This window comes from Cyprinus carpio, chromosome B3 (assembly GCF_018340385.1).
Source record: "Cyprinus carpio isolate SPL01 chromosome B3, ASM1834038v1, whole genome shotgun sequence".
NCBI lineage: Eukaryota > Metazoa > Chordata > Actinopteri > Cypriniformes > Cyprinidae > Cyprinus > Cyprinus carpio.
The window spans coordinates 41,169,320-41,241,408 of record NC_056599.1 but is presented as its reverse complement, the minus strand read 5'-3'; the positions used below and the strand labels follow the sequence as shown (position 1 = coordinate 41,241,408).

At 38.6% G+C, this 72,089-nt stretch overlaps 1 protein-coding gene, 1 long non-coding RNA gene and 1 other non-coding gene across 3 annotated transcripts; 2 read left to right on the top strand and 1 right to left on the bottom strand.

The window, feature by feature from the left end:
* The first annotated feature begins 11,584 nt into the window (after positions 1-11,584).
* trnag-gcc lies at positions 11,585-11,662 on the top strand. Its single transcript has one exon. It is a non-coding gene; the product is annotated as a tRNA-Gly (tRNA).
* Positions 11,663-36,136: 24,474 nt separating this feature from the next.
* Positions 36,137-37,108, top strand: LOC122136636. Its single transcript, XR_006154282.1, has 3 exons — positions 36,137-36,649; positions 36,755-36,843; positions 36,929-37,108. It is a non-coding gene; the product is annotated as an uncharacterized LOC122136636 (long non-coding RNA).
* A 1,116-nt stretch (positions 37,109-38,224) lies between these two features.
* On the bottom strand, positions 38,225-40,926 carry LOC109108882. Its single transcript, XM_042721020.1, has 2 exons — positions 40,783-40,926; positions 38,225-39,460 (listed from the first exon to the last, which is right to left on the bottom strand). The coding sequence occupies exon 2, from the start codon at positions 39,447-39,449 to the stop codon at positions 38,421-38,423; it is 1,029 nt and encodes a 342-aa protein (XP_042576954.1). The 5' UTR covers positions 39,450-39,460; positions 40,783-40,926; the 3' UTR covers positions 38,225-38,420.
* Between the last annotated feature and the right edge of the window lie 31,163 nt (positions 40,927-72,089).

The window sequence follows — 72,089 nt, the reverse complement described above, 5'->3', positions numbered from 1 at the left end:
CTTTTATTGTGGTGTAAACAGTGATCCAATATATTAACTGGTCTCTTGCTGGTACATGGTACAACATGCGCTGTTATTTTGGGCAGTCACGGAGAGATTGGGCTTTTATTAAAGTCCCCCAGAATGTGTTAAAACAGATCCGGGTGTTGGTGTTCTGTCTCGTGGATCTGATCATCGGTTCTGTAAGCCAGGCTTACGTGCGCTTGCGGAGGATGTACACTCCCCAAATGACCGAGTGAAACTCCCGCGTCGATAGAACGGCTTGCAGTTACTGCGAGTGTTTCGAGATCTGAGCAGCACATCTTTTACACACAGTTTACATCGTTACCCCACCGGTCATTGATGTAAAAGCACGTCCCGCCGCCGCGCTATTTCCCCGTGATTCTGTGTCGCGGTCCGCTCGTGAACAGCTGAAAGCCCGCATATGGAGCGCGCTGTACGGAAATAGGCGTCATGCACCAAGTTTCCAAAGGGGGATGTAAACACAGAGCAGCAGATGTGGAAATCCTTATGTTGTCTGAGAGCGGGCAGAAGGAGTTTCGCGTTTTTTTGGTTAGATAGTCGAGATTTGCCCGATGGATCATCGGCAACGGCATTCGAATCCGCTTTTCTGAGTCTCAGAGCGCGCCCTCTTTTTTTCCCCCGTCTGCGGCGTCTCCTTGAAGCGTGTGCATCAGCGCAGCTGCTCCACCGACAAAAATGTCCTACCACGCAAAACATCAGAATAGTCCGAAAACCGGTAATATACGGAAGATGTGTGGTGCCGATGTCCAGCACTTCTCCTGGTGAAACCGATGCAGGCATTAACTAAGAGACAGGACAAACTAACAAAAACAACTGCAGAGGACGTCCGAGGCGCCATCCTGTATCGGCGCCAGCGAGGACACTCGTTCACTCTCCAGGCCGTGTCTGATTTTGTATTTTGTCCTAACACCGCTCAAATGCTTCCTACTAGTGTGCCACAAAACATTTTAGCACAGTTTTATACCGGTACTGCAAAAGGTTTCAGTGCAAGCATTTCACCTAATGTATTATGCATGAATTTTCAACCTTTAACCCACTGGGGGAAAATCCAACCCATTGTCAACAGTTTAAGCAGCCCAATTTCGTATAAAAAAACAACAACAACCCTGCATCCAACATCAGCTGCAGAAGTCAGATTGACTGATCAGATCACAGGTCAAAAGTAAGAGATATCACTGCAAGATGTTGGAGGATTTTTCTCCCAACGATGCGAGCTTATTGACAATATAGATTGTGCTCGCCTTTACACAGTGGCACACGCGCTCGCGACCAATCGAAAGAGAACTGCCCGCGCTTAGTTTCAATAGTGATTTAAATACCCCACAGACTGATAGTGGCGCACTGATAGTCTAAATTTATATACAATATTAAATTGTTGCGGGAGCGATCCCAAAAATCGCGGGAGCGTATGGACTGGAAGCATGCGGTAATGGTTAAAATTCGCGGAGCGGATCACACGCCTCGCGTTATCGACACAGCAAGTGCATTCAATGAACGTTAGCGCGCTAACAGATGATCGTCCCCTCTATGGCTTCCATAAATAAACTACTGTCACGAACCCCACTATTCGGTCAAATTCACATAATGGAAAGATGATCAATTCCAATACCTTTGTTAAATGCCTACTTTTAAGACTTTTTATACTTTTTTAAGCCCTTACTTTTCTCTAAATTGATTTATCACTTTTTTAATACGTTTTAAGACCCCGCGTATCAGTGGATGACAGCACCCTATTTTCGACTTCACGATAAGAAAAATATGTAGTATACATTGCAAATTAGAAAAAAGTGTAGACAATACCCCAAAATAAAGAAAACCAAACTTTTAATTGAGGACATTTTACTAAGGTAAAAAAGAATATTACAGTGTCGAAAAGATAGAGTAAATCACTTGAATTGGTCGGTAGGTTTATTTAGTTTAATATCAAAACGTGTATCCTGGGGCCGCACCACTGAAAAAGGACACTTTTTAGGCTTTTTCGGACTTGGCGGGCTAGTGAGATACTGGCGTTTGGCACAATTCTGCCCCAGTTAACTGGCCATGGCTGGTCCCGCAGAAGACCTCAGTCACCGAGATGAAAAGGGGAAATAACTCTTCTCTTCATGCAGTGGAGCGACCCACACAAGATGTTAATAAGGATACTCACCACTGCACATAGAACGCCCCCGCGCTCAGCTGCCCCTTCTCCCCTGTGGCGTTTATGATGGTTGCTACCGTGTTTGTGAGGCGGTCGAGGACCGAGGAAGATGTTGGGGAAAGGTGCCAGATCCCAAATTTCAGGCAGAAAAGTGAAGAGACTATCATAAATATACGGAGGGATATTTGGAACTATAAGGATACTGTGCAACAAAATAATTGTTAGTTATTTAGTTGACTTTCTGTGAGAAATAACAGTTTCTAATATCTCGCACCGCATCTGTCAAGAAATGTCACGAATAAAAGTCTCCTCTCAGCAATAAGAGAAAGTGTTGTTTGTTGAGAAGACTTGTTTGTTCTGTAGCGTGTGCGACACAGACCCGCGAACCTCATTATGCGCCCTTTTTTGTTGCTGGATACCAAACAGCTGCCAGTATTTATCGCAGGGGGTGTTATGGTGTGTGCTACTTCTATGGAGAATAGGAGCATTCTGTTTTATAAATTAAATGCAAGGTACTTGCTCCTCAATCATTTGCCACTTTATGCTTGATTATACATTTACAGTGAATATGGGTTCGCAAGCTAGATGATAAATATTTTGATACATGTCAAGTGTAACACACAGTTCGTATAATATAATCTCTATTTTTAATTGGTTTAATATAGTCTCATCCTTTTTTAAATTTAATTTGGGTTTTATGGCGTAAACCTGGAGGGACTTCCGGAAAAACCACATTGCCTCCCTCCAGTTAAGTCTACTTTGTGTTTACGGAAGGTAAAATACAAAGGAAAATTTCTCTTTTTTTTTATTTGCTGCACCAAATCAAACAAATCAAATATTTTATAAGAAATTACTAAAATGTGTTAATTGTAAATATGTTTTAAACAAAAACACAATAAAAAAAATACGATAATTTGTGAGGTTTGTTTGGTAAATGAGACACATTTTCAATTCCAGTTTACGCACAATGTCTATGTGTAGGGCACTCTTTGCTAAATGAAGGCATACTGTTCTTAGCCAAGTCAGAAATGGATGACACCTTGGAACGTACATGCATAAAAACATACTTTGGTTTTTACCAAGACAAGAATAATTTAAAGAAAAGAATTTTTGCAAAGGACTATTTATGCCACCTATTGGACATCAAAGACAGAAACTTGGACTTTGCAAAAAAGAGCTCCCTACACCTAATACTATGAGACTCTCAATATAATAAAAAGACAAAAATCTGAATCAATGATCGAATCAAAAAAACCAAATATGCCCCCGCGATGTATAATTAGAAAATATAAATTGAAAATTTTACAAATGCATTTCAAATTTAAGAGACAAGGGAGTGAAGAAGGAAAAAACAACTGCAGCGCGCAATAAAATAAAACAATTAATTTATATGAAAGAAAAACAAATATTACATACTTCTATTAATAACCAGTATCCACAGTTCAGTAGTCAATGGAAACACGATTTAAATAAATTTATAAGTTACTATATATATTAAAAGACGTAGTGGTGACACACAAGGTACTAAAAACGTCATTTACCTACATTTAAAACGTGTCAAAAATGTCAATTGCCTAGCTCAGATAATATATTATAATGATTTTAGGGATTTCCTTAGTTGTACAGTTATAATCATCAAAAATTATAAAGATTACATTAGATAATAATATTTTCTAGTCTGTGTAGTAATAGAATTGAAAATATTTAAATACAAGATTTCACATTTTTGAATCAGAAATGATGACCACTTGAAGACACCAGTGCCATCCTCTAATGATTCAACTGTCATACTGTTTTAGTGATGATTTTATCCCTAAGTTAACCTCCCCAATGAAATCCAGCAAAACCTTAGAGATATACATCATAGACTTTATGATCACAAAACACATTAAATCAGATGTTTTTCAACTATAATTTATATTATGCAGTAGAAACGTAAATTTTGTAACATGCAGGTGCTGCAAATTGTCAGACCCTCCTCTTTCATTAATCAACTTAATCGAGATAATTTTTATTTCAAAGATCAATAAACACTTTGCTGACATTAAGTCCAATATTGATAGATCTATTGGTATAAAACATCAATAAACGATCAAATGTAATTGAGAAAACAGGTAATAATTTAGGATTTGGGATTTGACTTAGTGTCAGTTATGTTTTGCTTTGCCATGAACGAAGATTGAAATCTACAGTCTGTGTGTAATGATGAACATAATTTTCAAGTTTTCACTCTGGGAATGGAATGTAGTGAAATAAGGCACTTTTGATCAATTCGAATTTATTGAACAAGCCGTGTAAAATCGACAGAGAAAGCTTTCAGAGATCATTCACATTGGGGTCTTTTCTGCGACAATCGTCCTGACCTACAAGTCCAGATGAAAAACTGAGGAATTTTTTCATAAAGGGGGAGAACATCGAACATATATGCCAAGTGGCCAGAGTAAGGTTAAAGTGCATTTTAGAACACTATTGAAAACACAATAAGATCCAGATGCTCGCAACCTGATGTCAAGTCAAGGTTATTCTGCACAGAGTTTCTGTAGATTTATTCGGTGTAGACATGGTCATGTAGTCGAAGACGATTCTCTACCTAGGCCAAAGGCGCGTGCATCGTATGCACACTAGAAGTGTTGAAGCATTGCGAATAAGATGGGACGTGAGCAGACCTTGTGGCTTGCGACACGATAAAGGAAAAGATCCGCACATTCTGCTTGCTTCCAGTTCCTAACACACAAGCTTTGGAACCTAAATAATCATTCATGAACAGTTCGAAAAAGCTTGGTGAAACGGAATTTTTTTTACGAGGATTTGGCAGTGGGCTGTGTTTACTTATCTCGCCTCATACAAGCCGATGTGCAAGTACATTTCAGATTACTCCGAGCCGAACGCACAAGCGCTCGTCTTTGTGAGCGTTTGAGGTTGGCGGTTTAAAAAACGAGCCACAGCGCAATCTGCTGGTAAAAACTAAGCTCGAATCGATGCCAAGAGAATCACGATGCATTCCGTAATCTCGAATCGATCCACAAATCGCGCAACCATCCGATTTATTGGTCCCGCCCTACAATGCAGTGCAATTAATTCATTAACTCATTCAGTTTCTCCTTTTAATTACCGTAAATCAGCTACGATGCACGCATTTCACAGCAAAAGTGTGTAACAACACCTCGACACACAGATGCATATTTTCTGGTGCAATTTTAAACTACCAAAGCCATCTAAAACTCTTTCCCACACAAAGTGCAGAAATAAGGTCTGGCTTATGCATGTCTTCTCAATCCGTATGTGAGTCTGGAGGTTTCCTTTGGCTTGTGAAGCTCTTTCCACACTGAGGGCAGGTGAAGGGCTTCTCTCCGGTGTGAATTCTCCTGTGGATTTCAAGGTTCGCTTGGTTTGAGCAGGTCTTTCCACAGTGTTCGCACATGAAAGGCTTCTCTCCAGCGTGAGCTATTATTACATGATCCTTAAGGAGATTTTTGTCGCTGAACCTCGTTCCACACTTACGACACTCTTAAAACACTTCTCCTCTGGGTTGAATCCTCACTGGTACTCGAAGCGATTCGTTTGCGTGTGAACTTATTTTCCGCACTGATCCGCATGTAAAACGCTTGCCTCCGCGTGACGTCTCAGTGGGCTTTAAGGCCGTCTTGCTTGAGAAAGCTCTTCTCACACATGGTTTGGCAGATGTAAGGGCTTTCTCCGGGGTGTGTTCTCATGTGCCTTTAAGGCTTCCTCGGCGTGTGAAACCTCGCTCTGGCACAGCACACACGAGTACGGTCTCTCTCCGTGGTGAACTCCCCGTGGTGGACGTTAGGTTTCCTTTTCTATCGAAACTCCTTCCACCTGTTGTTCAGGGAATTCACCTTCCAGTCATCGGTGATCTGAGCCTTGGTCTTTACAGTCCTGCGAGCAGCTAATAGAGTTGTCTTCAGTTATGAAACCCGTTATGTGTTCTCTAATGACATTTCTCTTCCATTTCATTCATGTTCTCGCATTCTCCTCTTTCAGTGGCATCGGGTCTAAAGGGAAAAAAAAATATAGTAGAGACCATTTTTTCACATGTGCAATAGCCAACAGACATCAACACTGGTGCTTCTGGAAACATCAGATCTCTTCTCGAGATTGTTTTGAGCTTTAAGCTGGCAGATCTTATCCTTTCCTTTTGTGTCACGTTTCAGGTCTTGGGAGTCTTTTCCCTATTCCACACATCCGATCTAGAACTGAAGTAATAAACGATTTATCATGTTAATAACAATTCTTGGTACGCAAAATATGCTGCAAAATGCTTTGAAACTGCACACAGAAAGAGCTCCGTTATTAAGAAAAAAAAATAAATAAAAACTATATTGCCATTTATGTATTATTAACTGACCATATTTTCCCTAAATTGGTCCGACCCCTTCTAACGGATATGGAGACTGTGGATTAAAAAAAATGCAATATGACAAAATATTCCCATAAACGGGGATTTATGTATGTTTCCTGCAACGTAAGGAGCTGTTCACACAGAACACATCCCAGCATAGTTAAATTGTTTGAAACAAAAACAATTTAAGTTTTTGACTTTATTTTCCATGTTTTACAAAAACAAACAAATTTCCTTGAAATAGAACAACTTTTTTTCTATAAAATGCACAATTGTATTTACCACACATTTTATTTCGAAATGGTTTCTCACAATTTAATTTGTTTTCGAATTTTATTTATGTTTGGGCCAGTGGCTTGGCCCTAAAAAAAAAACATCCTCTTTCGTAGATAACTCAACTATAACAGTTTTGCTTTATACAAACAACAACAACAACAACAACAACAAAAAGCGCGTTTCATATACCTGTTTCATAATTAAGTTACAGAAAAAACTAGTTTCATTGTTGGAAGTTCAGAAGTAGACACTGGGTCTAATGTTAACACAAACATAATTGTTTTGTTCAGGCGATCTCTGTGTAATTTTTTTCCAAATTTAATGTGTGGACGGTGTAATAATGCACGCCAGACTTTGAGAATGAAACCCCCCCTGTGTGTCCTCAGTATCTCTCTTGTTTGACTCTGAAAGGTGTCTTCAATCTTCACGTCTTCACTCTCCCCTGCTTTAATAACTTGCCATCTCTGTAACAGGTATACTCAGCAGGCCCGTCCTCTCCTCTGTTCACACATTGGATCAAGAGGAGATTATTAACAGAAAAGATTGAATGAATCGACTCTGAAATCTCTGGATGAGTTCAGAATCGGCGTCCCTGCTCTTCCGGGATCTGTCCGAGAGTCATTTCAGCGTGAAGTGATTCAGAGTCCGGAACAGAGAGTCATTGGATTCAGTTGACTCGGAGCATAATCCAGCGACTGAACTCGTGTTTAATCTATGAAACTGAATTCACTATCTAGAGACAGGAAATGAAGATGCCAGCTTTTCTGATCTCACATTACTACACCGGCTCACACTACTTCACAAAAACAGCCACGTTTTAACGTTAGATAAAGCATTTCAAGACGACTTACAATAATGATACATTAACTATATTTTGATTGCTAAAAATATACAAGTCAATAAACCATTTACATATCGCTTTAAACAGTTTAAAATGAATTAAGATTCAAACAGTTCTTCAGCCGAATCACAGACGCAGACCCCCAGACGAAGCACGGCGCTGCCTGTTATGACGTCACACCAACACGCCAAAATAAAGTCCCTAAGCCACATTCCGTCGCTCGAGTTCTTCACCAGTCTCTTGGAGTGACTAGAGTAGCTTCACAACTGGAAAAATAACACAAAAAAAACATATTGAAACTTGTAGGGACTAAAAGAGAAAACTCCTTATAATTTTGCAGCCCTAAACCTACTTAAGCCAATTGCAAAATGACAGAAAATCAGAGGACGAGTTTTTAGTGACAAATACCACAAACACAGATACAAAAAACTAATTACTTTGACACAAAACCTTCCATTGTGATTAGTTCATATATATTTGATAACTAGCTACTGAATTGATTAGTCCTCTTGTGCTGAAACAAAACACTTGAATACAATTACCCCGGTGTTAGTGTAGTATGCCATTTCTATATTGGTAAAATGGATTTAATTATGTAGGTGATTGTGTGGATTACACTGCTGTTTACTTTCTTATTCTGCCGCTATAGAAGTGAGGAAAAACTTTAAGGTCTTTCTTTTTGAGTAATTTAAACCCTACGCAGGTATAAATAACGCACTTTATTCAACAACGGGGTTCCTCTCCTCCTCCTCAGCGTAGCGCCATTTTAGCAATTCTGCAGCAGTATCATGGTGGCATACAGCTCTTCTGTTGTCAGCCGCTCCACAAGGAATGCCTGTTTATTACGTGTATTATTTTGAAAGACAACATCGCTATCGAGCCAGCGCGGCTGGAACACAGAAGAGCGTAAACACAGCTGTTGTACGCTCAGAATTGATAAAATGGCTCTACGCTGAATTGACTACGCTCCTAGTGTTCCTAACGCGTTTTACTTAGTGTTTGTTTAGTTCTGGAACTAATCTTTCACCCAAAGCGTGATGGATGTTTTTCTGGTCAATTTAGTCCATCACGAGTGTGCATGGCTCCACACTCATAAAATAGACTACCTGAAATAGGAGTAGACCACCGGGGGACTGTTGGCCTACTGGTTTCAGCATAACTATGCTTTGGGACACAACTTATTCTAATCTCACATACTATTTGAGGAATGGAATAGTATGAACATTGAGACGCAGGGGTGATTTCTCTTTCCTGCTGTTAAACACAACAATATGATTCTTTTTGATAACGTAGCGTAACCAAACGTTTGATGGTCTCCTTTATTATGGAGGACAAATTCTGATGGAAGTCAATGGAGAAGCAGAAAACTTAGCGGGTTTACTTTTTTCAACAGCTTCAAAGAAAGGTGAGAAATGTGGGTCTGCATTGGCCGGGAATCGAACCCAGGGCTCAACACCGCGTGGCAGGCGTCTGCTGACATTCTATACCACTGAAACCACACAATGCCTGATGATGAGAGTAGCGTGTGCGTGCCACCTGCTGGCCTCAGGCTGCACACTTCAGCTGAAACGGCCCTGAACCGCATCGCCCATTCATTCCCAATGGTGTAGCGCTCACGCCACGACGGGTGCAACTTAACACATGCCAGTGGCCGTGTGAAGTATTTGGTGGCTGCCAGCACCCGACGGTGCGAAAAATGCAGACATGTACGAGCCACTCTCTTGCCAGATGCCCAAAAAATAAATACCTAAACGTATCTAAAAAAGTGTTTAAATCCGCCTGTCGGTTATTAACCTAAGATGTTTATAGGCACGCAGGGAGGTTTTGAGCCAAAAACTAAATAATGATTTGACCCTTTCCGCACGTACGATACTCCCCAAACGGTTGTGGTGATCAGTCTACGGCTGGGCTGAGGGCCCACTGTGCATGACTGTCTCAACTGCCTAAATTCAACTGTTCTTTACGTCTTAGTGTTGGACTGGCGCTGAGCCATAGGAGCCAGGCGCGTTCCAGAGCATAGGATTCAGAGCTGTCAGTAATATATCAAACTTTTCGTGTTTTTCAAGCACATTACCTGTTTTATTTATAGGTTTCAGACATAATAAGCCTTACTAAAAAAACAATACATTTAGAGTTTGTAAAATACACACTGATGTCAAAGGAAGAGGCAAGATTAATCCGTTACGCATTATATTTAGGACAACGTTGTTTTATTCATCATATCAGGATACACGTGTACTTAACTTTCAAAGGTTTACTCTATCTCTCCCAGTTCACCCCCGCGCACTTACTTGTTTATATTTAGGGAGAAGTGGCATGAAGTCATAGACGGGAGTGTTGTAAATCCAACAGATGATCAGATTTTCTGCAACATGCCCGAATGCCCCGGCACACACTAAGATCGTTCGTGTGCGCTGTCATCATTTTAGTGCGACGTTTTGTCATTCATATCGCTATGCTATTTTTATGTTTATTATAGGGCTGTGTTCCTAGCCGAGTGTAGTGTCTGCCGCCCCATGACAGAGCCCATAAGTTTTAAATATACGTAGGCTTATATGTATAGCTGTTTTAAAAATATTTTGCTTTTGTGGATTATTCTTGTGCTCTTTGTGCGCTGACAACCTATTGCGCAGCTGCTTTAAAACTATCTTGAGCATTTTACTTGCCTGCTATGTGCCAACGGAGTCTGGTTTACAAGATTGGTATAAAATATGTTTAATTCTTATTAGTGTGTGTGTTTACTCTTTTATTAGCACTGTAAGCACTATTATTAAGAGGTGTCCACCAGGACACCGACAAAAATGACACCTCCCACCAACTACAGCAACCCCAACTTAAACCTCTTACCAGCGGCCCCTGCACAATTAAGCTGACTATTTTGCCCAAATCGGCATATAGTTTCTTGTTTTAATTATTGTAGTATAAATATTCAGCCGGCTAATGCTGAGCGAGGATCGTATTGCGGTCCTCAGGACAAACATGATAACAGTGAAGAAAGTAGAAAGAAACACTCTCCACTAAGGACAACCAAAACAGCAATTTCACACAAAGAACTCTATTACATATGCACACACACAACACACACACACATGTATTACAATCATTCTGCTTACTAGAGTAGAAAATAACCAATATGTAATCAGCTTGTTTTCCTGTCAGATTGATAATTCATTTATATTTTCATCAGACTGTACTGTAAATATGAAGCCATGAAAGCACGATACCAATAACAACAATAGTGAATGATGACCTTACTACTAAAAGTAGTATACTCTCGTAAAACCCATGATCAAAAAACATTTTTGAACTGGTAATAACGTAATAATATCTTCAACACAACATGATATTACTAATGCCCAGTACCATCGCATTCATAATTTAGTATGTAATCAACAGATGATGATGATTACGACAAACAATACACAGAAAGTAAATCCACAGCTATGTGCATTCATTTAATTTGGCGTGCAAACAAACAGACCTACGCTGAACTATAGATAAATAAACCTCGACAGGGTAAAGATGCGGAAATGAACAAAGGTTAGTTAATGGGATGTTCAGCACTAACGGTGATAAATCGTAAACTGTTAAGTCACATATAACAGTATTCTACCTGTGATAGCATGAGCTGGGGAAAGCCGTTGAATTTAACAACCGAGACGATCCGCGCCGATCTTCTCTCTTCTTTTATTGTTTATTACTGTGTTTTCATTCTTCCGAGTCGCGCGGATAGAAATGTTCGATTTCAAACTTGTTCCGAACGACGTCAAGAAGCGCACACCGATGCGCTACTGTTATAGCGCTGCCGAAAGAATATACGCACCCGTAGTGGTTTAGCGCCATACCATTGAGAAGAATGAATGGTGAGAACGGTTTCAGGGCCGTTCAGCTGAAGTCGTGCAGCTTGAGTCCCAGCCGGTGAGCGCCACTCTTTGCGTCATCAGCATTGGTGGTTTAGAGTGGTGCTAGAATTCTTCGCCTGCCACGCGGGACGGCCCGGGTTCGATTCCCGGCCAATGCAGACCCCACCTTTTCACCTTTTAAGTGTGACAGAATATTAACCACTGATACAGTTTCTAAGCTCTCCATTGACTTCCATTAAGAATTTGTCTCCATAATAAAAGGAGACCAGCAAACGTTTGGTTACCTACGTTCTTCAAAGATCCTATATTTGTGTTTAACAGAAGAAAGAAACTCACCCTGACGTCTCAATGTTCATACTATCCATCCTAAATTAGTATGTGAGATTAGAATAAGCTGTGTCCCAAAAGCATAGTATGATAAAACAGTATGCAAAAAGTCCCCGGTGGGTTCTTATATTACTTTTTTTTGGTTTTTCAGGTCTATTTTGAAGTGTGGATCCATGCACACTCTGATGACTAAAAATTGCCCCACATCCATCACGCTTGGTTGAAAGATTCGTTCCAGAACTACCAACACGAATAAAAGCGGTTAGAAAAACTATGAGAGTAGTAATCAGCCGTAGCGCCATTTTAGCAATTCTGAGCAGTACACAGATGGTGTACGCTCTTCTGTGTCAGCGCGCTGCGTCGATGCGCTGTTGTCTTTCAAAAATACACGTAAATAAACGCGATTCCTTGCTGGCGGCGGCTGACACAGAAGAGAAGTATGCCACCTGCATACTGCTCAGAATTGCTAAAGTGGTGCTATGCTAGGGAGGAGGAGAGAGACGTTGTGTATAAAGTCGTAAGTATTTATACCTGCGTAGGGGGTTTGAAATCCTCACAAACAAAAGACCTTAAAGTGTTTTCTCACGTTTATAGCTGCTGCAGAATAAAGTCAACAGCAGGTAAATCCACACAATCACAACCTGAATAATTTAAATCCATTTTAACAAATATAGAATGGATGAATACACTAAACCGGTAATTTATTAAAATGTTTTGTTTTTCAGCACAAGCGAATAATCAATTCATTAGTATTATTAATAAATATGAAATAAAAACAATGGAAGGTTTTTTGTCAAGTAATAGTTTTTTGTATCTGTTGTGTGTGTATTATTGTAAATAAACCTCTTCTCCTGATTTCTTTGTCATTTTGACATTGGATAAGATCAGTTTAGGGCTCAAAATTATAAGATGTTTCTCTATAGTCCCTAACAAGCAATATGTTGTGTATTATATTTACCAGTTTGAAAGCTACTCTAGTCACTCCAAGAGACTGTGAAGAACATCGAGCGACGGAATGTGCTTAGGGACTTTTATTTAGGCGTGTTGGTGTGATGACGTCATAAAGCAGCGCCGCGCTTCTGCGTCTGTGATTCGGCTGAAGAACGGTTTTGAATCTAATTCATTTAAACTGTTTAAATCGATGTAAATGGTTTAGTGACACTTGTATAGTTAACAAGCAAACTATATGTTAATTAATCATTATTGCGAAGTAGCATTGAACATGCTTTATCTAACGTTTAAAACGTGCCTTGTTTTGTGAAAGTAGGGCGCAGCGTGACGTAAGTGAAACAGAGAAGCTGCGTCTTATTTCATCTCTTTATATTTGTGAATCAGTTCATAATAAACACGAATTCAGTCGCTGAGTGAAGCTCCGAGTCAACGAATCAAATGACTACTCTGTTCTCTGAATCACTTCACGCCCTGAAATGACTCTCGACAGATCACTGAAGCAGGGAGCCGATTTCTGACTCATCCAGAGATTCAGTTCAGATTCATTCATCTTTCTGTTAATTAATTATCTCCTCTTATCTCATGTGGAACAGAGGAGAGACTCTGCTGAGATCCTGTTACAGAGATGGACCAGTTATTAAAGAGGAGAGTATGAAGGACGTGAAGATTGTAGACACTTTCAGAGTCAAACAAGAAGATACTGAGCCGAACACACAAGGGTGGGTTTCATTCTCAAAGCTTGGCGTTCATTATTACAACGTCACACATTAAGTTTGGAAAAAATACACAGAGATCCGCCTGAACAAAAGTAGTACCCAGTGTAACATTATCCCAGTTACTTCTGAACTTCAAACATGATGAAAACGATTTTTTCTGTTTACTTAATATGAAACCGTATATGAAAAAGCTCTTTTTTCTGTTGTTGTTGTTGTTGTTGTTGTTGTATAAAGCAAACTGTTAGAGTTGAGTTATCTACGAAAGAAGGATTAGGGCCAAGCCACTGGCCCCCAAATAAAATAAATTTAAACAAAAATTAAGATTTTTTTGAGAAAAATTTAAAAATAAATGTTTTACGTTGAGAATAAATGGCAGTTTAAGCAAAAAAGTTTGTTCTCTTTCAAGAAATTTGGTAAACATGGAAATAAAGTCAAAATTAAATTGTTTATGTTTCACCAATTTATATATGCGAGGATGGTGTTCTGTGTGAACAGCTCCTTACTTTGCAGAAACTACACAAATCCCCCGTTTAGTGAATATTTTGTCATATTGCCTTTTTTTAATCCACAGTCTCCATATCAGTTAGAAGGTCGACCAATTTAGGAAAATATGGTCAGTATATAATTAAATTGGCAATATAGTTTTTTTTTTTTTTTTTTTCTTAATAAAGGAGCACTTTCTGTGTGAAGTTTTTTTTCCCAAAAAAAAGGCATTTGCAGCATATTTTGCGTACCATGATTGTTATTAACATGATAAAAATCGTTTACTTTTTAGTTCTAGAGTGAGATGCGTGGAATGAATAGGAAAAGACTCCAAGACCTGAAACATGACAAAAAAATGAACCGTTTAATATCTGCCAGCTTAAAGGTTTTTGGGACTTAAAACAAAATCGAGAAGAGGTTCTGGGGTTACAGGAAGCACCAGTTTTGAGATGTCTGTTGCTTTGCACCATGAAACTGTTCTCTATTAGTATTTTTTTCCCTTTAGACCCGATGCCCACTGAAAGAGAGGAGAGTCGAGAACATGATGAAATGGAAAAGAAATGTCAGTATGCAGAAAACATTAACGGGTTCATAACTGAAGGAGAAAACTCTTATTAGCTTTGCTCAGCCAGACCTAAAAAGACCACGGCTCAGATCACCGAGACTGGAAGTGAATTCACCCTGCCAACAGTGTGGGAAGACGAGTTTCGCTCGCTAGAAAAGCGAAACCTTAAAAGTCCACACGGGATAGTTCACACCGGAGAGACGACAGACCGTAGTACTACGTGTGTGCTGTGCAGAGCGAGTTTCACACGCAGAGGAAGCCCTTAAAGTGCACATGCGAAACTCCCCGGGGAAAGCCCTTCATCTGCCAAACCAATGTGAGAAGAGCTTCTCAAGCAAAGAAGGCCTTAAAGCTCACATGAGAACGTCACGCGCCGGAGGCCAAGCCTTTTACATGCGATCAGTGCGAGAAATAAGTTCATGCGTATAAAGAATCGCACTCGAGTACCACGTGAGGATTCACACCAGAGAGAAGTGTTTTTAAGTGTCGTCAGTGTGCCGAACGAGGGTTCAGCGACAAAAATCTCCTTAAGGATCGTAGTAATATTAGCTCACGGCTGGATGAGGATGAAGCCTTTCATGTGCGAACACTGTGGAAAAAGACATGTGCTCAAAACCAGCGCGAACCTTGAAATCCACCAGGAGAAGTATTCACACCGGAGAGAAGCCTTACACGTTTTCTTGGGTGTCCAGTGTGAGGAAGAGCTTCACGCATATCAGAGAGACCTGAAACGTCAGGCGCAAAACTCACTCTGGACAGAAAGTCAAGGATTCGAGTGTTACGGGAAGGTTGGGGAGAACCCCTGCGCGATATCACTCTGGAGGAAAGACCGTTTCTTGTGTAATAAAAAACTTTCTCTTGCCAGCACAACTTGCGGATACACCTGAGAAGACATGCATACGCCAGGACTTTATTTCTGCTCTTTGTGTGGAAAGGGTTTTAGATCGAGCTTGGTAGTTCAAAAATGGCCCAGAAAATACATGCATCGGTGCAAAGTTCATTTTGAGTTGTGTATACGGCGTGCCCTCCTTGTTTATACAACTTTTGCTGTGGAAATGCGCCCGCAACATAGATGATTACTGCTAAATAAAAGGAGAAACTGACACGAGTTAATGAATTAATTGCACTGCATTGTAGGGCTGCGGACAATAAAATCGATGCATCGCCGCGATTTGTGGATCGATTCTGAGATTATCGGAATGCATCGTGATTCTCTCTGGAAGCCTTTCAATCGATTCTGAGCTTAGTTTTTAACAGCCAGATGGCGCTGTAGGCTAGTTTTTAAACCGCACACTCAAACGCGATCACAAAGAAGAGCGATTGTGCGTTACGGCTGAGTAGATACTGTTTAAAATGTACTTGCACATCGGCTTTATATGATGCCCGAGATAATAACGTAAACACAGCCCACTGCAACCATCCTAGTAATTTCCGTTTCAGCCTTTTCGAACTGTTTATGAATGATTATTTTTAGGTTCAAGCGGTAGTGTGTGTAAGGAACTGGAAGCAAGCAGGCATATGGGGGTTTCTAAAGCACACAGTGCCATCTGCTGTTCAAAACTAGGCTCAGAATCGATTCGAGAGTGAGAATCGCGATGCATTCCGATAATCTCAGAATTGATGCAGAATAATTTCTTGGATTTGCGATGCATCGATTTATTGTCCCCAGCCCTACTGCCATTGTTTGATTCATCTTTAATGAAAAATTCCTATGTTTTTCATCTGGACTTTTTTTTGACATCAGGATTTCAATCTGGATCTTATTTTATGTTCCAGCCTTTTTTCTGAAATGCTTTAACCCCCTCCCACTAGCACTTTGCAAAATTTGTTAGAACTGTTTAACACTTGGTCACTCCCTGTTTTTTCTCTGATTGTTGAAGTCTATCCGATTGTGAAAAGAACCAATGTAAATGCTTTCTGAAACGCTTTGGACACAGATTTTTACAGGTAAGCACTCGGCTCATATAATTAGAATATCATCAAAAAGTTGATTTATTTCACGTAATTCCATTCAAAAGTGAAACTTGTATATTATATTCATTCATTACACACAGACTGATATATTTCAAATGTATATCTTTATATTTTGATGATTATAACTGACAACTAAGGAAAATCCCAAAAATCATATAATTAATACATGAGCTAGCAATTAATTTTGAACTTTAAATGATAATAGTATACATATAGATACGTTTTAATATATATAACTTAAAATAATTAAACGTGTTTTACTTGAGCGTTGAAACTGTAATAAAATTATTAAATTATTAAATTTATTAAATTATTACAATTTTTGCAAGCAGCTGCAGTGTTTTTCTGCCTTCCTGTAAATGCATTTAAATTAATTTATTTTAATAAACATCTCTGGGGGGGGCATATTTGTTTTTTTTTGATCGTAAGAATTCAGATTTTTGTTTTCTTTTTTTTTTGAGAGTCAGTTATTTAGGACCTTTTGGCAGAAAGTTTCTTTTTGATTCCAATAGGTGGCAATAAACAGGGGGAAAAATTTTTTCTTTAAAATAACCTTTAACCAAAAGGAGGCAATGGTGTCTTCAAGTGTCTCCATTTCTGACTTCTGAAGAACAAGGTATGCCTTCATTTAAAAGAGTGCCCTACACACTACTTGTACATTCGCGGAAACTGATGAAAATGGTCTCATGTAACAGAAAACCCTCAAAATTTAGTATTTTTTATTGTGTTTGTTTAAAATTTACAATTAACACAATAGTAAATTTCTTTAAATTTATTTGTTTGATTTGTTTTGCTTTGCGGGCAGCAATCAAAAAAAAAAGAGAATTTTCTTTGTATACCTTCTAAACAAAAGTATACTTAACTGGAGGGAGGCAATGTGTTTCGTGTGAAAGTCTCCAGGTTTACGCCATAAACCCAAATTATTTAAAGTGACTTATTACCAATTAAATAAGATTTTACAATGTGTGTTACACTTGAACTGTTTCAAAATATTTTATCAATTCTACGCGATTGACACCCATTTCATGTAATGTAGTCCGGGAGCAATCCGATTGAGTGGTAGCCAGTCCTTGCCATTTTAATTTTTTAACAAAGCTAGCTAAACTCCAAGAATAGACACCACTCTCCCACTCCTGATTTGGCAGATGTGGATAGCTGCTGGGCATCTTATGGTGATCTGGTTGACTTGTGTTCGTGGCGCAGCCTCAGACACAAGTCTTTCCAAATTTCTTTTGGGCGCCTGAGTAAGACTTTATTCTGATGACTGCTTCTGACAGATGCCTGCTGGTGGATAAAAAAAACTGTTTTTCCACAGAATGTCAACAAATAAATAAACAAAAATTTGCATGCACAAGACATTATATAGTATCCAAATATCCTCCCGATTATATTGACTTATAGTCCTTCACTTTCGCGACAATTGGTGATCTGCCGCACCTTTTCCCCAAAACACCCTCGCGCGACGCCTTCAAGACGGTAATCACCATCATACGCCTTGTGCATTGTTGAGCACTTCTTAATCCCTCTTGTGTGTCGCATCCACTGCATGAAGAGAGCAAGCTTTTATTTCCCATTTCATCTCTGTGACTGAGGGTTCTGGGGAAGCTCCCTGGCAGCTTGTGTGCAGATTGTGCCAAACGCCAGTGTCTTCATAGCCAGCAAGTCCAGAAAAAGCCATTTAAAAGTGTCCGTTTTTTCGAGTGGCCAGCCCGAACGTTTGATATTAAATAAATAAAATACACAATTCAAGTGATTTTATCGATCTTTATCTACACTAGTAATATTCTTTTACCTTAGTAAAATACGTATCAATTAAAAGTTTTTGTTTGTTCTTATTCTTGGGGTACTTTCTACACTTTTCTAAATAATTGCAAATGTCTCTACATACTACATTTTTTCTTATCAAGTAGAAAATAGGTGTGCAAGTTCATCCACTGATCATGAACATCTAATAGGAAAACCTGCATGTGACTAACATCTAATCAAAATCCCCATAATGTAAAAGATGAAGTGCTATTGCCGGCTATTTTTCAGTAAGACAATATAAGTTGATTAGACGGCAAGGCAGAGACTAAAATGCAAAATCCTGTTGCCCTCAATCTCTCTCTTCACCATTTTCCCACACCTCAGACCTCAAATACAATAAAGTATTACCTTTTTAGACAGTTTTGAACAGTCAAAGAATCAAGAAAGATACCTATTTCCAGTACTTTATTATACCCTCGTAATCATCACAAAGTATTTCCCTCTCCCCCTTATTGTAACAATCACACTCTTGTATTCTGTTACTTATTTTGCCTCTGGACTTCCATGCTATATACTCAATAGCGTGACCCATTTCAACCTCACAAATGTGAGTTGTCACGTGACCACACGCGCCCACCGAGGCACGCCCGTTCTGCATCCCCCCATCCCATCAGACCCCCCCCCCGACTAACATGCACATAACACTCAAAGAAGCGTCAGCCACAGAATTTGAGCCCGAACTCCGCTGCAGAAGCCTGGGTGGTGCTCGAGTTTCCACCCTCTTTCCTTCCTCGACCAATATCCTACAGGTTTAGAAAGAAGAAGAAGAACATTTATATTCTAAATGTTCATTATTTTTGCCTAATGTGTGTTTAAATAATTCATCACTGAAAGCAAAAAAACACCCCATGGCAACAACTATACAGTGGCGCTAGCGTCAAAGTAGTCACCATTCATTACTCAAGATAGAAGATATAAGATACTAGGGTTTAAACAAAAAAGAACTTTTGCTAGAAGTTGAAGTATCAAATCTACAAAAGGCTTTATTACTCCAAGTAAAAGTGGTAACAAAAGTAAGCACTGCGTTTCAAAACCTACTTTAAGAGTATAACCAGTAAAAGTAATGTAAGGGAAAAAAATGCCATTAAGAACAAAAGTTTTACGGCCAAACGCCACTAGGCGGGGCCTATTTGTGCACTACCCCACCTCCTCAAAAAAACATTTTTCTAAAGGCCTATATAGGCCATTATGACCTATAATAGTTATATTAAAACGTTATTCATGTTGCAAAAATTTGGGAAGGATGCACTAGATTATACTGCTTCAGCCGCATATATGCCCATTGAAAATGAACGCACTTTAGCTACAATGCTAAATACATCTAAAGAACTAGAGATTATGCATGACGAGTTGCCCTATAAGTAGTTGTATTGTGCAAAATTAAACTTCAGAGGCATGTCATCAATAACCTTTAATGGAATGTATTAATGTCATCCAAGCTTAGGCTGCAGGAATCTGCGTGAGCAATGACAAGAAAATTGGTGTATACCAGGGCAGGCTTGGTAACAATACCCTTGTTTAATGTTGTCTATTACATAACATTAGTGGCTGTCAAATGATGATTATCCAAGTGAGTTAAGCAAAAAATAAAATGAAACGATTCACTATCCTAATACCTTCTTGATCGATAGCTTCCTGTATTCGCTACATGGTTAGAGAGTTGGACTTGTAACCATAAGGTCGCAGGTCGAGTCTCTTTGCTGGCAGGAGTTGTAGGTGGAGGGATTTGATGACAAGCGCTCTCTTCAACCCTCAATACCCATAGCTGAAGTGCCCTTGAGGGCAAGGCCCTGACCCCCAGTTGCCTCCCTGGGCGCTGGATATGATAGCGGCCCACTGCTCCATGGGGTGTCTAGTCGCGGTGTGTTCACTTCTCACTGTGTGTGTGTGCACTTGGATGGGTTAAATGCAGAGCTCCAATTCTGAGTATGGGTTACCATACTTGGCAAATGTCACGACTTTCTCACTTTGTCAATCAGCGTTGGTCAATCATAAACGCTTAATTTTATTCAAACGTCTAGGTTACGGGACTACCTACAGTAGCTTAATTTTCGGAGGATGAAGAGAAAGACCCATTTGATAAATGAGCCAGTAGTTGAGAAATAATAAATTTGCTGAGTGGTCCGGTGCCTTTCGATACTTTTAAAATGGTACCGGTGCCTAAACGGTGCCTGAAACGATACTTAAATAAAGAGCCACAAAAAAAAAACTGGATTTAACAATAAAGTAAATAACATTACAAATATTTAAAAAATAAATCCATAGCTTTCAACCTTGATGCTCTCATTTTCCAAGTTGTGCTTCCCTTACTCTAAGGCTAATAAATGTATTTCACAATCTGGGTCTTATTTATTCTAAAAGCACACATAATGTTTCTTACTTGTATTCCTCTAGCCTCAATCATTCTGATATTTAGGTCCGATGAGTGGTGTCTGTCAGCATATCTTTAAGCAGTTCCATGCGAATGACTGTATGGTCATTCTCTTTATAAAGCAGTAACAATGTCGTTTGTAAAGTGCAATTACTGTGCAAAGAGTCTTAGGCACATTAGTATTTTCACCCCAAAAAGGGGTTTAAGCCATTTTATTTTATATCTTTTGCTGTAGTGTCAGTCCCAGAATATCAGTTTGCCATTAATTTTAATAATAATCTAGTGTGATTTTGAATGCACAAACAGTCTTGGACAGCGGCAAAATGAATGTTTGGAAATGTAAACTGATTTTCTACTGACACACTACAGCGTAAATATATATATAACTATCCAAGTACCAGTACTTGGGGTGGAAACACTTTCGTGCTCTAAGACTTTACACAGTGAATTAGCTATGTATAAAAGTATTATAGTTAAGGTAGTATATTTAAATAAGTACAAATTGAAGTATGCCTCGCTTATATAAAAGTATGGCCAGAAATGGTGTCGAAATGGTATATGTTTAACTTCTCATCCACCCACAATCACTTCACTTATACGGATGGCGCGGATTTATCTGGATAGGTGTTTTGTTTTGGTTTTTTTTTGGAATGATTGACAAGACGGAATGAAAACAAGCCGACATGAGTACCGGAACTATTTTTAAACATGTAAGGAGTAGATAGCACAAAAAAGTACAGATAAACTGCGTGAAAATGTAAGGAGTAGAAGAGTAAAAAGTCGGCTGAAAAATAAATTACTCAAGTAAAGTATTGATTCCAAAATTTTATTAAGAATGAACGAAGTATTTGTCCTTGTACTTGACACCTCTGACAACTAACTCACTGGAATTGGAATACAGTTTTTGAATATGTCCCTCCCACACCTGGGCAAAATACATTTTTGTCCATCCCTGGTAACGTTTTTTTTTTAGAACTCCCCCCCTTGTAGCAATGAAGGGGAAGAACGCCACATTTCCAATTTTTTGGTGACCACCTTGTATACAAATTAAAAAATACACACATTTCCCCAAAAATCCACAAGGTGGGGGAAAAATTCATTAAACCGGCCCCGTTTTTGAAAGCCAAATACTGGAGAATTTTTCCTTTAAAATGAAATTATTTTTTTTTTAAAAAGCATAAAGGGGTTTAATGCAAAAAACTAACCTAGGGGAACCACTTTCCTGGTTCCCAGGCCAAAGAAAAATGGGCTTTCTGTCTTTCTGAGGCTTCTTTTTTCACAAGTCCCCCCTTCCTGATGAGTGGCACCACAAGGGGCCCCCAGTGTCCCCCCCCCAGAATTGGGGCCCTCCGTCCCACCCTCCCCCCCCCTTGGAGAAAAACAAATCGATAAAAATTCTTTCCTCCCAGAACATGATTTGCTGTGCCAAACTGGTAAAAACCAAACCAAAAAGAAGAATAATTAAGAATTAATTGGCCCCAGTGCCCAGTTTTTTTTTTTTTAAATTGGATCTGTCTTTTTGTTTCTGAAATTAATGGCAATGTTTTTGGAAAAGTGGGGTTTGTTTTTGTATATAATAAAATAAAAAAAACCCAAAAGATAATGGCCATTCACTGGGTTTTCGTTTCATTGTGAAAGTTCAAATACCCAGGGTGGATTGGGACCCAGGGTGGAAAAGTCCCCCAGAAACTTTCTGGGAAATAAAAAACCACATACTCCCTGTAAACTGAAATAACAAAAACCAGTATAAACCCTGGAAGCAGTGGTGTTGTTTTTGGTGGTACCTAGTTTACTAGTTCCCTGGTAATGTTTAATAAACAGTTTTTTTTTTTTTACTTTTCATATGTAAATTGGACCTTTAAACTTGGTTGGGTTCATGACCCCTGGTAAGAACATTTTTATTTTTTAATAACACAATTGAACTAGTTGGTTTTTTTTTAAAACAGCAGCCATTTTAAAAAGTTCCTAAAAACTTTAAAAATGCAATGCTTTTTTTTTTTTTTTTTTATATTACCCGTTCCTCACTTTTAATAACTTTGGTGGGTCCCTCCCAATTCTCACAAGTAAACAACTAAGTTTTTTTTTGTGTTAAAATATAGGCATGTAAAATCTTTGCCCTGGGGATAATTGCCCTGTTTTTTTAATTATTTACCCCTTACAAAGCACCATATTTAATGTTAGCTATTCCCTTCCAAGAAACCCTTATTCCCTAAAATCGTAAAAAAATACTAACCAATTTTTTTCCCTTAAACTTACCAACTAACTTTTTCCTAGTATTAAATAAGCCGTAAATTAAGGGAGTCCCTTGGGCCACAAAACTAGTTTTTTGTTTAAACAGTTTTTTTTTTGTAGAATTGACCATAATTCTAAAGTTGGTGGGAAACAATAATTAAATGTATGGGTAGTTTTCACGTTGGAAAGAAATCCAAAGAAAACACACATTTCATGTCCTATCCCACCCATTCGTAATCATTTCACTGTGTCCACCGAAGTTGAATAAGGATTTAGAAAGTTTTTTTAATTACTAAATAAAATTTAACAAATTAGGGCTTAATGAAAAAGGCCAAAAAACCCGTTAAGTCATAAATAATATTAACATGAAACTAAAAAATAAAATGGCAACTTCCCCCCTTGTCCCTCATGCTGCCCACTGCCCAAAGATAAGCTGGTGCCAGCAGACTGATTTTTTCTCCCACCACCCAAAATGAAATTTGTTTCCTGGTGGGTTGTGAAAACAATTCCCTTGTCCGCAGAAAAGGGCATGATAATTAGGAGCAAACAGCTCTGGCATCTAAGAAGGGGCAATCTGTCGGGCGCAAAAAATGTTCTGTGCTCTATGAAGTCAATCTTTAAATGCCCTCCCAACACCTGTTTTTTCTGGTGCCCCCCCTCCGAATGGCCCCCCCCATGTTTTAATTGTAAATTTCCCAACTGAATTGTGTCTTGCCCAAATTTTTTTTTTGAGCATAGAACCCCCCCTGGACTTAAGTGTTACGGTGTGAAAACTAAACCTTTTTGGCCCCAACGGCACCCGTCCAACAAATGTACCCTTTTTTACATGTGCAAACCTAGCCTTGGCTGTTAAATCTAGCTAACTGTTTTTTAAGTAAACTTTTTATAGTTTAACGTTTTACTTGTTAAACATGTTTCACTTGGGTGCGTTTTTTTTTACTCAAATAGTAAATGGGTACACATCAAACCTTTTTGGGAGCATATATTTAAAGGGATAGTTCACCCCCACCCAAAATGAAAAATTTATGGTCCCCAGTAATGACTCCCACCCCTCAACTGTCTTTTTTTCCAAACCCGTAAGACCTCTCGTTCATCCTTCGGAAACAACAGGTAAAACGTAAGCATTTTTTTTATGAGATTTAGTTCCGCTAGCCTTTTTTCCTGGTCCTCCATTGAGAAACATGGTAAAATTTCGGTTTACCACTGTGTTCCCACGCGTCCAGAACCGTAAATAAAAACCATCTTCAGCAAAAGTAAGTTTCCCCAGGTGGACATCCAAGAAGGGGTCCCCCCGGTAGAAAAAAACCCCTTTTTTTTTGTGGAAAGCAATCCCGAAGATACGTATTTTGGGTCCCAAATTAAAAATCCAAAAAACCTCTTAACGACTTTTCCATTCCCACCATGGACCTTCCTCTCCCGGGGTCCCCTGTTCATTAGCGCGGTTTCCCACACACACTGGTTCAAGTTTTGTGATAAACTCCCGGTTTTTTGGGCGACACTAATGCCACTCCCGATGGGTAACCGGAATTCTTCCCTTGAAGCCAGTTTCCCCCACACATCGAAAACTGAATCGTTTTTTGTTGAAAACGGTTTTTTTCGCGTCACAATTAATACCCATGATCCACAAATGACATATATTTAAGCCCTTGTTCACAACCAATTAACAGGGCTTGAACCCCTCCCCCATCCTGAGTTTTTGTCCCAAATAAACCCATAATCCCCCGGAGTATTCCCCCCATTTTACTTCCCAAAACCAGTAAAAAAAAAAAAACACTGACCCTGAAACCCAAAGCCCCCGGTAGAACTTTTAACGAAGCACCATTGACTCCGTTTTTTTTCAAAAAATATCGGGAACTTATACTACTTCCTTCAGCATTGACTTCTCTCCCGGTCTGTATTAGCGCGTTCACAACACTGCATGTTAGCGATATCGGTTTTGCGAACGAATCACATCGATGTAACCGGATCTGCTCTTCTTGAACCAGTTCACCCAAATCGAACTGAGCGTTTGGAACGTTTTCCGCTGTCAACAAAAGCATTAACTCCACAAAGGACTTAAGCTGTAGACTTTTTTAACATGGCTGACACTCCCTCTGAGTTCAAAATAAAACCAATATCCCGGAGTAATTCATTTACGCAAACAGTACACTGACTGAACCAAGCCAGATAACGACCGAAACATTGACTCGTTCTCGAGTCAAGCCACCGTTTCTGTCGGACAGCGTCAAGTTCGAGAACCGAGGGAGCTGATGATACGTGCGCATGCGTGATTTCAGACTGGCACACAGCGCGTTGAACCGAACTGGTTCTTTTGATGATTGATTCTGACTGATTCTGTGCTAATGTTATGAGCGCGGGTAAACCGAAGGCTTGAATCAAGGGCAATCATCGCCAATGAAGTCATTACGTCGAGCGCAAAAGAACTGGTGAACCCGTTTTCGGCAAACCGTTTTTATTGAATCAAACTGTCCGAAAAGAACCGGTTCGCGGAGAAGAACAGAAACTTCCCATCACTACCGGTGATCCGAAAACCGATTTTGCAACCTGTTTCTTGACTCGAGAACGAGTCAATGTTTCGTTCGTTATCTGGTTGCGGGCTCGTGTTCATCAGTTTTCTCTTCACAGCAGTTTCAGTCAGTGTACTGTTTGAGGTAAATGAATTACTCCGGGATATTGGTTTATTTGAACTCAGAGGGAGTGTTCAGCCATGTTAAAAAAAGTTAACAGCTTAAGTCATTTGTGGATTTAATGCTTATTGTTGACACGCGAAACCGTTTCAAACGATTCAGTTTCGATTGGGTGAACTGGTTCAAGAAGATCCGGTTACATCGAGTGATTATTCGTTCGCGAACCGGATATCACTACAACCCTGCAGTGTTGTGAACGCGCTCATAACAGACCCGGGAGATAAGTCAATGCTGAATATAAAGTCGTAGTTTTTGATAATTTTTGGGACCAAAATGTTTTTTCGATGCTTCAAAAAAATTCTAACGGACCCTCTGATGTCACATGGACTAACTTTGAAGATGTTTTTATTACCTTTCTGGACGTGGACAGTATAACCTTTACATACATTCTCAAATGGAGGGACAGAAAGCTCTCGGACTAAATCTAAAATATCTTAAACTGTGTTCCGAAGATGAACGGAGGTCTTAACGGGTTAAGAACGACATGAGGGTGAGTCATTAATGACATAATTTTCATTTTTGGCTGAACTAACCCTTTAAAAAGGGTGAGTCATTAGTGACATAATTTTCATTTTTGGGTGAACTATCCCTTTAAAACTAGCATAAAAATATCAGTGCAATCATGAGAAAAAAATAGTACCGTCAAAGTCCAATGATGCAGTCATTAATTATACCCAATATGTAAGTGTACTTTTCTGGGTTCATCTGGGAAAACAAAATGTATGTTAATGTAAACTCAAATTTTTTCACAAGTTTTCTAATACACAAAAGTATTTATCATCTTCTTTAACTTACACCTTTTGGCCTGATGTGGTGTACAGCATTTTTTAAAGCACCTTATATTTAAACTTATATCATTATGGCCAGTTCATGATAAGCAGAAAAGGTGAACAAACTGAACACCAATACCATACTACTATGTTTTGCTTAGTTATCTTTTACTTTGTATTTTACTCTGATCAGATTCTGTATCTTCTCTTGTCTTGTATTCTGTGGTAGTTTTTTTAAGTAATTCTTTGATTGTTTCTCTTGGTGTGCCTTTTTTTTTTTTTTGGTCTATTAGTCCTTGTGTATTTAGGGTCCAATTCACTAAGGATTAAAACCAAACTGCCAGAGCCCAAAAGCCATTTAAAAAAAAACAAAAACAAACAGCTCTACCTTGGATACCAAAGAGGATAGTTTGATTAACAACAAAGGTTAGTTACAGTTCTTCATAAAACTTCTTTATAAATCTATTATAGTTACTGCAAAGCCCTAAGAAACACAGATTAAAGGATCACCTTCACTTTTGCCTGCTTCTGTTGCCAAATGTTTGACATTTCAAAAGTGTCGATGGCTGCAGCCTTGTTGCAGGACCTCTTGTTATATTTTTGCACCAAGAGGAGCATATACGCATTTCATGACCTGATAGTAAAGAAAAGAAGCAAAATAACTTATAATAAAAAAAATATATCTGAATAATCAAATTAAATGACACATCATATATATTTTTTTTTAAATACTAAAATAATGTATCAATAACATTGTCACAAAGTAAAGATGTTGTTTTGGCAGCAAATTATATTAACATGTTCGGTGAGCTTTGGCCAAGACTAACCTCGCTTTCAAGATCCACTTGATGGTGCAGTTTGATATATGTTCATGTAGTAGATTTTATACGGTCCTATTTTTGACAGCAGTACATACACATTTTCCCCCCCTCCAAGCCTGTCGTACACCTGTCAATTAAAAACAGCAATAAAAAGATGTCTTTTCTCCCTAAGGCTGTATCATGCAGTGCAAGGGCAGCCAAGTATGTTTACCTAATACTTTGTAATGCAAAAATATTTTTATAAAACTAAAACAGTTGTTCCTTATATGATCTGCTATTGTCATTTTTGGAATTCTAAATACATACAGGTGCACACAGACTAAAGTTTTTTAAGTCTTTGGTTCTTTTAATTGTAATGATTTTGGCTCACATTTAACAAAAACCCACCAAATCACTATCTCAACAAATTCGAATACTTCATAAGACCAATAAAAAAAACATTTTTAGTGAATTGTTGGCCTTCTGGAAAGTATGTTCATTTACTGTATATGTACTCAATACTTGGTAGGGGCTCCTTTTTTGCTTTAATTACTGCATCAGTTCGGCGTGGCATGGAGGTGATCAGTTTGTGGGCACTGCTGAGGTGGTATGGAAGCCCAGGTTTCTTTGACAGTGGCCTTCAGCTCATCTGCATTTTTTGATCTCGTTTCTCATTTTCCTCTTGACAGTACCCCATAGATTCTCTCTGGGGTTCAGGTCTGGTGAGTTTGCTGGCCAGTCAAGCACACCAGCATCATGGTCATTTAGCCAACTTTTGGTGCTTTTGGCAGTGTGGGCAGGTGCCAAATCCTCCTGGAAAATGAAATCAGCATCTTCAAAAAGCTGGTCAGCAGAAGGAAGCATGAAGTGCTCCAAAATTTCTTGGTAAATGGGTGCAGTGACTTTTTGTTTTCAAAAAAACACAATGGACCAACACCAGCAGATGACATTGCACCCCAAATCATCACAGACTGTGGAAACTTAACACTGGCCTTCAAGCAACTTGGGCTATGAGCTTCTCAACCCTTCCTCCAGACTCTAGGACCTTGGTTTCCAAATGAAATGCAAAACTTGCTCTCATCTGAAAAGAGGACTTTGGACCACTGGGCAACAGTCCAGCTCTTCTTATCCTTAGCCCAGGTAAGACGCCTCTGACGTTGTCTGTGATTCAGGAATGGCTTAACAAGAGGAATACGACAACTGTAGCCAAATTCCTTGACACGTCTGTATGCCTTGACCTCAGCCTCAGTCCATTCCTTGTAATGTTCACTCAAATTCTTGGATCTAGTTTGCTTGACAATCCTCATAATGCTGCGTTCACACCAAACGCGAATAGAGCGTCAAATTCGTGTCTAGTTTGCCGCTTGAACATTTTGAATGCATTAGCGCGTAGAAAGCAAGAGTTTGAAGTGAAATTTACGCGCGTCCGAGGCGAAATCCGCTTCTTGTAAGGGGGCAAGTGCTAGGCGGTTGTCTGTTTGCAAGATGGCTGATGTTGATTGAGCATTCGAGGCTTTTCCACTTTTTCCTGCACACGTCCTCTGAATAAACACATTATCTTGTTAGCGAAAAGTAGCTATATTAGGGAGAAAATAGTTGTAAAAAAGGCAGCAGGTCGATAAACCTGTACCTGACTCAAAAGTTAAATGTGTATTTACAACACACTCTTCCAAGCGAGGTCCTTTTTATTCCTGTCTCTATAGAAATATGAACTTGTGTCATATAGCTCCGGGTGACTGCTCACTGACAAGATCAGTCGTTCCTCCATGTTGAATGAGTGACTCCTGAGCAGGCTCCTGATTGGTTAACGCGGCGCGAATTGACGGCAAAGTTCAAATTTTTCAACTCGGGCATCAGACGCGAATTCGCGTCAAACGCGTAAATGCACAAAAAGCACATTCGCGCCAGACGCTCAATTTGCGTCATTCGCACAAACTACAGTAGACGCGCGAATGAGGGGAATTCGAGTCTACCACGCCGCGCTAAACGTCTCATTCGTGCAGCGAGACCTCCAGACGCCTTTTACATTGACTTAACATTGAAATCATTCACGCCAGATGCTCTATTCGCGTTTGGTGTGAACACAGCATAAGGCTGCGGTACTCTCGGTTGGTTGTGCATCTTTTTCTTCCACACTTTTTCGTTCCACTCAACCTTCTGTTAACATACTTGGATACAGAACTCTGTGAACACCCAGCTTCTTTGGCAATGAATGTTTGTGGCTTACCCTCCTTGTGAAGGGTGTCAATGATTGTCTGAGACCATTCTGAAGGCTCAGGAAACCTTTGCAGGTGTTTTGAGTTGATTAGCTGATTGGCATGTCACCATATTCTAATTTGTTGAGATTTAAATTGGTGGGTTTTTGTTAAATGTGAACCAAAATCATCACAATTAAAAGAACCAAAGACTTAAACTACTTCAGTCTGTGTGCATTGAATTTATTTAATACAGGAGTTTCACAATTTGAGTTGAATTACTGAAATAAATGAACTTTTCCTTGACATTCTAATTTATTGAGAAGGCCTGTGTTCCTTATATGTTCTGATTTTTTGATTTTTTTATATTAAGTGCTGTTTGTTGTGTGATGTTGTTTTTTTGTTCACTGTGCTGTGGAGCATAGGGGAGAGGGAGGATAGACAGGTGAAATAGGTGCTGTGGAGCTGATTAGGGAGGGAGGATGGACAGGTGAAGAAGGTGCTGTGGAGCTGACTGGAGAGGGAGGATGGACAGGTGAAGAAGGTGCTGTGGAGCTGACTGGAGAGGGAGGATGGACAGGTGGATTAGGTGCTGTGGAGCTGACTGGAGAGGGAGGATGGACAGGTGAAGAAGGTGCTGTGGAGCTGACTGGAGAGGGAGGATGGACAGGTGAAGAAGATGCTGTGGAGCTGACTGGAGAGGGAGGATGGACAGGTGAAGAAGGTGCTGTGGAGCTGATTAGGGAGGGAGGATGGACAGGTGAAGAAGGTGCTGTGGAGGCTGACTGGAGAGGGAGGATGGACAGGTGAAGAAGATGCTGTGGAGCTGACTGGAGAGGGAGGATGGACAGGTGAAGAAGGTGCTGTGGAGCTGATTAGGGAGGGAGGATGGACAGGTGAAGAAGGTGCTGTGGAGCTGACTGGAGAGGGAGGATGGACAGGTGAAGAAGGTGCTGTGAAGCTGACTGGAGAGGGAGGACGGACAGGTGAAGAAGATGCTGTGGAGCTGACTGGAGAGGGAGGACGGACAGGTGAAGAAGATGCTGTGAAGCTGACTGGAGAGGGAGGATGGACAGGTGAAGAAGATGCTGTGGAGCTGACTGGAGAGGGAGGATGGACAGGTGGAGAAGGTGCTGTGGAGCTGACTGGAGAGGGAGGATGGACAGATGGAAAAGGTGCTGTGGAGCTGACTGGAGAGGGAGGATGGACAGGTGAAGAAGGTGCTGTAGCGCTGACTGGAGAGGGAGGATGGACAGATGGAAAAGGTGCTGTGGAGCTGACTGGAGAGGGAGGATGGACAGGTGAAGAAGATGCTGTGGAGCTGACTGGAGAGGGAGGATGGACAGGTGAAGAAGGTGCTGTAGCGCTGACTGGAGAGGGAGGATGGACAGGTGAAGAAGATGCTGTGGAGCTAACTGGAGAGGGAGGATGGACAGGTGAAGAAGGTGCTGTAGCGCTGACTGGAGAGGGAGGATGGACAGGTGAAGAAGGTGCTGTGGAGCTGACTGGAGAGGGAGGATGGACAGGTGGATTAGGTGCTGTGGAGCTGACTGGAGAGGGAGGATGGACAGGTGAAGAAGACGATGCTGTGGAGCTGACTGGAGAGGGAGGATGGACAGGTGAAGAAGGTGCTGTGGAGCTGATTAGGGAGGGAGGATGGACAGGTGAAGAAGGTGCTGTGGAGCTGACTGGAGAGGGAGGATGGACAGGTGAAGAAGGTGCTGTGGAGCTGACTGGAGAGGGAGGATGGACAGGTGGATTAGGTGCTGTGGAGCTGACTGGAGAGGGAGGATGGACAGGTGAAGAAGATGCTGTGGAGCTGACTGGAGAGGGAGGATGGACAGGTGGATTAGGAAGAAGGGAGCTGACTGGAGAGGGAGGATGGACAGGTGAAGAAGATGCTGTGGAGCTGACTGGAGAGGGAGGATGGACAGGTGGAGAAGGTGCTGTAGAGCTGACTGGAGAGGCAGGATGGACAGATGGAGAAGGTGCTGTGGAGCTGACTGGGAGGGAGGATGGAGGATGGAGCTGTGGAGAAGGATGGCTGAATGGAGCTGACTGGAGAGGGAGGATGGACAGGTGGAGAAGGTGCTGTAGAGCTGACTGGAGAGGGAGGATGGACAGGTGAAGAAGATGCTGTGGAGCTGACTGGAGAGGGAGGATGGACAGGTGAAGAAGGTGCTGTAGCGCTGACTGGAGAGGGAGGATGGACAGGTGAAGAAGGTGCTGTGGAGCTGACTGGAGAGGGAGGATGGACAGGTGAAAAAGATGCTGTGGACCTGACTGGAGAGGGAGGATGGACAGGTGAAGAAGATGCTGTGAAGCTGACTGGAGAGGGACGATGGACAGGTGGATTAGGTTTACAAAAATCTTCGGCTCCATACCTTCATGGTACTCAAAAAGTTTGGGGGCAGCGCCACCTTGTGGTCAAAAGTTATGTTGAAATTTAGAAAAATGCTAATAACTTTTGCTTACATGAATGTATTGTAATCAGACTGATGTTGATAGATTCCTTGGATCATGACGAGAACACCGATACCAATTTTACCAATATTGGCTGAACTTCCTGTCCACCATTTTGATTCATGTTGACAACCTACTTTTTCAAACTCCTCCTAGATTGTTAGTCCGATTTTCACCAAATTTGGCTCGGATCATCTCCAGACCAAGCTGGCAAAAAGTTATGGATTTCGTGTTGATACACGAAACTGTTTTCATTTAGCGCATGAACAAATTTGCTGGAAAGATGTCAAACTGCATCTGAGGGCTGTATCTCTGCAAAGGTTTGGCATATTTACACCAAACTTTATATGTGCCATTGTCACCTCACACTGACCACGGCACATCAATTTGGTAACAGCGCCACCTTTTGGCAAAGAGTAATAAACCATTCATCAACCTTTAATTATGAAATTTCCAAAAATGCTAATAACTTTTGATTGCATTAGGCTATTGTAATGAAACTGGTCTCAAAATATTCCTTGGGTCGTGCCAACAACAGGCATACCAATATTTTAGTAGGAAATCTGAACTCCTTGTCCGCCATTTTGATTTATGTTAAAAACCTACTTTTTCTAACTCCTCCTCAACTGTTGGTCCGATTTTCACCAAAATTGATTTAGATCATCTTCAGACTATGCTGACAAAATGTTATGCATTTTGTGTTGATTGACAAAACTGTTTTCGTACAGCACCGTTACAAATTTTAGACATGGTGCCAAAATGAGTTTGAGGCTATATCTTTGCAAAGCTTTGACATACTGACAACAAACTTTGTGTCTGCCATTGCCACCTCTCACAGAACACACCAAGATGATTTGATTACAGCGCCACCTGTTGGTCAAAAATGATAAGGCAATAAATCATGCTACTACAGGTTGTATTTATCAATCATTCTAAAATTGCTTTTATTGCTCATTGTTGCATTTGGTCTGATGTTCCATGCCATGCTTAGCTCCTCAACTTGCCGCTGGAGTGCTTGGCCACGTAATTTCTGTTTGCAGCTATACAGTAGGTTGACAACTAAAATGGGTATTAGGCGTTAACTGCAAGTCAGTCGCGTGTAAGAATAATTCGCGAAACTACTGCCAGGTGGTGCAAAGGGACGGATTGCGAAATTAATGTAATTGTAAAATGAGATAAAAGGAGGAAGTAAAACAACATAGTCTTAGGCTACAGTCTACTCATCAAACATTAAAAGAAGACCTTTACACAAAGGATCTTATGCATGCTATTGTTATTAAACAGTAAATAAATATAAGGCCTATATATATATATATATAATAACGCTGTTATTATTCTTGATTTTTCAAACTGCTAACACATTGCATTTTTGAATTATGCCTTATGTGTGACCAAAAATTGAGTATTTTCTGTTTCAGCTGTTTGATCGCGCTGGAGCCTCACGCGCACATGTTCATTGGAAACAGTAGCCGTTCACCGTGACATTCGGCGCGAGCAGCGGGCCACTTTGGCATATTTTTGCTCATTATGCTTTTTGCCGGTCGATACTGAAACACGTGTGAAATACAAAGCCTATTTTACCTCATGAATAATAGTTAAGCTTCAAATGGGCAACATCACGAATAAGGAAACGTTTGGATTTCTCCCGAGTGAGAGAATGAGAGAGCCCAACCTTACCTTGTGTTTCGCTTTAAATTATTATTATTATTATTATTTTTGTTTATAGCTAAGCCTATATTATTATATACTGCAATTATATTTATCCATTAGAATTATATTTTTTCATTTTATATATGTTTTGTTCTGATAAATTTGTTAAATTTAAAGGATTTGTTGTAAAGTGAAGGGAACTAAAAATATCCTTTTGGTACATTATAACATTATTAGGCCTGCCGTTATTATTTCTGAATGTAATAAAATGCAACTTATTCATGACTTATATATTTTTTTTCCTCTCACAAAATTTATTTATTTTTTAGCGTGCTTAAAAAAAAAAACATGCAGCAAAAGAAAATAGGTGATTAATCCGTTAAAATGCAACTTATACATGACTTAAATATTTTTTTCCTCTCACAAACTTAATTTATTTTTTAGCGTGTTTAAAAAAAAAAAAAAAAAAACATGCAGCAAACGAAAATAGGTGATTAATCCATTAAAATTAGTTACTGTGTGTTAACAGTAATTATAATTATTATATACTTAGGAACAGAGTCTGGGCCTAATCTAGGCAGTCCAGGTTTTTTTTAATTTTTTTATTTTTTTCCTTCATTGCATCTGAAAATGACTTTGTGCAGCACATTCACTTCGGCGCTCTGACGCAGATTCGCCTCCCACACTGCTCAGCTGTGAACGATTTCAAAATGTTTGATATAAAGGTTGCTGCCCCATTTTATGCAGGAATTGTTCATAAAAAAAAAAAAAAAAAAAAAAAACCAATTATATTATTAGTTCTAATTATACTGTTAACACAAGTTCATTTAGGCTATTGAACATGCACTGTGACATTTTACCCTATTAAACTTATAAACTCCTTGAAATTTTAAAGTCAGTTTAATAGTATTTAAAATCAAGTTTTTTTTTTTTTTTTAAAAAGGTTTTAATTGCTTAAATTATTTCTATGAATTAATATGTTATCATGTTTATTCTTGTAGAAAATAAGTGTTTATTCTTTAAGAAAGTAAGGGAATAAGGGACCAATCCAAACATTTGTTTTGCTTCACCTATTTATGTAGGCTACAATTATTCAAAAAAAAAAAAAACTAATAATAATAATAAAATATTGTCATTAAAAAATGTCATCGGCCTGAGTAAATTTGACCATTATAGAATTGTGACTTTAAAGGTTAGTGATTTAGGAGGTGAAAATACTGTGAAATTACAAATGGCATTGGATTTTAGAGCATAACAACTGAAGGTCTATGAAACGTTAGCCAATAAAGCATTTTTTTAGACAATGGAACATTTGAACTAAAATATTATTTCAACCATATAGCCTGTGAATAAATAAAATGCATACTTTTCAGTGAAAGAACACTTAGAGTGTAGGTTGCTTCTGGTGTTTGGATTTGTACTTCAATATAATGAGGTCCAAGTTTAATAGCCCTAGACTATAGTTTTCTCTCTCTCTCTCTCTCTCTCTCTATTTAACTCTCTATTTAACAGCATTAATTTACAATGAAATACATCTTCCTTCAGGCAGACTGAATGTTTTCCTGCCTTGCTAAATGTTGGGTCAGTTTGCGCGAGTCCCGCTCGCTGTGAAGCGGGAGCAGCTGATGGAGGATTCCGCTTGTTCTTAAAGCCTTCCGCAAATGCACAAATAACAATGATTTTCGTAAAATAATGAATAATTATCAATTGATAATTTGTTATTATTATTATGGTCTTGTGAAAATAATAATATGGGCTGCGAGAAATTAATGAATAAAAAGAGTTCAGTTCAGCTGGAGGGGGTTGGGGGGTAGCTCTGTATAGCTTGTGGGGGTGGAGATAAAGGTGTGAATCTCTTGGTCTTTCATATGCACAGTGTCTTATGAGGGTTTCAAACTTGCAGAACAGGTTTAGATAGGACTCGTTGTATTGGTTATACACTCTAAAAAATGGTCTGCCCCCACGTAAGATTTTTCTAGTTCTAGTCCTTCATTTGTCATTATTCAACTAATCAGAAGTTTATATTAAATTTACATAATCAAGTCTTAATATATTCCACGCTCAAGCACATGCATTAAGTTTGCCACAAAGCACATGCAGACGTAGCCTAATAATTGTGAAAAAGGAGACATTTTAATTATTTATTAATAAACAAATGTTTTCTTGTCGGCTGCAAGATGAAATTCACAGTGCTAGTGTAATGGGGGCCAGCGAGTAGGTGCTGTGCAGGTAAACCTCACTCCCCGATCTCAAGAGATGCTCTAGCGACAGACCGGTGACCCGGGTTCGAGGCCCACTCGTCGCGAGGGTGAGGTGTGGCGACGAGGACCCGGGAGAGAGGGGTTACACTGGCTCTCTCCGACGAGAGAAATGCAACATCCACAGATTACATAATGCTTTCGTTTTCGTTTAAAAGACATTTCAAGCTTTCTGTAGATATATTTCTTATGTATGTGAGACATCACAATTTGAAGTAAATTCATTATCAGGAAAAAATTCAAGTGATCTAGAGGGCGCCTCCCTGTCATTCATGCGCATTAATAATGCGCACAAACACTTGAATATGAATAATAATTCACATTTTGCATATGCATTACAACGTAAATAATTTTTTTCATGCAATTATCCAAACCAAACAAGATTTGTAATGAAGATAAAACAAATAAGAAGCACCAAACATGATGTCCCACAGCACGTCCAAGCAGTCCAAGATCGGACAAGAACCGAAGAAGCACTGGTGGACTGCATTGTGACTTCAAAGGGAACAGAGCAGCATTAGTGGTACTGAAATGGTCCTTTTTCACCATTTAAAGATTAGCGTTTCTAAATGACTCACCCAGGGCTGTGATCATTGTCAACTTCAACATTGTCAATTGATTATCCAATATGCTCTTAGCTTTATTTTTAATGGTTATGCCAATTATTCATTGATGGCTTTTGTATATATAAAACAACACTTTTTGTTTGCCCCGCAGGATGTTCTCAATGGGAAACCATCAAAGTGGTTCCCCCTAAAGCCACGTGTACCAGTATACATGGACAGTGAGCAGCAGTGTGCCATTCTTTTTGAACAACTCAAAGCTCTGCTGCATAATTCTAAAACTCAACTGAACTTCACAGAAGTGGAGTTCATTTGTAGTTTTCTTTTTCCTGAGGTAGGCCTGAACAGTTTGTCGAGTTTGTCAATTTGATTGTTTATATTATTGCCATATATGCAATGTTTTGCAATGTATATGCAATGTATTTATTTATATGGACAGGCCATCATTCATGGCCTATGTGAGCTGTAGGCATTATCCTGGCAGGAGGCTGAGGAGGTGTTCCTCCGTGGCCCTACTTATCACACTAGGTATGCTTGTAATTTGCATTTGCAAAAAAAATATTATTTATTATTATACAAAATTTTTGAGAATGACATTCATCTTTTATTTTAGTGAAGTTGAGGAATTTGACAGGACGATTGCAAAAGGAATGAGAAAAGAAGCAACTTTCACCTACCAGAAAGTAATTCTTTTACCTTATGCGTTTACATTACATTTTACATTTTTTTCATTTAGCAGACGCTTCTATCCAAAGCGACTTATATATAAGGAGTTTTTTTTAATGCAATTGAAGAGGAAAAGTAAAGTCACTAACATAATTGGTGTTTTGTCTATTCTTATATGAGTTTTGCATTCAAAATATCAAAAAATAGGTTTTGTAATGTTAGCATGGTATAATGTTAATTAGACCATTATAGGTTGAACTGAAAGAAAAATTGGAATTTGAATAAAAAAAAAACATTGTAGCAATATAATATCACATAATATTACATCAGTAATTTTCTTTAAATTACACTCAAAAAATAACTACTGGGTAATTTGTTAGTTTGAGAACACAATGAGTTTTTTTTGGCACATGCATTAAGCAGGGAACACAGATATTTATTTGGATAACTTGAAATAAAAAGAGACTGTAATATTGCATCCTATAATGTTTTCAATGGCATTTGGATAAGGGTGTTATATGATCTTCCGAACAGCAGTAGGCGCTGTCTCAAAAAACGAGGGGACTGAGAATGTGGGACTCTGGGTGCGGGACTCTGCAGCTTCATAATATTGGCTGAATAGGCTACATGAATATAGTTCAGTATACCGAAGAGATTTTTCCTCCAATAGCATGTCTGAATTTTTTTTTTCCTGTCTTTTTTTTTCTTTGCATGTGTTTTTTTTTTAAGTTTTTCAATTAAAAAAGCATTGATGTTTCATATGTTTAGTGAAATTATTTGGTAGTCTGAGGTGGATTGTTTTTATAGGCTTAAAGGGGCGCACCCAAAATAGTTTGAGAACCACTACACTAAACAGCCCAGAGATTAACAGGCAGATCATGATTTGTTGTATATTGGAATCATATTTAAATTTTGTTAAGGATTTGAGTAAACGTTGTTGTCTCTGTTTATATATATATATTAACTTAATCGTGTTCCTGTAATAGCTGCTACAGTGAACCTACTTTCCAGAACCAAAAGGAACAATGACAGGGTTAAATTATGTATCAGTGTTAATGTTTATATCCTCCTTTAGACTTTCTTTGAAATACGTTCCCACCTCAAACAAATATCTTTGCATTAAAGAGGTCTAGATGTCTGTGGCTACATGCTGACCCAGAGGTTGACAAGAAAGTCAAACCATGATAGATGCTGTCAAACATACACAACTTAGATTTAGTAAAGAAAATGCCAAGACTTCAAATGCAGTAACCAACTTTTTATTAACATTAAAAACAAAGCCCAAATGATATATGCTATACAGTACCAATCTCCTCTCTCCTTACTGTTTTTCAGAAATTCTTGCAGATATCCAAGTAATTGCTTGTAAATGTAGAAATAAGGTGTTTATCTGAGGCACTTGTTTAACTGTGGAGTTAACCAGTCCTGATATTTTTTCATTATTTTGCGGGTGGCAGTGGGACTTCAGTCGGAGGGTTTGGCTCATCATCGATCTTTAAATCACGGCAGAACAACACTGGTTCTTGACCAAGACCAATTTTGTACTGCCACAGATATAAACGCTCATTTGGTTTCAGCTCAAATGTGAGATTTTCTTCCACTTCAGTCGCTTCATTCCAGCTTTCATTTTCAGTGCTGACATGTGAACCTCCGTATTCAGTTGAAAAGGAGAACTGGTACTTTGCAATTAACCCCAAGAGATCTTTAGATTCAGCCGAGGTTGACAAGGCTATCTTCCAGTTGTGTGTGATCTGGGACATCTTCTCCTTATTGTATCCGACCCTTTTAATGATTTTCTTTTGCCATGTCATTGGTGTATTGCTGTCATTAGATATGGTTTTAATGTTCTCCCAAATGCCAAAGGCTGGGCCTTTAGTCATTGACAGCCCTCCAGGAAGGAAGTTAAGAACATCGGGATGAACAGAATAGACAGCAGTGCACTCATCTTTGTTGAAGTTGGTCCCTTTGTAGTACTCAACTCCCCACTCTGAGACGGGCTTGAGGAAGTAGTAGTGGTCTGGCAGGCCCCAGTAATACAGACCATTTCTACAGTTGGGATGCAGCTGGTATTCTACAGCATCCGAGTCTTTATTCATGTTTGTTGTTCTTCGGTAAGTGCCCTTTCCTTGGAAGATGATGTAAAACTTGCCAAAGGCTCCGAGGTAGTGATCTCCACCCTGGCAGTTGGGATGAAGGCTGTAAACCACACCACCGCTGTCTGTTGTCAGGTTGCTGACTCTGCGGTATGACTTGCCCTTGATGATGTAAAAGTAGCCATCTCCACTACCAAGGTAATGGTCTCCATTTTGGCAGGCAGGGTGCAGACTCAAAATAGTGATGTCTAAAGCTTTATTAAAATTACTTGCCTGCATATAGCAGCCGAGGTCAGAGCGGATTATATAATAGTAGTTGTTTATGCCGCAGAAGTCAGTACCTTTGGTTTTGTTCTTGGGAATAATACCCTGCATCGTGCCTGAACCTGCAACACAGAATAAGCCAAGCGTTCAGTCTCAACCCTAAATGGAATGCAGTCATTCTACTCGTACTATAGATTGGGCTGACTGATTAGATTTTTATTTTTAAAAGAGGAAAAAAGGAAGTTAAACTGTACTATAATCCTGAGCTTTTATTTTAGTATGATTTATAAATTTGCAGGAAAAATGAATGCACCTCTGAAATGTAATGTGTTGTTACTAGGTGTATTGTTTATATTTCTCCAAACTAACTTGTGGCTTATGGATATTTTTATTGTTGTATTTAGTTGATTAAGTAAAGCCATGCAGATGTGGATCTACTTAAGGGTACACCAGTCTTGGGACTTCAACCTGCATCCTGTGAGGTAAAAGTCCATGTCCTTAAACACTATGCTGTCTGAAACTAACAAAACCGTTGCTGCATTATCAATTGCACAATGCACAGTTAGTTGTTCTGACTGACATAAAATCATCAGTCTCTGGCTGAAACATCAAGTCTCTGCTTGGTCTTCAAAAATGTCTGATATTAATTAAGTGACACTCTAATGCAAGTATCATAACATTTTGTAATTATCATTTAAATCTGACTAATTTTTAAACTGTGTGTCATAAATCAACATCTCAGGAAAATGTTCAAATCAAAAAATGACTTTATTACGAAACAGGACGTTGATTTCATACATGTCATCGTATGAGGACACCGGGACTAAAAGCGTGTTTATTACGCATTTTGGGAGACACAACAAAATAATAGGGAAAGAAATTATATTTCAATATTCCTATGAAATATTACATATTATTGTGAAAATCTTGTCAATTTTTACTCCCATTATTAAAATTCTTTTTTCATTGTATGTTGCCCCCAAAACACATGATTATGTAAAATAGATTTAGTTTATAGATACATTATATATAATGAGAAAACCTATTTATGGCCATTTTACACACATTTTACATAAAGAATAATGGTATATTAAATCATTCATAACATAGTTGAGAATTATCTTTATACAAAGTTTGGTAAATATAAATCCTGCAAACTAAAAAAAGTATTGGTGATTTAAAAATGCCTATGCATTTAAAAAAAAAAAGAAATAAAATTGAGTCCCGATGTCCTGTAGTGGTTAACTCTACTTTTACATTTTTGTAATGCTCTAAACAATGTAATGACACAAAAAAATACTATTTTTTTCCCCTAAATGTTTTTCTGGGTCTCAAAGAGGTTAAAACGTCTAAATAACAGTGTTTTAATATTTTTAACAGCTGTCCTTCTTATAAAGCTTCCAAAAAAATAAAAAATAAATAAACATGACAAGTGCACACTTACTTAGATAACTGTAGACAGCAGAACTAGTTCTTCTGAAGAGCAGCTCTTCTCCTGTCAATCTTGAGATATATCTGTCTGCCAAACTCTGTTAAAGTTTTAAAGAGGGCTGGAAAACCACACCCAGAGGCTTCCAGGAAGACCAAGTATAGGTCTCTACAGGTAAGTAATGGCAGTTGCCGGATCGGTGGGCGAGGCCAAAACAGAGGAGCGTTTTCGACCATGTTACCTGATTGGCTCTTGTCATCATGATGTTTATGTGTAGGAGTAGGGTCAGGCAAGGGGCATCATTTTCATTACATGATTTAGAAACACCCAGCAGTTTGAAAACACCCGCAAAATCAGAAACGCCCACTTTTGCTCTGCAGAGACCTCATTCTCAGGTAGACTAGGCAAAACTGTTGGGTGCAGGGATGTCAAAAGGTATTTACCCCAGTTCCAGGTTTCTCTATTTATGCAGGTTTCTGTTGTTTATGAGTGGAGAATAAGGGGGGAAATGACTCAATTCATATACTACACTGAACAAAATTATAAACGCAACACTTTTGTTTTTGCCCCCATTTTTCATGAGCTGAACTCAAAAGATCTAAGACTTTTTCTATGTTCACAAAAGGCCTATTTCTCTCAAATATTCTCACAAATCTGTCTAAATCTGTGTTAGTGAGCACTTCTCCTTTGCCGAGATAACCCATCCACAAAGATGCTGACTGTGCCTTAGGCTGGCCACAATAAACGGCCACTCTAAAATGTGCTGTTTTACTGTATTGGGGGGGGGTCCGAAAACCAGTCAGTATCTGGTGTGACCACCATTTGCATCACGCAGTGCAACACATCTCCTTCACATAGAGTTGATCAGGTTGTTGACTGTGGCCTGTAGGATGTTGGTCCACTCCTCTTCAATGGCTGTGTGAAGTTGCTGGATATTGCCAGGAACTGGAACACGCTGTCGTATACGCCGATCCAGAGCATCCCAAACATGCTCAATGGGTGACATGTCCGGTGAGTATGCTGGCCATGCAAGAACTGGGATGTTTTCAGCTTCCAGGAATCGTGTACAGATCCTTGCAACATGGGGCTGTGCATTATCATGCTGCAACATGAGGTGATGGTCGTGGATGAATGGCACAACAATGGGTCTCAGGATCTCGTCACGGTATCTCTGTGCATTCAAAATGCCATCAATAAAATGCACCTGTGTTAGTTGTCCATAACATACACCTGCCCATACCATAACCCCACCGCCACCATGGGCCACTCGATCCACAACTTTGACATCAGCAAACCGCTCACCCACACAACGCCATACACGCTGTCTGCCATCTTCCCAGTACAGTGAAAACAGGGATTCATCCATGAAGAGAACACCTCTCCAAAGTGCCAGATGCCATCGAATGTGAGCATTTGCCCACTCAAGTCGGTTACGACAACAAACTGCAGTCAGGTTGAAACCCCGATGAGGATGACAAGCATGCAGATGATCTTCCCTGAGATGGTTTCTGACAGTTTGAGCAGAAATTCTTTGGTTATGCAAACCGATTGTTGCAGCAGTTGTCCGGGTGGCTGGTCTCAGACGATCTTGGAGATGAAGATGCTTGATGTGGAGGTCCTTGGCTGGTGTGGTTACACGTGGTCTGCAGTTGTGAGGCCAGTAGAGGTTGCATGACTACTGATTTCTGCTAGTCGATTACTTGTTTAAAAAATACTCGAGTTACTTGACTACTCGTGGTTCATGCTACTGTAAGACATTAAATAGTTTTTATCAATAAACGTTCATTAATTAACTAATTAATCAATAGCCTAATGCAACAATTACATAACATACGTTAACTGTCAAAACTTTATAATTATGACTTTACATATTTTAAATTTCATGTAACCTGTAGGCTATTTGTATCTGTAACAGTCACAAAATTATTAGTATCTGTTTTCGGATAAAACCAGGTGTCGTACAGTTAGGATAAGACCGTTATGACTATCTTTTCCCCCGTAGTTATCACTGAACAAATATGCTGCATTAAAATAAAATAATTATTCATTTCTAAAAATAAATTACAAACGTTGTCATGTCATGACAAACGTTTAAGTGATCATTTGAACACGACTGAATGAATTCAAGGCGCACAATTTCATTACGCAGAATTCTCTAAGCGAGTCTTTTTGAACTTACTAAACAAATGTGCGTGTGCCGCGCAAACCAGCAAAAAATAAAGAAGCAAACATAGAAAATGTATCTGTATCTAAGTTTATTATTAGCCTACTTTTAAGAGAGAGAACTGGCTTGGTTTTTGAGAGACTGAGGCGCGCAACGCGGCTGTTTGATTGGTGAGCGCGCTGTTTATTCCATTCATTCATGTATCATTTTGTAGCCTACGGTTTAAATCATTGCCTTTTAAATATATACAAATATTAGACTGTGTATGATGTATTATTATAGGTGATTTTACTCTTGCCAAGCTCTGATTTCTGAGAGATGCATGGAGAGGCAACATAAATGCGGTGTTTGATTTGCGCTCTTTTCTTTCATAAAGTTTATATTCATTCACTTCACACACTCATTATTGCTGTAATCCTACAATTTGCGTTGTAGGCAAACTGTGCATGCATTATGGTTAATGCACGCTCGAGTAGTCGATTGTTTCCGACAGCGCCGACTAGTGGTTAAAGTAGCCGATCACTCGACTACTCGACTAGTCTGTGTAACCCCTAGAGGCCAGTTGGATGTATTGCCAAATTCTCTGAAACGCCTTTGGAGACAGCTTATGGTAGAGAAATGAACATTCAATTCACAGGCAACAGCTCTGGTGGACATTCCTGCAGTCAGCATGCTGATTGCACACTCCCTCAAAACTTGCGACATCTGTGGCATTGTGCTGTGTGATAAAATTGCAATGACAGTGTGTTCCAGTTCCTTATTTCCTTAAAAAAAACAATATTACAATTGCCCCATATTTTCCATTTTTAAAGTTAAGATGTTTAAACGAAAGCCCTAGAAAAATACAAATTATTTACAAGGCTGTAGAGAACAGTGCACTATTGTAGACTTATATACTGATGTTTTAATTACATAGTTTTAATAGTCAGTCATGAACTAAAGTGGACTGGTCTAAGGCATGAAAGTCCAAGGCTGAAAATGAGTTGATGACACCGTCTTAAACTTTGAAAACCCCTGCTCTAAAGAATCAGCAGTCGGCATTTGAGAAAATTTACCTCAAGGCTCAGGAAGGAATGAGGGGGCAGGTAAAACTTACATAAAAATGAAAATCCTGTCATCATTTTACACCCTTCACTAGTTCCAGAGATATTTTGTAAAATGCATGTTATCCAACAGTTGGTAGTTAGGGGTGTGCGATATGACAACTTTTGATCGTGAAAATATCTCCACGATCTGCTTTTGAAAAAATATTGTAGTATCATATTGTAGTATAATATTGTAGTATTGCGTGCTCTGCAGTTGTTTTTGTTAGTTTGTCCTGTCTTTAGTTACATTCCTGCAATCAGTTTCACCAGAGATGAATTGCTGGTCATTTGGCACCACACATCACCCGACTTTTCTTATGTTTTGCTGGACATTTTCGTCGGCGGAGCAGCTGCGCTGATCATGTGTTTCAAGATGCGCAGATGGGGGAAGAGTGCCGGCGTGCTTGTGAAACTCAGGAAACGTGGATTTCGAATGCTGTTGCCTTGCATCCATTGGGCGAACCTCCGCTCTCTAATCAACAAAATGGATGAATTCCTTCTGCTCTCCAGGACATATAAGGATTTCTCACAGTCTGCTGCTCTGTGTTTCACGGAAACTTGGTTAAACGACGCCATTCCGGAAAGTGTGCTCCATCTGCTGGGATTTCAGCTGTTCAGAGCAGACCACGACACAGAATCAATGGGGAAATTGCATGGCGCGACATGCTTTTACATCAACGAAAGGTGGAGTACAGATGTAACAGTGTTAAAGAATATGTGCTGTTCAGATCTAGAAACACTCTTCATTAAATGTAAGTGTTCTATTCGCCGTGGGAAATTCACTCGTTCATTCTCGGAAGTGTTTACATTCCTGTGCAAGCGCACGTGAGCCTAACTTTACAGAAACTAGCTGATCAGATCACAGACACAGAACAACAACACCCGGACTCTATTTTAATCATTCTTGAACTGCCAAAATACAGACAGCATGTTACATGTCCCACCAGAGACAGTAATATATTGGATCACTGTTACAACACAATAAAGGATGAATATAGATTTTGTTTCATGAGCAGCTTTGGGGCGCTAACGAAAAGATGGACTAATGAAGCAGAGCAGGATTTACAAGCTTGTTTTGACCTCACTGATTGGAGTGTTTTTGAAGCTGCTGCCACCGATCTGAACGAGTTCACAGAGACTGTAACATCTTATATCAGTTTCTGTGAAGACATGTTCAATCCTACCAGGACTCATACAACAATGACAAACCATGGTTCACTGCAAAACTCAGACAGCTCCATCAGGCCAAAGAAGATGCTTACAGGAAGGGTGACAATGTCTTGTATAAACAGGCTAAATACACACGGGAAAAGGAGATCAGTGTGGCAAAGAGGAATAATTCTGAAAAAATGAGGAATCAGTTCACACAGCATCAGTGTGAAAAAGTCTGAAGGAGATCACCAACTACCTCTATCCCCCACACCTGCAATTCAGATCAGTGAGGATGAGGTGCGCCGGGTCTTCCGGAAGCAGAAAAGGAAAAAGCACCAGGCCCAGATTGTGTTACACCAGTCTGTCTAAAATCCTGTGCTGACCAGCTGGCCTCCATCTTCACACAGATCTTCAACAGATCACTGGAGCTGTGCAAAGTCCCTTCATGCTTCAAACGCTCCACCATCATCCCCATCCCAAAAAAATAACAGGACTAAATGACTACAGGCCTGTGGCTCTAACGTCTTTGGTCAAATGAAGTCATTTGAAAAACTGGTGCTGGCCCACTTGAAGGACATCACTGGACCCTTACTGGATCCTCTTCAGTTTGCCTACAGAGCAAACAGGTCTGTGGACGACGCAGTCAAACACATGAGTGCAGTCAATTGCGCCGTATTACATTTGGGAAACCAGACATTGCTGCAAAATTGCGTTTTAATTTCGGGGCCCTGTTCCGCGCACAGTGTAGGGGAACCTGATGTATCGACTAACATACTGCATCGGATTATTTGAGTCTGCCCAATTCAGCCATAGATCCAAACAGGTCTGTGGGGACTGGACAACAGTACAGACTGGAGTAAACACTGGACTGCATTATGTTCTGCAACATCTAGACAGACCAGGGACTTATGTGAGGATCCTGATTGTGGACTTGCTCGGCCTTTAACACTATCATTCCAAACCTCCTCCTGCCCAAACAAATACAGCTCTCAATGCCCACCTCCGATCAACAGTTTCCTGACAGATAGGCAGCAGCTAGAGAGGCAGGGAAAATACACATCCAGCACCCGTATAATCAGCACTGGAGCTCCCCAGGGCTGCGTTCTCTCCCCACTGCTCTTTTCCCTGCACACCAACAACTGCACATCTAAAGACCCCTCTGTCAAGCTCCTGAAGTTTGCAGACGACACCACACTCATCGGCCTCATTCAGGACGGTGACGAGTCTGCCTACAGACAGGAGGTTAAAGAGCTGGCTGTCTGGTGCAGTCTTAACAATCTGGAGCTAAACATGCTCAAAACAGTGGAGATGATAGTGCACTTACGACACTAAAGACCCCTCTGTCACTGAAGTGATAGTGCAAACCCCACTGCTTTCCCCCCACTCACCATCAGCACTGTGGCTGCAGTGGCGTCATTCAGGTTCCTGGGAACCACCATCTTTTAGGACCTAAAGTCGGACACTCACATAGACTCCATTGTGAAAAAGGCCCAGCAGAGGCTGTACTTTCTTCATCAGCTGAGGAAGTTCAACCTGCCACAGGAGCTGTTGAAACAGTTCTACTCCACCATCATTGAATCTGTCCTCTGCACTTCAGTAACTGTCTGGTTCAGCTCAGCTACCAAATCTGACCACAGAAGACTACAGAGGGTAGTCCGGACTGCTGAGAGAATCATCGGTACAACCCTCCCTTCTATTCAAGAAATGTACTCATCCAGAGTGAGCAAAAGGGCTGGCAAAATCACTCTGGACCCCTCACATCCAGCACACTCCCTGTTTGAACTGTTGCCATCTGGTCGACGCTACAGAGCACTGAGCACCAGAATGACCAGACACAGGAACAGTTTCTTCCCTCAGGCAATCCATCTCATGAACACTTGATAATAACTGTGGAACACACTACACTATTTATACACTCATACACTTATCGAACACACATACTTAGTCTACACTTCAAATTTGCACATAATATACCTGTACATACACAACTGTCTATTGTAATATATCTTCACATACAATTGTCAATTTGTATATTGTTATTCCTTATTTACTTGTTCTATTTATTTATTTTTTATTCTTTTATTATCTGTGTTTTTGTTCTGTCGCTGTAATTCTCGTATGTGTAAACATACCTGGCAATAAAGCTCATTCTGATTTTGATTCTGACGTTCTATCAGCTGCAGTTCTGGCACCTCCGTCTCTATATGCTGTTGCTACTTTCACATCAAGTGTTGAAGGGTTACTCCACCCCAAAATGAAATTTTGTCATTAATCACTTACCCCCATGTCGTTCCAAACCTGTAAAAGCTTTGTTCGTCTTCAGAACACAAATTAAGATATTTTGGATGAAAACAGGGAGGCTTGAGACTGTCCCATGGACTGCCAAGTAAGTTACACTGTCAGAAAAGAAGACCAGAAAAGTATGAAAGACATCATCAGAATAGTCCATCTGCCATCAGTGGTTCAACCGTAACATTATGAAGCAACGAGAATACTTTTGTACATGAAGAAAAAAAAGTCTTTATTCAAAAATTCCTCTCCTCTGTGTCTCTCCACATCAGCATAGCGCCATTTTGGAGGATATGAGCTGAACACAGGCAGCGTACGCTCTTCTGTATCAGCAGCGCCACAAGGATAAGTTTTTTATGTATATTTATGCTTTGATTTGAAAGAAAACATCGCAACGGTGAAGTGGAGAGAAACAGAGGAGAGGAATTTTTGTTTTCTTCATGTACAAAAAGTATTGTTGTCACTTCATAACGTTACGGTTGAATCACTGATGACAGATGGACTATTCTGACGACGTCTTTCATACTTTTCTGGACTTTGACAGTGTAACTTACTTGGCAGTCTATGGGACAGTAAAAAGACTCTCAGTTTTCATCCAAAATACCTTAATTGTGTTCCGAAGATGAACACAGCTTTTACGGGTTTGGAACGACATGGGGGTAAGTGATTGATGACAAAATTTTAATTTCACGGTGGAGTATCCCTTTAACCAAGAGTTACACTGGACGCAAGCGGTGCGACAACTGGATGCAGCGCGACAAATTCCCAACAGCAAACTGCTGCTGCCTTCTATTTATGACGTAGTTACACAATTTCAAATTATTTTCAACGGTCGCTTTGTCGCATCCAGTGTAGACAGACTTTAGCTGCTGCGGCTGTGTAGACACGGTATGTTACACACTAAAAATAGCGCCAGATTACTGGACTAAGTTATCTTTTGCACTAATACTGTCAAAACACTCAAGGTTTACATATAGACTCAATTGGTTATGTCTAATGTTAAAGTAAACAGTTGAGAGAAAAACAAATTCCTGCCTGTATAATTAGATGCGTGCAGGTCTTAAAGGGACAGTACTAAACATGCTGCTGGTTGTCATTAAAGGGACAGTTCACGCTAAAAAGTAATTTCTGTCACTATTTACTCACTCACATGTTGTCCCAAACCTGTATTACTTTCTTGTGCTGAACACAAAAGAGAATATTTAAAAAAAAAAAATGTTGGTAACCAAAAAAGTAGCTGGTCCACACTAACTTTTGAAAGTAGGAAAAAAAATACTATGGAAGTCATTGGAGACCAGCAACTGTGTGGTTACCCACATTCTTCAAAATAACATTTATGCTTAACAGAAGAAACTCATTTAAAAAACAACTTGATTTTTGGGTGAACTATCCCTTTAATGTTAATAAAACCACAAAACACAAGAACTTTAATACAATTGCTTTAATAAAAATCAATGTATAATTGATGTATTTTGTGTTTTATTTTTATATTTGTTCATTCAATTTCTTGATTGGGCAAATAAAACTTTATTAACTACATAAACACTTAAACTAGTCTAATATACACACACACATACAGTGGGCATAGGAAAAAAGGGTTAAAGCTTAAGCAGTAAAGAGATGAGAAATAAAGACATGAAGCTATGGTACAATTTGATATTCAGCAGATCTACAGCCTGAAGGAAACATCAGTTTCTTAGTTCAAACACACCTTTGTTAAAGGTGCATATGATACTTAATGTATCAGTTAATAAGACTAAGTTTGATACTTGCAAGTCTCGCCTGTTTGAAAGAGAGTCCTGATGCACTTTGGGGCTCTAGTTGGTCTCTGCTGAAGTGAGTTGATGAGACCAGTTCGAATCAGAGGATCTTGATGAATGGAAAGTCAAGGCCGAAAGGCCTGGCGCAAGCTTAGGGTGGTTTTTAAGGCTCTTAGCTCAGCATCTTCTTGTGGAATTCCTGATTCTAAAAGAACCCCCTGATCTCGTGATCAGTGATCTATATAGGGTAACGTTGTCACACCCTCAGGATTCGAGTCAATGAGGAATGGTACCTTTTGGAGGGAAGTTTTACAACCTTTTGTCCTCAGGCATATGTGTCACATCTGGTCTTTGATTGGATGTTGATGAAGAACTATTAAAGATTCTGGTAACACAAATACCTTCCATAGGTACCAACATATAATATACAAACCCGATTCCAAAAAAGGTGGGACACTGTACAAATTGTGAATAAAAACAGAATGCAATGATGTGGAAGTTTCAAATTTCAATATTTTATTCAGAATACAACATAGATGACATGTCAAATGTTTAAACTGAGAAAATGTATCATTTTAAGGGAAAAATAAGTTGATTGTAAATTTCATGGCATCAACACATCTCAAAATAGTTGGGACAAGGCCATGTTTACCACTGTGTGGCATCCCCTCTTCTTTTTATAACAGTCTGCAAATGTCTGGGGACTGAGGAGACAAGTTGCTCAAGTTTAGGAATAGGTATGTTGTCCCATTCGTGTGTAATACAGGCTTCTAGTTGCTCAACTGTCTTAGGTCTTCTTTGTCGCATCTTCCTCTTTATGATGCGCCAAATGTTTTCTATGGGTGAAAGATTTGGACTGCAGGCTGGCCATTTCAGTACCCGGATCCTTATTCTACGCAGCCATGATGTTGTAATTGATGCAGTATATAGTCTGGCATTGTCTTGTTGGAAAATGCAACATGACAGGTCTTCCCTGAAATGCAGGTCTTCCCTGAAAGAGACGACGTCTGGATGGGAGCATATCTTGTTCTAGAACTTGGATATACCTTTCAGCATTGATGGTGCCTTTCCAGATGTGTAAGCTGCCCATACCACACACACTCATGCAACCCCATACCATCAGAGATGCAGGCTTCTGAACTGAGCGCTGATAACAACTTGGGTTGTCCTTGTCCTCTTTAGTCCGGATGACATGGCGTCCCAGTTTTCCAAAAAGAACTTCAAATTTTTATTCATCTGACCACAGAACACTTTTCCACTTTGCCACAGTCCATTTTAAATGAGCCTTGGCCCGGAGAAAACGCCTGCGCTTCTGGATCATGTTTAGATATGGCTTCTTTTTTGACCTATAGAGTTTTAGCCGGCAACGGCGAATGGCACGGTGGATTGTGTTCACGACAATGTTTTCTGGAAGTATTCCTGAGCCCATGTTGTGATTTCCATTACAGTAGCATTCCTGTATGTGATGCAGTGCCATCTAAGGGCCCGAAGATCACAGGCATCCAGTATGGTTTTTCAGCCTTGACCCTTACGCACAGAGATTGTTCCAGATTCTCTGAATGTTTGGATGATATTATGCCATGTAGATGATGATAGCTTCAAACTCTGCAATTTTTCTCTGAAAAACTCCTTTCTGATATTGCTCCACTATTTTTCGCCACAGCGAAATTGGTGATCCTCTGCCCATCTTGACTTTTGAGACACTGCCACTCTGAGAGGCTCTTTTTATACCCAATTATGTTTCCAATTGACCTAATAAGTTGCAAATTGGTCCTCCAGCTGTTCCTTATATGTACATTTAACTTTTCTGGCCTCTTATTGCTACCTTGTCCCAACTTTTTTGTAATGTGTAGCTCTCATGAAATCCAAAATGAGCCAATATTTGGCATGACATTTCAAAATGTCTCACTTTTAACATTTTATATGTTATCTATATTCTATTGTGATTAAATATAAGTTTATGAGATTTGTAAATTATTCCATTCCTTTTTTACTCACAATTTGACAGTGTCCCAATTTTTTGGAATCGGGTTTGTAAATGAACATTTAGACCATTAAAAACGCAGCCGAAAGATACCAAACATGACATACATGTGACCTCTTTTAACAAAAGTATGCAATTCTAAAATGTTAATTTAAAAGAGTTTGTATCAATACATAAGTGAAACTTTAAGAGGAAAAATAATGAAATGGGGAAATTGGGTACATGTTCCTACATTCCTCAAGTGGTTATATCTAGAGGGAGATAGAATTAGGATGGACTGTATAGTACAAGGGTACATTTGTCTGTTTCAAAGTGAATTTAGAGTGAAAACTCTACATTCCTTCGAGTTGTAAAATAATCTTATCTTGATGTGTGTCTTTGTTACCATGGTAACCAGAGTCCTGTTCTGCCTTTTTTGAGGTCATAGTTGCATTTTGGGGGAAGGGTCCATAGACCCTTTGGTTAGATGAGGGGATGTTAGATATTATGTGTTAAATATAACAAATAGTTGTGTGTCTGATTGGTCCAAATGCTACAATATGCTAACGTTACCCCAATTTTAAATTACTCTGATTTCATTTTGCGTTTTGTTGTCTTAAGCTTATGTTCTCATATCTGTCTTCTGTGCAATTTCAAAGTCCAATGGTTTTCTTTCATCTACAGAATACTGTTTAGCTAAAATAGATTTTCATAATACGATTATTTTTGTGCTGTCATGACATTCCAGTTTAATATAAATTAACTCATTTATGATTAGATACCCCCATTTTTTTTATTAAGGGCCAAGCCCTGAAGGGGCTGTAGCCCCTATTGTGTTTGTATGTGTTCTTTATTCATTCCCATGATTTATATAAAAAAATTATGAAAGGAGTAAATGGCATTCACTGAATGGATTTAAGTCAAAATTAAAATCTGTTCATCATATGTGTCATGGAAACACTAGGCTCTCCCAATCACTGGAGTTCTAATCACCTGCACCTGAAAGTCAATCACTGATCACCAGCACCACTGTTCAAAAGCGCACCGAGCACACAAACACTGTCTGGTCTCCATTGTGGAAAAGGACTTAGCTCATGCTATGCAACTTACCTGAATGATTAATCCAAGTCTCCCGATCTCCTTTGTCTCCTCCTAGTGTTCCTGTGTTTGTGTGTTCCGACTATCACCACCAGCTCCTCAGCAAGCCTGCCATCATCTCACACTCGACAAGATCTGGTAACCGTTAAGTTCCCATTGATATCCTTGCTCACCTCAGTTACATACCTGCCATTGCCATTTACCATATCTATACAATAAACCTGTCTGTTTGATCACTAACTTGTCTGTGTCCGGAGTCTATCTGTGACAGAAGACCAGACCATACCATCATGAATCCATTCCAGGAGCTGGTGGATTCCCTTCGCCGTGTGCTCACACCCCATGTCACCACCGCACCGGCTTCCGCATCTGTTTCCCCACCAGCTGCTTCTTCACCCGGACCAGTCCCATGGTCAATCCAGCGCCCTACTCTGGTTCGGCAGAGGCCTGCAGTGGATTCCTCCTGCAGTGTTCCCTCGCCCTGGAGATGCAACCTCTTCCCTAAAGAGAGGGCTAAATCTCTTTTATTCTGTCCTTACTAACAGGTCGAGCACTCCAATGGGCAGAGTCACTGTGGCAGCAAATTGGACCGGTCACTTAATCCCTGAATGCCTTTATCATCCACTTTTGTGAAGTATTTGGTCGACCTGTAGGAGATGCTTCAGTGGGTGAGACATCATTTAAAACCCATTATAAATGAGGCATTTGTTGCATCCAGTGGGCACATAATGACGGATTATAATGACAATACCAGAGGTTCTCAATTCCAGTCCTCGCGCCCCCTGCTCTGCATATTTTGCATGTCTCTCTTTGTTAACACCTGATTCAGATAATCAGCTTGTTAGAAGTGAGCTCTGTGCATGAACTGTGTGGCGATTTAACTTGGTCCCTACACAGTGTTCATTGCTCCCTACTCCCTGAGCAGGGGAAATCTGTTGACATTTACCTCAATTCGGAACATTAATTTATGTTTTTGCACTGCGCAACGTCTTCACACACGGACAAGTGTGACATCATATACCTCTGTAAATAAATACAATTTGAATTCACGACTCGCACTTTGAATGGAACATATACATTCACTTTGAACTGGAATCATGGCAGAATATCCTGTGATGTCCACTTCGCAGGGCACTTCGTCTGAAGCGACATGAGAAACATACAAAATGTGCAGAGCAGGGGGACGCGAGGACTGGAATTGAGTAAACCGCTGACTTATACTGTCTGGTTACATCGTGCTGCACCACTTAAACTTAAAACCATGTCTGCATTTGTGATCGGAGAAACAACAAGCACAACTCTACACTGCTCAAAACTCGCGTTTCAATCATCTGTGGCAAATCCTTTAAATATGTAAACATATTTACAGACTGTGAGTCAGTAGTGTGTAGTCTTCTCTCTCAAGATCAGGAAACAGTCCTCCATAAAATGTACTGCACACATCTGAATATTTGGTTTGAACTGTTCTGGAACAACTTAACCACTGGAACAACTTAACCACTGATTTCTAGTTGTGTCCTCTTTTGGAAGACCAAACAAAGTAGTTTTGCTTTCACAAGAATAAACACAGCGTCTCCACATCATGGCGGCAACAGCAAGAATAAAAGTCAAGCGGCCTTTCTTTGCATGAACATTTGGGCGGTGTTATGCAAATCTTCCCACATAGTGACGTAGAGATGTTAGAACGAGCCGTTTTAGGGGGTGTGTGGTTGACCCTTAACTTTTATAAAGAGTATCTCTTTGGATTTGAGACTTTAGTCTTTGCAACTTTAAATATCTTTTTTTTTGTTTTTTTTTTTATGCACCAAGAGCTTGTAACACTCCAAAGAGAAAGAAAAGATTGAAATCACATCATATGACCCCTTTAAATTCTTTAAACAGTGCACACCAAACAACTTTGAACACTGACTGAGCTCAAATGACATTCATAATTGTCCTGACAGTAGTGTTTCCCGGCTTCACAGAATGAACCAGTTCGCGCGTGAAACTGAAAGTCTTACTGTTACTTGCAGGCTTTCTGCCTTGTCAGTGTGAGTTTTAAGTTTTTTTTTTTTTTTTACAGAATTATGCATTGTTGCCGTTTTTCTAACATTTAAGACACAGCTGCAAATTACAATCCAACTGAATGGATGACCCGAAACAGCCTAACATTTGGCTAACACTGCTGTCTGTCAAACTCATCAAGAATTATGCAAAAAAAAAGTGTGTGTGTGTGTGTTAGTAATTTAACAGTATTAAGCATCAAAACTGGAAGTCCTCACAATGATCCCCACCTGGGCATGTCAAGTTAGGTAGGGTCTCAAAAGTGCAAAATCCAAAATAAAATAGGTTGAGAGTGTGCATTAGCTACTCCATTTAAAAAAAAAAAAAAAAAAAACCGTAAAACCGGGATCCTTTGATATGTGTAGTTTGTTAGCAAATGGATTAATATAAATTAAGACTTTTTTTTTTACTTTTAAATAGGGATGGGCATTTCAAGCAAAAAATTATATTTGAAAATTGCTGGGTGTAATTTGATTATTATTTGAAAATCGCACCCCTACCAAGCATGCATACACAAATACCCATAAACAGAGAGGGAGAGAGAGAGGATCCACGCTTTCAATCTGTATGATAAACGGTTTAATTAAGAAAATAGGCTACCTTAACTTAAGCCACTTAATGATTGTAACGTGCTGAAACATATTAATATAATAAACATAACTGAATTACTGCACTTATTAACATAACAGTGCTTAAATTAGCATAAATCAACTGCTTAATTATTTTAAAATAGAAATGTTCTAGCCTTGAGTCGTTAAAGGGAATAGAGATGGGAGGAAAAATATACTTCAAAATATTGTCGCAATTATATTGTTGGGTAATTGTACGGTGTATATAAACTGCAGGCATTAGGGAGGCATTATTAATACGTGGGGCATTGAAATCGCTTTTGAACGTGCGCTTGTTTTTTACGTTCACTTTCGAGATTTGGGTTCACATGTACAGAGCAGTACTTGCCACAAATTTCAGATGTTTGTCAGTGGTCCTCAGGATCTGCAAATCATTCGACATCATCCTATCAGTCATCTCCTTTTACTCTTTTTATGTAGTAAGTGAAATGTTATGTACTGTAATGTAACATGCTACTGTTAGCAAGTGGCTAACCATGTCCCTTTAGTGGCTCCGTAGAACGGGTTGTTTGTTTTCCACGCCTTTCTGAATAGGGATTCAGCCACACCTCTAACCCAGTCAGGGTTGTTTGTGGTCCACACAAAACTTATTTGACATCGTCCCAAGTTACTATAACCGCTATATGCTACAAGTATTTTTTTTTTTTTATGCCACGCAAGTCTACAGACAGTGTTCTTCTGTTTTCTTTGACAGCTTTTAAGTGCGTTATTGGCAGCGCTTCCCTCTGCTTACATGCATCACCAGCGCATGAGCACCAAAAACATGGGGAAAATTTTTTTTTTTTTTTTTTTTTTTTTTTTTTTTTTTTTTTTAGACAATCACACAAGCTATTTGATATTCTATAATTAAATCAACTAATCAAATATTCGAATATCAGGATCCATTTCTAATATATCTGTTATAAATATGTACAGAAACTGAATGTCCCAATGAAATAAAACTGTTTAACTTTGTGAGTGATCTGAACATTTTCGATAAAACAACCACAATGTATTTATACATACATGCAGCATATAATACACGACTCGGATTTTGAAAGTGTAATTTTGTTTATTTTAAATGAATGTTTGAATTACTCAAATCTATATAACTTCCTGATCATGTGACTTCATTGCCACACCCACTGCATTATATTCACACATTGTACATTTTTTTTTTTTCTTTTGAAAATATAATGAATGTTTTTAAACAATTATTTGAATTACTGAAAACTTTTTTACTTCTTGGTCATGTGACCTGATATTGTTACACAAGTATATTCACAAACATTTCCCATTCAAAATATGAACATTGTATGCCTACGACAAACTTAAGTATTGCTATAGTAATTGTTTGTACTGTTGTATAATATTTAGTCCTTGTGTAATTTGGTAGATCTAGGCTCAGTGGCAATTTCTGAGAGATGCATTAAATAGGAATTGTATGTAAAAAAAAAAAATAAAATGTCAGAACAATCATAATTTGGATATAGGGTTTTTCTTTATTTTTAGAAGATTGGAGTGTATGCAGGAACAATAGTAGAAGAATAAAATCGGGATGATACCAAACCGTCTTGAACTTGCATCCCCATGAGCCAACAGTCCTCAAATTTCTAAACTAGTGCATTGTCCACTGTACCATTCATACATGTCACTGTAGTTTATATATATATATATATGTATATGTGTGTGTGTGTGTGTGTGTGTGTGTGTGTTTTATTAATAGGGGTCGTATACTAAACTTATTCCAGTATTCCACTGTTTTTCATAGATGGGCATAACATTTGAGTACTGAATAAGCCAAATTCAAGTCTTCATGATCTCACACACAACCTGTTTACTGTAAAAACACAAAATTTTACTGTTTGCATTTCTAGTACAACCCTCTTTCCTTAGCTCAAGTATACAAACCTCTTTGCCACATGCACTGGAATATGTATTGTATTGAAAGTAAAATTTTCAAATGAAAATGGCTGTATGATCGTTTTATAAAGTATCGTTATGCATTATGTGCTTTATTTTCGCTGGAGGACACAGCTGTGGTGTGATGAGGGTGAACACAGTGAAATCTTAGGCTACAGTAAATGGGGAACCAATTATTGCTCCCCCATTATATTTTGTAAACTGGATTTATGACTAAGAACTGCACAGATGCAGCTATTCTAACAATCTATTGATAAACACACACCTTGTTGTCTGTTTATCTATCTGCGCTGTGGTCTGGGGATTAAAAAAGAACGCGCTGAAAGACAGGGAGGAGCCGGTCGAATTCAAAGTCTGCCGCCATTTTCATATGTAATTTAAAGGGGACAGAGGGGATCACGAATTCGTGTACAGTTTAGGGAGCTATAGCCCCTCTAAAAATGGCCTAGCGATGCCCATGGTGAGCAAGGAGAACTTACTTTAAGTTTTCAGTACAAAAGTTCCCTGTAAACCTGTCCTCATGATTTAATACACCCTCTGTATTTTAAATATGCAAATTGAGTCTGTTGGCCCTGCTTTGCTTTCTCTACTGAACATGTTTATCAACTGGTTTCCTCTCGAGCTTTCACGAGACATCATGGAGATATTTCTCCATTATGGGAACTCCTTCCCTTCCAACCTTTCTTGAAATATCTCCGTGATGTCTCGTTACCGCTCTCAGGGAAACGAGGTTACGATAGTAACCGGAGTGTTCTGTTCCTGCATGCCTGAAATTGGCCTCTGTTACTGCCTTGCTCAAGAAGCCTTCCTTAGACATGTCTGATTTAAACAACTACTGACCTATTTCTGTGGTCGCTTTTATTTCCAAGGTACTAGAATAGACTGTGTTGTGTCAACTACGATCTTTTCTAGTACTAACCATATCTCAGAAAACTTTTAGTCTGGTTTCAAGCCTTTTCATAGCACTAAGTCAGCTCTGCTGAGAGTGTTAAACAATATCTTAGTTGCTACCGATTCAGGTGTCTCCCTGATTTTAATTATTTTAGACCTGACTGCTGCCTTTGATACTATTGATCATCAGTTTCTCCTGTCTAGATTAGAATATTTTGTGGGGCTAAAAGTCTCAGTCTTGAATTGATTTAAATCTTATTTAACAGAGCGAAATTTTAAGTCATAATTGGCAACTTTTACTCCTCTGCTGCCCATCTTAAATCTGGATTCCCCCAGGGATCTATTTTAGAAACTCTGCTCTTCTGTCTCTAAATGTTTCCTTTAAGCCGGGCATACACAGTGTGATTTTTGCTGTTGCACAAGCTCGTATGCGATTTATTTTCCATCAGGATAAATCATTGATGCTCGCATGGTCCTGGCTCACATCATGTGGGAGGGATTTATGAGCCTCAAGAGCGCCTCACGAGCTCCCGATCATTTTTAAATGTCAAAAAAGTTGGAGCTGTTGGCTTGCAATCCAGATTTGTGTGCAGTTGAACGAACCAATTTGTCGATCTATCTGAAGTTGTCCAAACAGGAGCTGAGGAAAACTACAGAAGAAATATGAAGAGGAAGATGGAAACTTGCTGAACCTTTTTTATTATTATTATTAATGCTCAAAAACAGTATACAAACAGTAATGCAACCATCAACTAATCAAAATTGACAATCACAAAAAAAAACTTGTAATGTATTAAACATGTTTAGTACATTACAAACTGGAAAAAAAAAGAATGTTTTTAAAGCTTTTTTGTTCTTAGACAATTGGATCAATGAAAAGTATTTTTCAAATTCTTTAATGAAAACAAAAGAGAGAGGTCTGGAGTAATGCAGCATGATGTCATGCAGTGTACCATGACAGGATCGTCCAAGATGATATTTTACAGCAGATTGCTCAGGAGCTACAGTTATCAGGTGAGATGTATAGGTACTTACTGTTAGCTATAGCTATTCCTAGCTAAATTACAACTCACAGACGGGATGACCAGATGTCCCGGTTTCCCAGTGCAGAAAGATCCTGTGTGTAGCAAACACGTCTCATACATAGACTGTATAAAAACATGGACGTAGTGTCCCTGATGTCACCCATAGGTTTCCAAAGAGCGTTTTTAAAGCTCAAAGTAGGCGGATCCGGCCACCGCCATCTTTGCAATGTGTCACTGTGCGTCACTCGTGGATAATCGAAAATGGGCAAAGAGGCGGGAGCTGGTTGCTGAAACCACACCCAGTTATCTCGACGGCGGTGACCGCAGCGATAATCCACCTGTCAGTCAAGTGGCCACGCCCTTAATTATGCAGAACTTTAAGGCTTAATATAATTAAAACGGATGAGTTATAAAAAAAAAATTCACCCCCTCACACAATTTTGGTGATTTCAAATGTCAACATTGGCTACCAGAAATCACTTACCCTGCCTTCAAAATAAGACGGACATTCAGTTCTGACAAATTTCAAACAAAAAGACTTCCTACAACTTATATCACCCACAAGAAGAGTTTAAATCAACCAAGAAAAACAGCAGAAGACAACTCACTGAGAGCAACCCAAAGGGCCACACAACTGCCACAGAGAGAAGACCTCTCAAACGGAGACCCTTCCAGACTAAGGCCTGTATGAAGTTATCCATGGACTAAAACCTCAGAGAAACAACGGAGGATATCAAAAATCAACAAAGAAGAAAGAGTCCCAGAAAGTAAGGAAGGAACTTTTGTAACAATATTCACTTGAGGTATATTTTGGATGTTTTTTCATATGGCAGTGTTAATGAAGATGGTTGTTTTGGTCTTGTTTTTACGGTCTATGCACTGATTTTGATCAATCTTTTAATATTGTGGATTGTTTTGATCAATATTGGTCACAGAGAAACTCTCAAAAACAAACAAAGAGACAGTTTTTTTTTTTTCAGTTATTTGTTTACATTCTAAAATCAGCAATGGCCGCTGCAGCATGCAAGCCCCGACCCTTTTTTGTGAACCCTCAGAAGAGATCTGAGCATTCTAAACAGCTCCACAGGCAGAAACAGATCAAGGACAGTCCTGAAACACTGTTTACTGACTATGACAGCAGTTCAATGACCAATCTGCTCTTCTACACTGAAAACAGCTCTTTATGGCATACTGCTTTCTGCCAACACTTCCCATACAGAAGTCACATTTTAATACATAAATACATTTTTATATATTGAAATATCTTAAATTTAAATAGAAGAAAATATGTTTTATAAAATATATGTAAATATATTTTAAAATATTTTACAAAAATATATTTAAATATTTGATTTCGGCCGCTTTTTATTATTTTTCACATATATTAAACATGTGTAAATATTTTTATTGGAAATATTTACATATATTTATTTCCCATATATGTAAATACATTTAGATATCAGACTATGTAAATATATTCATCTGGAATATATGTATATGTATTAATTTCTAATATTTGTTAACATTACATTTCAGTACATGTAAATATATAACATTTATATATATATATATATGTAAATATATTTTATATTGTAAATATTAACATATATTTATTTCCCATATATGTAAATACATTTAGATATCAGACTATGTAAATATATTAATTTGCAATATATGTATTAATTTCTAATATTTGTTAACATTACATTTCAGTACATGTAAATATATATGAATTTAAACATTCAAATACTGAACAGAAATTGGAGACTGAAAAATGTACAAATCCCCAGACAATGCAACTTAAAAACTGTGACAGTATAAATTCACTTGCAAAAATGAGCAGTATATTCAGATGACATAACACCTACTATAGAAAAATAAGAATTTTATTGACATTGACATAAGAACAGAGTGCACATAAACTGCACAATTAAAACATAAATCAAACCAGCAACTTTACTGAAATTGCTATTATGAATACTAAAGGATGATGCTAAAACCTGAAAAGTAATTATTGAAGAGAAGTTTTTTTTTTTTTTTTTTTTTTTTTTTTTTTTTTTAAATTAATGAAAAAAAAAAAAAAAAAACCCTTTTAGAGTTGTCTAATAGAGAGGGTGAAAGAAGAACATCCAAACCCTGCCCCTGATTCCTTCAAGATTTTATGGATTTATATAATGGTGTTTTTTTTCGTAAAGTAAAGGCAGTGGCAAAATTAACATGACAATACTTTGATTTTTTTCTTGCAAATGCAAATTTGATCAAAATTTGTGTTTTTGGAGTGTGTGTGTGGTTTAATTTGTAGAACAAAACATCAAAGTAGTGTCATGTTAATTTTGCCACTGTCTTTACTTTACAAAAAAAAACACCATTATATAAATCCATAAAATCTTGAAGGAAGCAGGGGCAGGGTTTGGATGTTCTTCCTTCACCCTCTCTATTAGACAACTCTAAACTCTAACAGGGAATTGATGCCAACTTGGAATTGATGGCCTGTCCCAGGTGTCCAGCAGTTGCATTTTCATGGCGTTTCATGACAGCATCTGCAAAACAAAACAAGAAATTAATAAAAACATTTGGATTAGTCAGTTGTTAATTGACATGATTCTGGTCAAGTGTTTGTACCCTTAACCCTTAAGGTCACTGCACACTATAGTCAGATATTTTCGCACATTAAAAAATAAATACGACCTCACGTTGTGTCAATCACGTTTACACAATGCCTCCGAAACTTGCGTCTGTCATAAAAAAAATATTGGATCTTAACCACTGAAAGAAGACTAGGACATAAGCCGCGTTTCCACCGCTGGAACTTTACCCAGGAACTAGGACTTTGGGCTGGTACTCGGTGTGTTTCCACCGCAGGAACCAGGATCTAAATAAAGTTCCGGGTAGAAAAATGCCCCTCAGAAAGTCCCTGCTCACGAGGTAGTACTTTTTCAAAGGTCCGGGACTTTCGGGGGCGGGACTTTAGCGCTAAACATGCTGATTGGTTGAGTTCACGCAGCATTGTGATTTCAACCACCATTTATTCTGATAATTTTCAAAATATTACTGTTATTATATCATGAAATGTAGTTTTAAAAGTATTTCAGGCGAGAATGTAGTTGTTGAAAACTCAAATCTGTGGTTTATTTATAAAGACAGCGCCTATTTAAAAATGTGTTTAGCTGATTTCGGAGACGGTCAGCTCCACGCTATCAGCGGAAGCTCAGAGCTTATGTATCTGCTGAGAGCAGTCTCAACTCGGCTAGTCCTTCTGATATGTGCCGCTGGCTCTGATGTCTTTTTAGTGGTTAAACTTAAAATATAATTAGTTTTGTGTAAATCTAACAGGTAATCTTTGGTCTTCATTCAATTGATCTATATGTTAAAGGGTTAGTTCAGCCAAAAATGAAAATTATGTCATTAATGACTCACCCTCATGTCGTTCCAAACCCACAAGACCTCCGTTCATCTTCGGAACACAGTTTAAGATATTTTAGATGTAGTCCGAGAGCATTTTAGAACTAATTCTGATCCACTGATGTCACATGGACTACTTTGAAGATGTTTTTATTACCTTTCTGGACGTGGACAGTATACCGTACATACATTCTCAATGGAGGGACAGAAAGCTCTCGGACTAAATCTAAAATATCTTAAACTGTGTTCCGAAGATGAACGGAGGTCTTACGGGTTTGAAACGTCATGAGGGTGAGTCATTAATGACATAATTTTCATTTTTAGCTGAACTAACCCTTTAAAATGAAAATAAAAAGGAAATTGATATAATATTTTGTTTCATTGTATTGTAGGCTGTATATATACACACATTTCCCTGAACGAAGTACATTTCTGCAGCTATTATTATGTTTAAATGAAAATGAAAGGAGGCAGTGATATTTGATATCATAGCCCTTTTCGTCTTATTGTAAATATACAGTGAGGAAAATTGCAGTAGCCAAGGCGAGCTGACTGATGTTAAGTACGCTGTTGTTTGCAGAATTACCAGACTTGCGTCGTTTCGTCCGAGGGACATACAGCATTATGGTCATTTCACACTGCCACCAATTTTGTTTTGTTTGGTCAGTGCGTTCACCCTGTTGGAGTATGGCAAGTGTGAAAAGTTCATTTGCAAAAACTGATAAATGCCATTTATTTAAAAAAAAAAAAAAAAAAAGTGAATTGTTCTCCACGTATAGCGCGATCTGAACCCTAAATATGTTTGGTCAAAAAAATCCGGTATTGTCCACTATCAAGGAATAATATAATTCAATATAATTCAAATATTAACAATGGTGGTTATAAATGTAATGTGAAGCTTTTACATTCACAATGCTCATTTTGATCTTGGTGGTGAAGTGTGCAGAAAATTCTGCTGGACTGAAATTTAGTCTTTGGTGAACAGTTTTCAAGAGTGCAAATAAGATTAAGTTTAAAGCACCTTTCAGGCTTGTGTGAGGTTTCCACAAGCAACAAAGTCTACTTGAACAAACACTTTACTACATTTAAAGTTAAGAAAATCTTACTTATAATTCCCACCTTCACCATTGATCTGGCACGGCAGATGACCATTACAGACTGTTTCACTTTGAAGTGAGGCACAGTCACAGTACTCGGTTTTGTCTTACCAGTATTCATTTTCATTTCAAAGCACTTTTTTATTATCATCTGTGTCTCATTTTGAATTATGTTGTACCTCTCTGGTGTCCTCAGTGCAGTGTTAAACAGGATGGCCTTGTAAGACATACAGGACTCAATAAATATTTGATATTTATTTGACATTTTTAATATCTGATAAACTTCTGAATGTTTGAGGTTTTTCTTACTAGTCAGATGGTTCATAGTGCCTGGAGAAGTTCTTCAACAAGAGGTCCACTCCACTCTGCTGCACGGTCATCAGCATGGAAGAATATAGGAAAATAAACAATGTGTCACAGAGCCAACAATACGTAGTATACAATATCAGATTTATTAGAAATAAACTACAGCAGAGGTGAAATGCAGAAAAGAGAAAGAATAATGTACAGAACATACAAAAAAAAATCTTAAAAACGTAAATTCTCTTTTCTTAGGTTTTAAAGATGCTTGATGATATAGGTGAAATATATTGTATACATACATATATACACATGCATACACATACATATACATATATATATATAGGTTTTTAAATGGAGTCTCTTATGCTCATCAAGGTTGTATTTAGTTGATCAAAAATACAGAAAAATAGTAATATTGTGAAATATTATTGCAATTTCTAATATTGGTTTCCTTTCTTATTATACTTTTAAATATATTTTTTATTAATTTACTTCTGTGACGCAGCACTGTATTTTCAGCATCATTACTCAGAACATCATTCTAATATGCGGAGTTATTATCAGTGTTGATAATATTATCAACTGTTGTGCTGCTTAATATTTTTTGGAACCTGTGTTCCATAAATAAAATTGAAATCATGATTTTTTTTTTTCAGGATTCTTTGATCATCAGATCATTCTTTGATATTCTAACAGTATCACCTTTTTATCCATTTAACACCTTAATCCTTGCTGAATGAAAGTATTCTTAAAAAAAGTTTCTTATTTAACACACACAAAAGAGGAAAAAGAGAAAAAAAAAAAAAAAAAAAAAAAAAAAAAAGAAAAGAAATGTACTGACCAAACAGTAGTGTATATTTAACACACACACAGAGAGAGAGAGAGAGAGAGAGAGAGAGAGAGAGAGAGAGAGAGAGAGAGAGAGAGAGAGAGAGAGAGTGAGGGAGGGAGAGAGAGAGAGAGAGAGAGAGAGAGAGAGAGAGAGAGAGAGAGAGAGAGAGAGAGAGAGAGAGAGAGAGAGAGAGAGAGAGAGACTTACACACACAAACACTAAGACAGACAGAGACACTAAAACACACACACAAATATATTTTGAATAAATACTGTTATTTATACTTTTTATTTATCAAAGTATCCTTAAATAATATCACAGGTCCCAAAAAATATTAAGCAGCACAACTGTTTCCAACACTGATAATAAATCAGCATAATTTAATGATTTCTGAAGGATCATAATGATGCTGAAAATTTAGCATGGCTTTACAGGAATCAATTATATTTTAAAGTATATTAAAATATAAAACTTATTAAATTGCAATGATAGGCTATTTCACAAAATTACAGTTTCTTTATTTTATGAAATTTTTAATTATCTGTTCACATCTTATTTTTTATTACCTCTGTGTTCTGGAAGCTTGAGACACTAAAGCAAATTCCTTGTATGTGCAAACACACTTGACAATAAAGCTCTTTCCGACTCTGATTTGCGTGTGTGTAATAGATATACAGTAGGCCTACTACAGTACAGATGGAAATGCTTATTTTTCAGTTAAGGATAACTTTAGAATTAATGGGCTGCTTTGGGTGCTTGACACTTCATTGGTCGTTTTGTTGTTTAAGAATGATATTCAAGGTTAAGAGTACGCTGTAAGTTATTTAAATATAAATAGTTTCATCTAGGTATTTAACAACATTACCTACATTAAAGAAAGACGACTTTCCTTATTGATTCTGTCTTCCCTCAGGTAAAATGCAAGTTTTCTTGCATGGCTGGATGTTGGAATCACGTTGTTTGCATTCTCCCAAACTGATTAACGTTAGCTGAAGTCGAAACGCGGACGTTAAAAACACCTAACTCGGTTAGCGCGAGACCCGCTCGCTGTGAAGCGGGAGCAGAGGATTCCGCTTGGTCTTAAAGCCTCCCTCGAACAGATATGCTCACAAATCAAACACTGGTCGAAAAAGAAAAATAGATTCTCAGTTTAGAGTTTGGTATTCGTATGGTCTAGGTGGTCATACGGCATATGCCTTAAATACGGGACAAAGTGCGTTCTATACAGCTTTCATAATGCTTCTTTAAAGCCTTAAATACAGAACGATTCCATATTAATTGTACAGAACGGTTGGCAACCCTAACAATGCATACTTTTAGGTTAAATTAATTAGCTTTTTTTAATTCATCCATTAACAAATTGCCAACAAAACATTTACAAAAGGTATATATAAAAAAAAAAACTCATCTACACAAAATGTGATTAAAATCCCAAACTTTCATAAATAAGAGCTCAAATCTATAGCTAGCTTACCTCTTATAGTTAGCCTCTGTTAGCTCACGGTTGTGATGCTAACGGACTTATTCCCATCACACTGAACCATTTCTGTAAAGTAAATATTCAACAGAAGTGTGTCAATTACATGTAAGAAAGTGTCAGGAAAACTTGTATCTATTATTTGTGTAATTTTAGGGACTAAACTTACCTGAAAGCAGTAAAAACAACAGTGAGAGACGGAGAGATTTGCTACTTCTCAGCTGAGTTGCCGCCCCGTTTCCATGGTAACTCCCTCCGCTCCAGTTTAAATGCGCCTCGGCTCGAATGTTCAACGCGCACGGCCATCAAACACATTACACAGCGTTTACATAGTACATAAAATTATAAACTTGTCCTGACACTTGATAACATATTGTTTAAGTTGATAGTAGGCCTAAATAGAATTAGAATCTAGGATCTATATAATATAAGCTTTAAAAATGGTAAACAGTGTAGAAACAAAATGCATTGGTGCACTGCTAAAACACATTGATTAAAAGTTATTTGAGGCATGAATATAATGTAACACACATGCAAAATATGTATTTTTAAAATAGATTTTCAAAATATATTTCAATATATTTAACAGTGCTTCACATATATGTGAATATTACCTTTCCGTATGGGTTCACCTTCACCACAAAAAGATGCATCTGTAAAGGCCGACAGATCCTTGTATTTGAAGATGCTGAAGGAAATGACAAATCAAGAATTTTATCTCTGAACTTATACCACGACGGCACTGTCATGATCCAAGGCTCGGAGCCTGCCCTCCAAGCATTTTCAGCTGACTTTATACAAACTAAACAGCAGGCACATCTTAATACAATTCTCATACAAGATTATACCGATATAAATACAAACTCTTCTCCCGTAAAATACATCCAAAAGAAGACAAAAATTGCAATAGCTTTAATTCAATCTCCCATGTCAAAAATAAAAGAGAAATTTTCACTCCTTGAAATAGATGTGGTAGAACTATAATAATTAATAAAAGACAACAGTGACTTGGAGCAGCTTACAAAGCACATGATGAATTTAAAACGAGAGACTGCATACCTGCTGAGAAACAAAGAACAGACGTCAAAGGAACTACACTAAGCCAGAGAAGAGCTGAAGGAATTATAATCTACATTCAGAAGACAAATAACAAATTAAAACAGAAATGCAGGAAGAACTGTCTGTTGAAATCAGTACTTCGAAAGAAAGATGAACTTATAAATATATGAAGGAACAACTTCCTCATGTTTCAACTTCAGAAGGATCTCACACTGAACACCTGATCTGTCTAGAGACCCCCACTGACAATCACCAATCACCTGCAGTGGATCATTCTCACTCTTCATCAGACCCACAGACCAAAGTCTACAGCACTGCTCCAGACAACCCCAGCGAAACAAGCTCTTATTCTCATACACTCCAATGGAAAATATGTAAATGAGAAATGAGCATAATGCACTAATAGCGAGTGTTACCCCCTTTGGCTGAAATTACTTCAGTGAGACGCTTCTTGCTTCATCTGTGAGCTAGCCAGGTCCTGCTGCAGCAAAACACCCCTAAACCAGGACTCTTCCACCTCCATGTTTTACAGTTGGTATGAGGTTCCTTTACTGGAATGCTGTATTTGATTTACGCCAAACATGTCCTCTGTTGCGGTGTCCAAATAATTCAATTTTAGACTCACCTGTCCAAAGAACATTATTCCAGAAGTCCTGGTCTTTGTCTACATTCTCTCTGGCAAACTTGAGTCTGGCCTTTATGTTTTTCTTAGAGAGCAGGGGTTTCCTCCTTGCACACCTCTCATGAAAGTTAAACTTCTGTAGTCTCTTTCTGACTGTAGAGGCATGCACTTTCACATCAACAGTAGCAAAAGCCTGCTGTAGGTCCTGTGATGAAATTTTAGGGTTTTTGGTGATCTCTTTTAGCATCTTGCGGTCTGCTCTCGGGGTGAACTTGCTGGGACGGCCAGATCTGGGCATGTTGACAGTTGTTTTGAATGTCCTCCACTTGTAGACTATTTTCTGGACAGTGGAATGGCTGATTTCAAAATCTTTGGAGATCTTTTTAAATCCATTTCCAGACTCATAAGCTTCTACAGTTTTCTTTCTGAAGGCCCCAGACAGCTTTTTTGACCTCACCATGGTGTCCACTCACACTTCAACAGCCAAGAGCACACCAAAGAAAGTTTTTTTTGTTTAAATAGGGCAAGCCTCCTCGTAACAATGTTCTAATCATGTGTACCTGATATGATACAACTGTGTGATTTTTGCCAATTTAAGTGGGAATAATTGTTGGGATGTCCTAATTTTTTCTCACCACAAATTGTTTTTTTTTTTAAAACAGATTTAAAAGAAAGTTTTGGAAAGTCTTATCTTCAGTTTTAATTGTTGAAATATATTTCTTGAATATCTTAGTATTGCTTTACATTGATATTAAAAATCCATAAAAAAATTTTCATAAGTGTCACCAGGATTTTGTCGGGAACAGGCATTGCAGATGAAGTAGTGGCAAAATCTTGCAGGCAGGATACAAGAGTGTGGAATTCAAGAAGTGGAACACCTGTGTACAACAAGCAGTCTGCATTGTTTGTCAATGTATAACTTGCAGCTGGCTGTAACTCGGGTGGTGCGAGTGTTGAGCCACATGGGATGGTGGGTCCTTTTGAATAAGTGTGGTCATCCATTCATGGATCGGACCACTGCGTTTGGGCATCACAGAGGGAAGTAGCATTTTGTTTTACGTCCATGGTGTCAAGCTCACCTACAAGTAACGGAACATTTGCACACTGAGAAGTCAATAAGAGTTGTTGCTGTGGTTGTTTAACAAAATAAGAAAAAGGCAGGAAAATTATTCATAACCTTAAAATACATTTCTGGCTTTCTTTTTGTATTATATATATATATATATATGCACTGTGTGTGTGTGTGTGTGGGCGTGGTCGCTGATGAGCCTCTGGGAAATCAGCGACAGGTGTTGTGCATTACCACTGTCTATTTATACTCTTTGTCGTCTTGTGTTTGTCAGATCGTTGTTGTATGGATACCTGTCTCTTGTCATATAACGCCATAAATGCTAATAGCTCTGCACTATTCATCAACACTGGAGAATTACGTTGACCATTGGATCGATGTGTAAGCCTGCGCTGTAGTCATCGTTCATCGGATAACCATACATTTGCAAGTCTGATGTATTGTGCTATTCATCCCCAAAATAAAAGGATCTTAGCTGTTTTTTTTGTCTTGTTTTTGTTTACTTTATAATTTTGTCATAATTTTTTGTTTAGTTTATTTTTAGGTATGTATTTTGTCTTTAGTTACGTTTGAGTTTTGTATTGTGTTGTGTTTGGGTGGTGTATTGTTTGTTGTTGTGATTTAAGTAAATTCCTGTAACTGATAGATAAAACTTATTTTGTAGTCACTTTAGATTACAGTATGAAAAGAATGAGTACTGCAGAAATGAGCAAGGAAATCATGCATATTTGTGATAAGCTAGATAGCCAGCAAGTATAAACAACCCTTTTCTACTAATCATGTTTTCCAGTCAAACGCTGAAATATGTGTAACGCTTGGTGAGTAAAGTTACCTGTTGAGAATGAACTATCATCCCTCTTGAGGAGTCGTCGTTTCTTTTCTGGAGGCTTCTCATAACCCAGTATAAGAGTAGGGTATGGGCTGTCCTCTGTCGGGTTTTTTTCCACAAAGTGAAGAGAGCATACATAAAGCATTTTGGGTGGCTTCTTTAAATTCAGGATTTTGAGCTAGTTTCGCTTAGCTTCGTCTTCTATAGGAAGGCGATGAAAACTGTACCTTCTCTCCCAAGTGCATTCTGCTCTAACTTTAGGTTTGTATATATAGCCCTGTTCTTTAAGCATGAGGTATGTTATTCTGAGGTATGTTATCCCTCGATAACAACCAATAAAAGCTGATAACACAGCCTCATCTGGGTAACAGCAATCAGCGCTGTACTCTTGCTTGAACAATTTTTTCTTGGTGGAAGCTTTGCGTTTGTTTAGCTAATAAAATATTAAAACTCGTAACTAACAAACTGGTAAGGTTTTAAAACATTTTCATCTTAATTCTTTTATTGCCTGAATTACTTTTGTGATGAAATGTTGTGTAATACATGGTTTGAAAGTGATGTGACATACAGCCAAGTATGGTGACCCATACTCAGAATTCGTGCTCTGCATTTAACCCATCCAAAGTACACACACACAGCAGTGAACACACACAACGTGAACACACACATGAAGCAGTGGGCAGCCATTTATGCCGTGGTGCCCGGGGAGCAGTTGGGGGTTCGGTGCCTTGCTCAAGGGCACCTCAGTCGTGGTATTGCCGGCCCGAGACTCATACCCACAACCTTAGGGTTAGGAGTCAAACTCTCTAACCATTAAGTCACGACTTCCCCACTGCACTGCATTTTATTCTGAGATAACAACCAGCTGGATCTACATTATCCCTTACTTGTAATGCCATTTTAATATATTCCCACCTGAAAAACAAACCGCACATAAACAAACATTTAACCGTCAGCACAACTCAGTCAACACTGTTACTACTTCCAGTGGAAGTTATACCCATAACTGTTTTTACAGCAACGCCCCCAGTAAAAAGGTGGATAATAGGGGCACTTTAACTCTGTTAAGAAGTCAGTGTTTTGGTCGGCATTTCATCATTGTGTTCCCTACACCATTGTTCTAAGGTGTCTTTATGTAGTATTTTAATTTGGTGGAAAATTAAGTTTTATTTACCCAATTCACCAATAGATGCCATCAAAATAACGGACCATTTATTGTAGCAACAAAGTAACTGGTTTAAAGGGTTACTCCAACGCAAAATGAAAATTTTGTCATTATTCTCTTACCCCCATGTCGTTCCAAACCCGTAAAAGCTTTGTTCGTCTTCAGAATACAATTTAAGATATTTTGGATGAAAACTGGGAGGCTTGTGACGGTCCCATAGACTGCCAAATAAATAACAGTGTCAAGGTATTTTAAGTCAATAAATCTGTCATCGCTCCAGATGCGCTCAATGGTGACATCAGTTTTGGTTTGTTATAAAACTCACCAATTCAGACCTATTATTGCAAAGTGTCTTTAAACCTGCCAGTAGTATTTGTGGCTTTCCTTCAGTTTTGTTAGACCGTTAAGAAATTTGACATGTTACCTGAAAAATATTGTGCTGAGCCCTCGAGTTACCACCAAGCTTTCTAGAAATCACATCTCATGGTAATTAGGGACAAATTTAAAGCGCCCTTTTACTTTATACCCATCCAAAGAAAGTGTAGGGAAGGTCTGGGCTTCTGTATGCTTGACAATATCCCTTGAATCAAGCCTTGTGCAGATCTACAATCTTGTCTTTGACATCCTTTGACAGCTCTGTGGTCTTGCCCATGGTGGTGGGAGAGGTTGGAATGGAAGATACAGATTGTGTGGACATGTGTCTTATACACCTAACGAGCTGACATTAGGAGTAACTTCTTAAAGTGACATGATTAATCTGTGTTCCACATGGACACATAACCAATCTGTGGGAGCCAGAATTCTTTCTGGTTGGTAGGGGATCAAATACTTATTTCACTCACTGAAATGCATATCAATTTCTAACCTTTATATAATGTGTTTTTTTTCTGGATTTTTTGGTTTGTATTCTGTCTCTATACGTTAAAATAAACCTACCATAAAAATTACAGACCCTTCATTTCTTTGCAAGTGGGCAAATTTACAAAAGCAGCAGGGGATCATATAACTATTTCCCCCACTGTACTATATTATATACATATATATGTCAAAACTGGATATTATTGTTACTATAAGTAGTATTTGTTACAGATGTATTTTATTATTACTAGTTTTTAGATATTCCACAGCCTTTTAATATATGACAGTAGAGTATGTTTGTATTGCACATTCTATATGTATACATATATTTCTCTTTAGTTTTGGTATATTTCTTTTGGTTGTAGTTTATTAGTGTTGTTACTGTTTTTCCTATATTTTCTGTTATATTTTTTAATTTTTTTGTCACATTTTCAATAAAATACAAAACTATAAAACAGCAGAACAACAGACACAATTTCAAATAGTAAAATAAACATAAAGCAATCTGTTTGACGTATGTATCATGTTTACATTTTAAACGTAACATTGCCGTTAATGATATTATTTATCACCTCAAATTATCTTACCGGGGATACCAGGAATTAACT

Coding starts and splice junctions, on each gene's coding strand:
- LOC109108882 (XM_042721020.1), bottom strand. CDS start 39,449: ATGCAGGGTATTATTCCCAAGAACAAAACCAAAGGTACTGACTTCTGC.